The sequence below is a fragment of the Wyeomyia smithii genome, chromosome 3 (genome assembly GCF_029784165.1).
Source record: "Wyeomyia smithii strain HCP4-BCI-WySm-NY-G18 chromosome 3, ASM2978416v1, whole genome shotgun sequence".
Taxonomy (NCBI): domain Eukaryota; kingdom Metazoa; phylum Arthropoda; class Insecta; order Diptera; family Culicidae; genus Wyeomyia; species Wyeomyia smithii.
This window is the reverse complement of record NC_073696.1, coordinates 31,127,989-31,200,077: the sequence shown is the minus strand read 5'-3', so window position 1 is coordinate 31,200,077 and position 72,089 is coordinate 31,127,989. Positions and strand designations below refer to the sequence as shown.

The window sequence follows — 72,089 nt, the reverse complement described above, 5'->3', positions numbered from 1 at the left end:
AGTCGAGTGATATACGACATCCGGCCCTTTTGAGTACTTTTATACCTTTAGTTTTTGCAGTGATTGCTATACCTTTCTAGGAGAAAGGCAAAAACTTTCAACATTCACCTCTCAACGATTTGGTGACTATTCTGAGACGAAATATCTTTTGTTCTTCAAATTAACACCGTGACTACCTCATGAAAAAAATACTTTTGCTTCCAAAACGAAATAAATCTTTCTTTGACTCTTTAGAGAAAAACTAATAAATTGTAATTCAATTGTCACAGAGACAAAAATAGGAAATATTTGTTTTCTTAATCGTAGCTTTAGTGTCCTTTGTAAGAAAATTCATGCAAGTTTTTCTACAAAATGTAATAGTTACTCAATCACAAAAACTACTTCCATATCTTTTTTAAAACCTTTGGGGGACAATATTGAGACAAAAGGCTTATGTCATTTGTGACCCTCGTGCGGATTGGGATGATAAACCTGACCAGAGATGAAGCATTGAGTGCCTCTACAGGGAATTATGATTGTGACGCGGTGTTGGTAGGAGGAAGGAGGTTCGATAAGACTCCTTTCTCTCAACAAAATAAATCCTTCTTATAATAAAACTAATTTCAGAAATATTTACCCTCTACAGGGAATTTTAATTGGAGATATTGGCACGAGGAACGAGATTTCGATAAGACTCCTTCCTCTTGACATAATAAGTCTCTCTTAGAATAAACCTGGCCAGAGAGGAACGTTTGGTGTAGCCTCGGTACAGGGAATTGTAATTTGGCGATATTGGTAGGATAGAAAAGAGGCTCGGCGGTATAGTAGAGCAGTAAGCTTGAAATGGAAGGTTGAACTCTCTCACACAAGCACGGATATACATAAAAAAGCGTATCATTCACTTCAATAATGATACTGCCAATAATATGCAGTGCGGAGTACAAAAAACACCTGGGCAATATCACAATAGATCAAAATGTCTCTGGTAGCAGTGATGAGTCCACACAGAGGAAAAATAAAGATGCAGCAACTTATCTAGTTTAAAATCAGTGTAAGAGGTGCCCCGAAATATTTCCTTCATTCCCGAAAATCCGGTTTTTCGGGGACATGTTCTGAAACTGAGGAATTTTATGAATATTTAACAAAATTGTTGGTACAATTAAAATTGATACCTCATATGAGTATTTACTTGCAGAACCAGGATGATGTATAGAGACCTGAAAATGACCTTAGTGGGCCTTTTGAATATCAACATGGCGACTTCCGGTTTCTGTAAAACAACCAAAATTGGCCAAATACCACCACATATGAGTAGTTTCGGAATCGAGATGATATCCAGAGTTCTGAAAATGACCACAGCAGTTCCGGTTTCTAGAGAAAACCCAAACATGACCAAATACCACTAAATATTAGAATATCCGAATTCGGGATGATGCCCAGAGACCGGATATTTATTTCACACTTACACCCTTACTTACTTACTTACTTTTAAGGCGACAGACCGATTATCGATCCAGTGCCGAATCCAGAATACGTCGCAATGTCCCTCGGTCTTGGGCTGCTATCCTCCAATCGCCTCTCACACCTATTTCGCGTGCATCCTCGTCGACAGCACACATCCAACGGGGTCTACCCCGAAGTCGACGACCTCTATCGGGATTCCTGCTTAATATAGCCTTTGCTTGACTCTCATCCGGCATTCTCGCTACATGCCCAGCCCTCTGGAGCCTGCCGTGTTTTATCCGCTTGACTATATCCACCGATTTGTATGCCTGGTACACTTCATGGTTCATGCGTCTGCGCCAAACACCATTTTCTAGTTTGCCGCCAAGGATTGAACGCAAAATCCTACGTTAAAAAACACCAAGAGCTCGCCGATCAGCCTCTTTCAGCGTCCATGATTCATGGCCGTAGAGAGCCACCGAAAGAATCAGTGTTTTATAGAGTGCAAGTTCAGTACGGATTTGCAGACTGCGGAACCATAGCTGGTTACGTAATCCGTGAAAGGCCCTGTTTGCGGCTGCTCTCCGCCGCTTTTATCTCACGGCTAACCTCGTTGTCACATTTCACTAATGTTCCCAGGTGAATAAATTCGTCGATTACTTCAAATGTTTCCCCATCTAGCACCACCGCAGCACCAACCTCCGACGGACTACCACGCACTCTGCCAGCCACCATGTATTTCGTTTTGGCAGAGTTTATGACAAGCCCTAATCTTGCAGATTCCCTCATGAGAGGTCCGAAGGCCTCTTCCACAGCTCTACGGTTGATACCAATAATGTCGATATCATCCGCAAAACCGAGAAGCATGTGCGACTTCGTAATGATGGTGCCGCTTCTCTGCACACCAGCCCTCCGTATAGCACCTTCCAATGCGATGTTGAACAACAAGTTCGACAGCTAGTCACCCTGCTTCAAACCATCTAACGTCACGAACGAGTCCGATATCTCACCGGCTATCCTAACGCTTGATGTAGAACCTTCAAGGGTGGCACGTATCAGCCTAATCAGCTTTGTTGGGAGGCCATCCCAAGAAACAATATCAGTTTTACGATCTACTTGAAGAAGTTTTGATTGCTTGTTCTTTAAAACAGTGCATAAATCTTATTATTTTCACAAGCTGCTACAAACCAGCCGAAAAATCCCCATGAGATCAAGGAGGCCCATGCTAGAGAAGGTTCTCAAGAATAGTTCCTAAATTTTGCTTAAAGCTCTATATTTTTATCGATATGCACTCATGATGACATTCAGGAGTTGCTCACAACCATGAAAAAACTGTAACATCTTTCGAGAGTTTTATAAATCAGGTTCGCAACCCTTTTTTTCTAGCTTATTCCGCTATGAACAGAATTTATTTTTTTATTTATAGAGATCAATTTATGAAACAAACCCCATCGATCTTCTCTTTCTTCAAAATGAATGTCATCGCAGTCGTTGAATAAAATAGGTAGATAAATCTACATGTATTTTCAAGTTCATATTTATAAATTTTTAATTGCCACGTTAAGTTTATACGTTATATGACAAAAAAGTTTGTAATTTTAAACGCGCCATGATATTACTGGCAAATCAGTAATTTATTTAGAAAATAAAAAATATATCTGAATTTTCGTTAAGTTCGGGTTTGCTGGACTATGGAACATTTTACTAAACTTTGTGTTCAGCATGGTCAACATTCACTACTGAACTGCCAGAATTATTAGTAGCATTAAGAATCTCGGCCTTCTATTACCGTTAAATTACAAATGGCTATCATTTTGACGTAGTTAATCACAGTTTGTTCGCCATATTTGTCGTTGGTTTTATTTTAATCCCTCATAAGACGGCTTCTAACTAAAACTTCTTGAGCAAGACTAATAAGATTTTTTTAATATCTCGACAAGTTGGCATTTACTTGTTGCATTCACGGAGAAGAATACTTGGGCTTGAATAAAACTTGCTTGAACTTCTCAAGACAAACAAATTCTATCTGAGATAGCCCCCTCTTCCGTTTGACAACTGTTTGTTTACAGTCAAGCACCATTTTTGTGACATTATTTTATGATCGTTATTCGCAAATTTCAATATATTTCTTTGATTCGATTATCCGGAAAACTCTATTATCCGAAATAAAAAATGTTCTGGTAATCGAGACCGACCTGTATTGGAATTTCTACCATCTTATATTTCCTGTCCGTTAGTGAGTATTGAGTTTTTACTCTTTTTAACACCAAAAGTAATATACCCTTAAATGACTTGATTCAGAATGATTTAGGTTGACTTGATTTAGTATGAGTTAGTTGCTTGAATGAGCTAAAATTTTTTGTTTGTTTGTTTTAGATCCTTTTCTTTCACGAATGTTTTCTCTTTCATGAGACGAAATGGGTTTAAGAAAATTCTATGGGCACATTTTCAAGATAGATTCATCCTTAAGATAAGTACCATAAAACTATCGTAAAACTCTAATTAAGTTTTATGGAAGTTTCTCATAGGTATTTTGAAAAGGATATTGAGTGCGTTTCAAAACCGCTCGTCAGGCTAATTAAACTTATTAATGAAGGAGTTTCATGGAGGACTCTTCAAGTGTTCTTAAAATACTCTTGGGAACTGATGATAAATAAAAACCACAAGTACTTAAATAAATTTATGATAAAACTCGATGTATTTAGTAATGTTTTGATAAAACTTCTATAAAATATAAATAAAACTTAATCATCTTTGGATTGTTACTTGGGATGCTCGATCATAATCTGCCATTCTCATTTTATCACCCTAGCTGCAGCGAAATTAACAAGCCTCAGGCCATTGTCGTTCGTAGTAGAGTAGACGCTTTCCCTACCAGTTACGGGGCGGAAGAAGTCTTCCTGCCCGACCTGTGCATTTGCATCTCCGATGAAAATCTTTATATCGTGTCCTGGGCACTCATTGTATGTCTTTTCCAGGAGTTTCTCGTTGGTCGGTGCGTACACATTTATTAGGCTGTAGTTGAAAAATTTGCCCTTAATTCTCAACACGCATATACGGTCACTGATCGGCCTCCATCTAATGACACGCTTCATCTGTTTTCCAATTAGCATTTATTTCACACACCATTTTGAAATTTAGGGTGGTGACTTTGCTATTGACGAACATAATGCTATACAGGTATACAGTAGAATGGCCATTTTTGTAACATCATGCGATTTCGATGAGCGCCGGGCGGAAAAAGTTTCCTTTTTACTCCAAAAATAAGCCATGAAAATTTAAAGTAGATCCGAGTTCATTCAATGAGCCCACAAAACGTCTATATTTAAAAAAAAATAGATTCTCATAAGAACTGTTGTTTTTTATTTTTTTTTTAAGTTTTTCGCCTTAGTTTCTTAAAATAGTTGTATGTTTTGCGTCGAAATGCTCTTTAATTATAAAATAATATCAGAAGGGATATCCACATATTACGTAATGCTAAATTATAGCAATTTTGAACACCTCCCACCCCTAAATAACGCAATTTTGCATGGGGCCTCGCGCAATGGAACTCTTCGTTGAATATCCCCTTCTCCTTAGCACGTTACGTAATAAATGAATGACCTCTCATATTCGTTAGAGGTTTTGAAACTGCCATTCAGTGATTATATCCTTAATCGTACATTATTGCAGCAACTGCGTGAAGTGAACCGCCACAACCGGATTGATGAAGAAAAATTTTCAAAATTATTAAGAACTTTTTGTATGGATTTAATGTTATTTTAGTATTATTATTATTTTCTATGGAACAGTTCAGCACTAGTGATCTGAATGCATTAAGATGGTGAATTTTATCAATTACGGTCGGTAGGTCTCCTGTTGATCGAATAGCAATTCTCATGAGTTTCGATGAAAGTGCAAAGTTCTAGAGCGCGTAAAATTGATTCAAGCTACGGCAAAAATATCGCCTAAGAAGTTCATAATACGCTATCGGTTTGAAATATTTCGGAAAAGTTTCGAAAACTAACCAATATTACATGTCCTCTTCATTTATATGAACTTTTATGCAAAATATATTACATGGCAAAAGCATCGGACCTTAAACACTTTTTTTTAACCGTTTTACAAGAGCATCAAACGAAATCAACTCATTCACAGCCAATCAACTCACTCGCAGCTTCAATGACCCAAAAGTTTCTGATCATTGACCATAAATTGCATTCAAGACATGTCGCTGTTGGTAAAAGGTGTTTTTCGGATGTACGAGTGCTGTCTAATGTATTAACCAAGTTATGAATTTTCTACGTGATTCTTTCGCTTATGCCGAAATTGATAGTAGTCTCAGGCGCTGTAACTGAAAAGATGAACAATCTCTTGTGGTATTAAGGCCCAGAATAAGTTGGATTGGCTTGATATCCCGTTTGAAATTAAACGAAAAATGATCAGGCGATTAAAAGCGAATGGTCCTTATGGTGAAACGGTATTGAAACCACAGACAGCCAATTTCGAATCACCACTTAGAATTTTAATTGGCACAAGACTCGATAATAGATAATGCGTTCACTGTGAAAACGCTATTTTCTGTTTGCTTCACAGAATAAAACCGAATTTCAGTTTATATTGCATGTTGTTGGTTTATACCTAAAAAATACACACCTCATTCAATATACGAACTTTTTAACAAACACCAAAAGTTATAGATTTTTTTAAACTTAAATTAGGGTGATAATATTACTGTTTTATGAAAATACAAGTGTATTTGAATAAGTTTATCGAGAGATATATGTTAAAAAAAAAACTCCGTACTATTTTCATAAAAATCGATTTCTCAAATATAAGCACTTTGTTGGTCCATTAAATAAACTCCGATCAACTTCAAATTTTCGTGGCTTATTGTAGAGGTCAAAAGGAAACTTTTTCAGCCCGGCACTCATTAAGATCGATAGTTTCAAAAACGGCCATATAAAATATGGCCACTATAGTATACAGCCCTAGGGTTGTATGAAATGGTCACGTGGGACCAAACAGAAGGATTTTTTGTTACAAAAGTTCTTTCGCTCAGTGACTTACATTACATTTTTATTCTCAGTCCTTTCTTGTAATCTATTTTTAGAAATATATTTAACAACACTCGAAAAAATTTCGTTTACATTTGGCGATATTGGGCCTGTAACCTTTTTTTGTGTGCAAAAAACATTTTTTTTACGAAGCACAAGCATATCGTTCGTGTTGAAGAAGCACCAAGAATTTCTCGTAATGCGTCTGAATCAGAATTAACTCTATTTCCTCAAAAACCAAATCCAATAATACTTACGTTATCATAAAGAATGGTTAAATCAAATATATTATATTGATCTCACTTTTTTTTTCCTCTGTGTGGACTCATCACTGCGACCAAAGACATTTTGATCTATTGTGATATTGCCCAGGTGTTTTCTGTATTCCGCACTTCATATTGTTGGCAGTATCACTTACTTACTTACTTTTTTGGCTAACGGACCGTTCACCGGTCCAGGGCCGAACGAATTAGAGATGTCCATCTTCTTCTGTCTTGAGCAGCCGTTCTCCAGTCTCCCCGTACACCAGCAGATCGTGCATCTTCTTCCACCGCGCACATCCACCGCATGCGAGGCCTACCACGGAGTCGACGGCCTCTTCCTGGTTCTCTACTGAAGATAGTTATGGCGGCTCTCTCGTCAGGCATCCTGGCTACATGTCCAGCCCACTGCAGCCTGCCCCGCTGTATTACCTTCACTATATCAGCAGGTTTGTATACCTGGTACAACTCGTGATTCATGCGTCTGTGCCACACTCCGTCTTCCAGTTTACCGCCAAGTATCGATCGCAGAATTTTACGCTCAAAAACTCCGACCACTCGTCGATCAGCTTCCTTCAGCGTCCATGCTTCATGTCCGTAAAGGGCCACCGGGAGTATCAGCGTCCTATACAGCGCTAGTTTTGTGCGAGTTTGCAAACTACGGGACCTAAGCTGGTTACGCAGTCCGTAGATGGCCCTGTTCGCAGCTGCAACTCGTTGTTTCACTTCACGGCTCATATCGTTGTCACATGTCACAAGCGTACCAAGATAAACGAATTCGTCAACCACTTCAAATCGTTCCCCATCTATCTCCACCTCAGCACCAACACCACGGGGACTCCCACGCTCTCTGCCAGCTACCATGTACTTCGTTTTGGCGCAGAGTTAATGACAAGTCCCAATCTCGCCAACAAAAGATTCCGCTAGCGGTCTCAATCTGAAGAACAGGATACGGGAGAGCACTTTATATGCGGAGTTGAGCAACGTTATCCCTCGATAGTTGCCACAATCCAATCGATGGCCCTTCTTATAGATAGGGCATATGAGGCCTTCTAACCAGTCGTTCGGCATTTGTTCGTCCGCCCAGATTCTTAGTATTATCTGGTGGACCGCATAGTACAGCCGCTCGCTTCCCGCTTTTAGAAGTTCGGCCGGGATACCGTCCTTACCAGCGGCCTTGCCGTTTTCAGCTCATTAATCGCCTTTTTCACCTCCTCCTGTGTTGGTAGCTCCACAGCTTGTTCGTCACTCATAATCGTCATCCTGTTCCTGCTCTGCTCATCCGGTATCACTATTGAAGTGAATGATAAGCTTTTTTTTATTTATATCCGTGCTTGTGTGAGAGAGTTTACCCTTACATTTCAAGCTTACTGCTCTACTATACCGCCGAGCCTCTTTTCTATCCTACCGATATCGCCAAATTACAATTCCCTGTACTGAGGCTACACCTAACGTTCCTCTCTGGCCAGATTTATTCTAAGAGGGACTTATTATGTCAAGAGGAAGGAGTCTTATCGAAATCTCGTTCCTCGTGCCAATATCGCCAATTACAATTCCCTGTAGAGGGTAAATATTTCTGAAATCAGTTTTATTATAAGAAGGACTTATTTTGTCAAGAGGAAGGAGTCTTATCGAACCTCGTTCCTCCTACCAACACCGCGTCACAATTACAATTCCCTGAAGAGGCACTCAATGCTTCACCTCTGGTCTGGTTTATTATAAGTAGGACTTATATTTTTGTCAATAGGAAGGAGTCGTATCGGAACCTCGTTCCTCCAGCCAAGACCGCGTCATAATTACAATTCCCTGAAGAGAACTATTATACGTTACTCAGAACAGTTTTATTATAAGATGGACTTTTTTGTTAGGATGAAAGTCAGCAAGGGTACTATAGAATTCAGCTTGAAGGAAGGGTATGTAGTAGAGAGCCTGAGAATGAACCAATGTTAAAAGTCCTTTGACAACCAAATGACCTGATTCTACTAAGATTCGAACCCACGACCACTCGCTTATCAAAGCGGACTCTGTAACCTTGCGGCTACGAAGCTCTCACTTTTAAAAGAATATGGAAGCCTTTACATAGGTTCACTAATAGGCAAACATAAGAAGATATGTTAAGCAAACTTATCAACTAGTTTCAGCAAAAAAAAAACACTTATTTTTCATTTGTCAACAATTACATTTCCTGTATTACGAAGACAGTTTATATCCGTATATTATTGTAAAGTTTAAAATAATTAAATATCACCTAACAATGCAGAAATGTAAAAGAGATCCTGAATAGATCTTAGTAAATGGGCCAAAAGCTCAAAAGCATTCGCCGACTCTCACTCTTCTATAAATTTGTAATTTCAGGAATTTACTCTTTGCAGATTATCCAGCCACCGTTATTTAGTGAGTATCGAAAATAAAATGGAATGAAAATAACTTTATAACTGTTGCAACAATGGACAACTCTTGTTGAGTAGTTTATGGTAATCATGAGATAAATTTTAAACCACCATCAGTAGCAGCATTGTAGTTTTTTCTCGATTGCACTGCGGCTCACTGCTCCATATATACTGTATCTTATCCATGTATAAAATATCCTCGGAACATCACAGCGAGACACAAAGCGAGTTTGAGTGTTTGTCCTACCTCATTATCTGCCCTAGTTATAAGGTAGGTGCAGGAGCTCCTCACGACCCTTTTAACCAACGATCTAGCCAGAATTCCACAATCGTTTTAAAAACAGCTAGGGGAACTGCTCCATTATTCATCTCATTGAGCCGATATTCACTAAGAATGCGCGGATTAAACACCAAATTTTCACGAAATCATTGAACAAATAAACAAAATACGCTTACTTGCTCTTATGGAATCGTTTAGCATTGTATATTAAGTAAACTTAGGTAGATTTACCCTGATTTTTGTAAAACAAACCATTTTTCACAACGCTTCCATATCCATCTCAAAACTTGAATCACTGCTTATTCAGCTCACGACCCCCCCCATATTACTCACACTTTGAATCATGAATGAATCACATTATCATGAATGAACGTAGCCGCAGCCCGTCGTAGTAGGTTACCTGAATATCTGCTGTAGTTGTTTTTGTACAAAATTGGTAACCTAGGTAACCACTACAGTGCTGTCGATTGAACGCAGTGAAAACAGATGAAAAAACATACAGTTGAAATTTAGGAACTGTAGAAATTCATCTCATAAATTTCTACTAATTGAAGTTTGTTTTAAGAAATTTGAGGTGAACATTTTTAAGATTATAGTATTCTTAGTGTAGTGAGTGATTTTGTTTAGTGGATAAAATGAAAAGTGGTCTGCTAATGATGATAAAAACTTTCGTTGGCTGCTGAACGAGTCCCGTTGTAGCCGTATTGAGCAATGCGCGGATTTCGTTTTCTGAGGTAGGTGATTGAATTAAACAAGTTTTCGAGTGCAGATGCCCGACTATAATATCAAATTTACAGCTTTTAAGTGAGTTTTTGAGGATTCTACTTTATGAGAAATCTAAAGTGAACTAAGAAGAATCCATTCCATGGATTGGCAGATTGGTTTAGTAAGAAAATTTGCGTTTTTTCTTGTTTTCAACTGTGGTTCCATGTTGTAAAAGATGAATATATGGGCTGAGATCAATAATGGAGCAGTTCCCCTATGTTTTGTAAATCGGACTGGATTTTTGTGGTCCCTGCTACTCAGTAAAGATAGACAGTTAATTTGGATAGGTTTCTTTCTGAGCGATCTGTCACAAAAGCAATGTTTTCTGTTTCTTGCTCCGGCAATACTTTTTTACGTAACAGAATACGAATCCGTTCGTTGTTGCTTCGTCCACAAGTTGAAACAACCAACCATCGTAAAATTCTCAACAGTCGAACTCTCATACAACAATAAGGACTTATCTCCACTGCCTCGGATCGTTGGCTGTTAGGATTTCCCCGATTCGACAGACGACGAATTTATTGTCGATGGTATGTCGATGATCGGACCGAATCCAGGAAAATACGGTACTTGAATCGCTCAACAGGATTTTTTGAGATATCAGCCGTTGCCCTGAATTGGGATTTAGTGGATCGTGGAGCGTCATAACCACTTCCTTGATCTCACGCTTCGATGGAATATAACCATGTTCCAGCATCGATTTGGAATTTTCTTCCCTCTCCAACGACAAATGTTTGCTATTTTCTTCGCATTCCTTGTAGAACTTTCACTTTGTTGTACATTTAATGGCACATACTAATAAGAATTCAATTTATACAAATAAGCAGTTTGATTTACACAATGGGAATTCCTGTGCTCTTCACTTACTTAAAATAATTAATATTATTCTATCTACTAAATCTGAAAGTTATTTCACTGGAACTGCTCTCAACTTGGGAGAAACGTTTGAAAGTGTTTCACATAAAGGTTTCTAGTTTTCCTCTTCTCGTCACAAAAACGATTGAAATTGATACTGGACTGACCGTACTCTACAATTGCTAGTGTACCTCAAAAAGTATTATGGGCTCAATATATTTTAAGTAAATAAATAAATTAATAAACTAAATAAATATTATTTCAACTTCCATATAATGAAAATCATGGGTAAATATACTATATTTGAACAATCACAATTCTAATCGCGTAATCTGTTTGCAGATAATCAGCAGAAAAGCGTATTTTAAAATATTATAAAACCCTAGTTTTATGTGCAAAAGAAATTAGAAAAATGAAACAACAGATATATTATAAACCGTTTAATAAAACGATTATAAACGTTCTATCCCACAACAAACAGCTATCATCATGAACGAGGATGTTAAGGCTTCTATTCGAAGCAATCAAAAGTTCGGTCTCTTTCTTTGATTTTAGATATTCGTTAAATTTGTATAAAACGCCAACATTTAGAAATATAAACAATGAATAGTCTTGAGCTTTCCAGTTTTCAGGTCGGTAAAACTTTTAAAATTAATTTAAATTTTTAAAAACCTTTAAAATGAATACACAAAAATCTACTAAACTATATTTGAAACTTTGAACGATGAAGCTGTAAAATACGGTTGGAGAACAGATCAAGCTTTCATATGATATACAGTATGTGCCAAAATTGTGTGTTGATGAGTGATAAGAGTTTGACGGCCATTTCTTCGAGACAAAAAATGATTTCGTTTCGTGAAAGAAAGTTATTCGCAAATTAAAACTAACATTGAATCATACTCGATTTTTCACTTCACGTAGCAAAATGCTTGAGTAAGTTGTTTCTTCCCGACAACCGGCGGAGCGTAAAATGCTAACTCGCATCGATCGCGGTCAACTATGCTGACTAAGCTAGCTCCCCACATGTGCTCTCTTGTTTGTGTATTTTCTCATACAACAAATTGCACAAATAGGTGCAGCGCCGGGCATCACGTGGAAAAAGGTGATAATTTATATTTACTTTAAACGTTTCATTTACACTCATGTACTGCGAAGGGAAGCAGAAAAAAAAAAGATTTCATTAGAAAATCGCGTGCCACGGCTAGATATTTCTTCCGCTGCCTGTCTGCTCTCCGGTGTGCTACTCAGCGCAGACTTTCTATCTATTGACACTATCTGTTACACGGGGCAGTTTTGTTCGAGGTCCGCGGCAGCGCCAGATTTGCGTTTCGCCCGCTTGCGTAAATGTGGCGAACATTTCCGAGGCTATAATTAAAACGAAATCAACCTCCTTTTTGACTTTTTGAGTTCGGTGTGCCAGCAATCGCCCCAGAGAACCATAAATTCATAATTTCATCTACGCACGAACTCGCTGCCGGGCGGACCGGAGAAATGTGCGTCCAAAATTCAAATTTAGCCATTTTGGCCTCAATTGCCATCAAGGCGTCCGGTGAAGGCGCTGCGCTACGCCGCGGTAGGAATGCCACCCATTTATGGGATGGTCAAAGGAAACGACCAAGCCGCCAATTATTCTTACATCATTCTCCACTCCGAAAGCGAGAATCCATTATTCCACACGCAAAGGCTCGGCACATTTAATTGAACAATAAAAATTATGAAAATAAATGCGAAAGAGTAATAGCGCAAAAATATGGCTTCATGATGAGGCTCTCGATACCCCAAACGACCGGCCAATGAGTACCAGAAGGCGGATAAAATCACTGTAAGGTTATGTATAGATCTGGCCGGGTAATAGCTCGGGGCTAATAATTGGTATGCTGGGTGCTGCCGGAGGGGGTTGCAACTCGATATACCTGACGTGGCGGAGAGGGTGGGTTGAAACTTCCATTACAGCCGCCGCGGGAACGCAAAGGGGAGGTGTTATGGCCTCTGATTGCTAGGTTCGTAGAGGTTCGGAACCTAAACTTACCGGTGCCAGCAGTTGACGGCCGGCGCGGATGAAAAGTGCGAATTAGTGTTATTAGAGATGGCGAACGGTGACGGAGGGAATAAATTTGTAATTTAGCTATATCGAGGGCTCTTGAGTTTCATATCTTAATGATGAGGGCACAATCGGCCCGGTCTGGGTTGCTTTAAATCGAATCCGAGCCATCGTTTCTCCGCCCTCGATCGTCACGTAATGAAAGGTCAAACGAGTCTTCTGCTGGACTCCGTTTTTTGTCGTTGTTGGTTTAAACGAATTACATTCTACAGCACCATGAAATGAACTTTTCCAAAACCCCAAATCATCACCCTATCGAACGCGGTAAGCGAAAAAGCAATCAATTGGACGTTCAATAGATTTATTTTACGACACTAATGGGATCAACGGTGGGATCGATCAACGTGTTTTTCATTTTCACTCTTTTGTTGGTGCGATGAGATGATGCTTTCTTTTGTCGCTGTTGTAGAGACTGAAGTTTTTCGGTGAATGAAATCCCATTTCATAGGAGATCGAAACTATTTGGTTTTAGATTGATGTAAAAAATGTCGTGCGTTTTGATGTTTAATTTAACAATTTTAATAGCATAATTAAAGACGAAAATACGATCACCTTACTAACAAATGGTAGATCGAATTTCAAGACTGGCATGGAATTTGAAATATTTCATCCACTAATTTGCGTGCGTGAAACATTTCAATAGAGTGAAACTTTTCAACAGATGACAGATGATAACTCCCAGTTTCATCGATTGCAAAATAATTTCCTCACGTCGTATGCGTGCTAATAAACACAATGGATAACGAATAATAATTTCCCAGTCCAACTGATGTTGTCATTCTGGTAGGTTGCCTCTCATAAATTGTTCCGATAATCATCTTACACGCGTTCTGCTCCGAGTTCGGTGTGCCGATCTGCAATCTGCCGAAGCCCTGAGAGTGGATTACTACAACCCCCGTTTTTGGCGAACAAAGAAACGAACCAAACTTGTAATTAAGTCATTGTTTATTACACCAAGTTAAAATGAACTCTTTCGAGATATTTTTCCCCGGTTCTGCATACTACTTTATGCCGACTGGGGGTCGTCAGATCTTCGAAAGCGCAGTTATAACCTTCAGACCTTTTCGGTTGGAAACAAAAAAAAGCTGCCTTGATTGGTATTCCAAAGCGTTGTATACCTCCCCAAGCTGGAAGCGGCTTCAAGCTTCAAGCGATGAAGAAGACAAGGTTCTGCTTTTTTCACGCTCGCTCGTAGATTCTGTGTCTTAAACGGGGACCAATCACAATGGCATGCAACGCCAAGCTGATAGCCGTAGGCGCAGCCAGGAATAGGCCGGTAGTACTGATGTTCGTGTTCTTTTTTTTGCGCAAATCAATGAGAACCCAACCGAACCCATGTTTAGCCATTTGCAGACGATGGATTCCTGAACTGAAGAAACCGAGCGAAGCGGAAAAAGAAACTTGTTCTAACAACTTTATTTTTCATTTCTGTAATGTCTAAATAATTTAACGAATCGTTACGATGCATCTCGGTTCTTAAAAGAGGCGTTCTGCTGCGCCGGTGATGAGTGCAGTTTGCGGTGCAACGTCGGTTGGTGAGTTGCTATCATCTTGCTCTGGGGAAATGACTGCAGCCCGGGACCGTTGCCGAAGAGGATGTTTGTGCTATTACATAACAACAAGTCCAACCAGAAGGGAAACAAGTTACTTACGAGTAACTGGATTCGGTCGCCGGGCTAGTACAGAGTAGATAGGCAGATCCGGTCCGATGAGAGACCAATCGAGCCAGGTTGTCTTGCTGACGGAACTAGCTAACCGGGCAAAGCTTAGGTGGGCAGTCATTGAAAGAAGTTATTAGTAAATAATTACGGTTTAACTTACCTCTATAAAGTGCTCACTTCTAGTTATAAATGAGATTTAAGTTATGCTTGGAGAACTTATTTAAAGTTGGTCGTCCCTTCAACAGATAACATCCTGCCATCAAAATTTTGTAGCCGACCTATTGTCATTCGATTTTTCGTTGATTAGAAAAGTTATTAGCTTTAAATGTCAAGTATAATTGTGGAGGGATATAGTCAAAGCAATTTGGAATTAATTGATCAATGTACCAGTTTCGAAAAAAACTAATAAATGCAGATGAAATCTAACACCAAACCATTCTACGTGTTAAGGTTGGATATTTTCAACTGACCAACCAGCAATCAGCGCGATCATAACCTTAAATTGGATTAATTCTCTGGCTAGCAACTTCCAGCAGAGTCAAGATGATGAATCATTTCCATCCAATGGCGACCATGACCAGCCGGGTACGAAAATTGAACCGACGATAATAAAACCGACAGCGATCATTTCGTCTGATAATGAGCAAAGATCATCTTATGGCCCCGCTGCCATCTCAAGAGACGAAAAACGCCAACAAAAGAGAAGAAAGTTAATTGAAAAATCAATCAAAATGGCACCCATCAAGATGGCGCACGATTGCCCACCGAGGGAAGGTTTTGCTGGCCGATCGGCCAGGAGGCAATTAAAAAGGTGAAAAGAAGGCTTTCACATAGTGATTCTTTCTGTTGTTGTTGTTGTTGTTGTTTTTTTGTGCCTCGTCAGTCCCCTTCGGAATTAATGGTAATTTCACCATTACGGGAGGATTCTGCGCATCGCTCGGACCAACGGTCCAGTAAATAAGATAATTTAAAAGTTAGCTCACACGCATGTTCATGCGGGATTTAATCAAACATCTATCGGCGTGAGGCTGCGACTCTGGTGAGCAGATTGGCATTCGTCTGAAACGCCGCCGGTTGTAGTGGCAATCAACACGCTTGGAGCCCTTGATGATTGGTAAAAAACGGCTGCATTGCTTTATTGTGCGAGGGCAATAAATACACAACGGAATAACTTTTTCCAGTTTGATTTCGGAAAGCGATGGTTGAAGTCTTATTTTCTTTTTTGCTAAAGTCACGTTTCAGATGAAGGTGGAGCCATAAGTTTTATTACTCTCCAATGGAATAATATCTGTGCAAGTTTTCAACGCCCTTTTGTGTGAGCGTAGTATAACTTCGAACTAGTATAAGATAATTAATCAATAAACTGAACGTTTGACTTCTCTCATTAGTCGTACGTAAGGCAATTATATTGTAATTGCGAACCCGTTGTGAAAGGTTCGAAATTCTATTCACTCTCGCACTTTATAGCCGTTCTGCAATTACTCCATAAGTCTGGACATTCGTTTGAAAATTTAATAGCATTAATTTTCAAAATGTAATTTTCCAGTCTGACTTCGATAAGGCTGCAATTTGCGAGGCATTAATACCATTGTGAAAGGGTTGCAACTTACACGATTACATTTTTCTTTGGAAAAAAATTTAATGTGTAACGTTTTATGGTGCTAATTTATTCAATTATCAAAAGGAAACAGACAGAGACACTTGATTGTTAGTGGTTTGAATGCAATTTTTCGTGTGAAAAATTGCACCAGGAATGGAGGAGGCATGAAAAGAATTGTCTTGGAGTAATTTGGTTCAAATTTTATGAGCTGCGCATTTTTTTGTTAGTCGAATTGATTTTTTATGGCTCGTACATTAAACTATTTAAAGTGTCTACTGCATAAAATTGAATATTTTCTTCCTATGAATAAGTAAAATAGAGAATAAAAAACCTATTTTTCCTCATACGGCCTCATCTGTTTAGAATCATGCCCATAAACCAGACTTATTCCTCAAGTCCGCCTAAAACTGACATAATAAACTAAATAAGAAAATATATGGAATGTTACTCTCAATGTCAAGCCAAAAGATGTACGATTTAATCCGTTTAGTTATTATTCTTTTAAAAAAATAAGGATCAAGAATTTGATAAGACAAATATACAAAAAAGAAAACAAAAATTCGATCCTTTAGTCTTGAACATTCTTGTTTGTTAGGTCATATGTATTAACACCGGTTCAATTCGGTTCGCTCTTCTGCTTTTATTTCAGCCAGAAACTAAATACTACACTGGCCGACAGACGTGAAAAAAGTTGTCCTGAAAAGATTATAGCTTTTCAACCATTTCTGTGAATTTTGGTGCCCCCAGTAATTGCAGAAGTGCATCAAAGGGCCTCAGTATTTGCTCGTCGGGTTCGTCGCTTGTTTTTTTACAGTTTGAGCTCTAGGACAAAACTTGTGTTATAATTTACCTCTCCTTAAACCATGAAGTTTTCTCGTTCGCGTTCATGAATCATTTGAAACTCAACATGTTTTTGTTTTCCTACCAAATACCAAATATAGTTGTGTTTTCCTACCTAAGTTTTATAGTGCTGTTTTCGCTATAATAAGCGCTATGAAACTTTGATAAATCCAATATTGTTACTAGGGAAGAGTATAGTTTCACAAGCTTTCTTACCCTCTTTTCTATTGATGGAGAAAACCAAGTTTTGACGAGAGTAAAAAGTAAATGAAAGAGACGATAACAGAACGCTTTTCAAAATTAAGTTTGAATTTAGGGTTTAATTTTTCGTTTCTTTCCTTGATCAAATTTTTAAATGTCACTAGATATAACTCCCCGTTTGATTTGAAACAAGCACGTAGCGAATAATTCAAGAGGTTGAGCCTTTCTCAAATTGAGATTAAACTACTGTATAAGAGCTGTCGAATAACAGCTTCTTGTAAACATGAACCCATTAGGAAACAAAATTTTATCAAATTAGTATATGGTATTAAAAAAAAAAACACCTATAAACCTTTTATACCTGTTTCGTATCACGAACTGTCAGAAATGTCAAGAATAACAAGCATACTCAAGTCGCATTGTAAGCGGTTTTAACATATTTATTGATGAGAATTGCGATACTTACGCTTTTTTTTTTTTTCTTCGCAAATTTCGGAATTCACGCGAATTTTTTACTTTTCGCGGCTTTTTTAAGTCTATTTTTTCGAAAAAATCTTTTTTATCGTTATATTCTGAAAAAATTGTTATTATTTGTTTTCAAACCGTTGTTTCGGAGCATCGCAAATCCGTGGAACGGATTTAAAAAGAGCGGACATTGGCATTTGAGAAAAAACTGTTGGGTTCTTGTTTCTAATCTTTTTTTACAATTGTTTCATATTTCTTAATTTTTTTACACTGCAGTACATTTTGGTCATCAACTAATATGGATTTAATCTCGAGCTTAACACCACATCTCCTTCCTTCAAGGAGGGGTGAACTTTACAAACTTTCTTCTTAACAAAAATCAGTCCCTCCTAAAATAAGCCTGGTGTGAGTAACTTATGACAGTTTCCGGCGCGAGATTGACTGAAGGAACGTGGTTTCAATAGAACTTCTTCTTCTTCTTCTTGAAAAACTGTAAGTTCTTTTTATAATAAAACTGAACAGAGGTTTTGCTTTGGGAGCCTCTTAAGACGATTGTGATTGTGACGCTGTATTGGCAGAAAGAACGAGGTTTCGATCTTGACAAAATATATCTTTTTTATAGTAGAACCAAAGAAATATCAATCCTCTGGAATCCAGGCAATTGTAATTTAGCGTTATTGGTAGGATGGAGAGATGCTCGATATAGTAGAGCAATAAGCTTAAATCGGAAGGGTAAAACCACAAACATAAGCACGAATATAAATGAAGCATGTCACTTACTTCAGTAGTGATACTGCCAACAACATGAAGAGCGGGGTACAGAAATTATCTGGACAATATCATGATAGATCAAATGTCACTGGTTGAAAAAATAATTTCACTCAAAGGAAAAGAGGTGTACGATGCTGTGAAGCTCAAAAGTCTATTTTTAAGAGATAGAACTTTGAATTATTCGTCAAAAACTCTCCAGATATCATGATATTTCACTATTTATGAAAATTTTTCATTTGTATTTTGTGAAAAAAATAATTAATTCCATTTATAATACTGCAGGGATAAAAATCAAAAGATTCTTCGCAAAAGCAAATGCAAACGAGTGTCGGGTTGAAGTTCCACAATAAAAAATCAGAAAATAAACAGATTTCGCTGCAACTTTCGTCCTTCATTTTCTTCTCGATTTTCTCTTTTGAGAACGTTCATTTGGGTTTTATCTTGGTTCGAAAAGAAAATCCGCTTTGCTCTTTAGTCTTTTTCGAAAACATCTACTAAAATTAAATTTGTCGGAACTCACGCATTTTATTTTTGGAGATGCCACTGGAAAAGACAACTGCGGTGTAAAAATATCGAACGATAAGGTCTCCTGAATCTGGAACCTTCTAAAACGGGAAAATAGAGATTGTAACATGATACAGCATTGCAGTAGCTGTTTTCAATGGAGGTGCATATGGGTATGGTAAACATTTGGGCTTTAGAAAAATGTATTTTAAAAATAAAATTAAATACCTCCGTGAAAATTAGTTCTGTTTTTTAACGATAAAGTCTCTGGGTCTCCAACCCTCCCAAACGGGGAAAACCGTCTGCATTATAATTTTGGTTATTGTTGTTCAAAGTACAGTTTGATATGTTTGCTTGAAAGACCCGATATATGCCTACAATTTGATGTCAAAAGCTTCAGAATTGGTTGAACGACTGCAAATTTTTGAGTATTGAAAATTTTGAAAAATGTTGGGTTTTCGGACAACCCTAAAGGCCAAACAATAATCGAAAAGAGACTCCATTTACGCAAGAAACGGGAACACTACATGACACCATACAGGACACGAGAATTTTCTATAAAGTGGTAAGCGGAATCAGGAAGCGACGAGGAATTTCGAGGTGTTGCTGAACGACGAAGAAGATAGAGCCGTCGACAGAAAAAGAAGAAAAATTGAGAATGATGAACAAGCTGTGGATCCGCCAAGCTTGGACACGGTCAGGAAAGCTTGTGTGCACAGCCCACATCTCGAAAGTACCGAAGACGACAAGGATGAATTCGACCACTGGCCAAAACATGGATTGTCATCGAGGATTTCAACGCTCTGGTCGGCCAGGAGGAGGAACACAAACCGGTGACAGGATAGTTCAGCGCGCTCCAGCTGACCAACGAAATAGGTCTGAGACTTATCGACTTTGCCGTCTGCAAGAACATGACCGTATGTAGCTAGTTTGGCGTTTTGTTTGCAAATTTGAGACTACGTTTTGGCAAATATGTGTACCTGCATTTTTTAAATTATTGGGGCTTCGGATGCATGGAACTTTGCCAATTTTTGTATTTGATAGGCGACTCTTGCGTATACAAACAAAAGCGAATCGACGTGAAACGCCGCGTCCCTACGCGTCCACATCGGTAGGAAGGAATAGAGTGGTCGTGCATGATGCTTCGGTTCTGCCTTGTCAGGAAATCGCTTTTGAAGAACAGACGAATGTTGTTAGTCGACCTGTTAAGCAGAAAGCCAGATCTCCGGGTGACCGAATATCTAGAGACTTCGCGTCGATACCTTTCATGAGGTCGGTATAAATAATTTTCGGTATAAAGAGGGTCACTTCACGAAGAAGCGATAGGAGTGACGAGGCGTTAACGTGGACTCAACTCTAATAGCTTTCGTAATATCGTATAGTCAGCTGAGATAAATCAATGGGTAATACGTTTCGGTAGTTGTATAATGACTTTATAAACAGATGTCCGAATGTCACGTCGATACCTTCCATGAGTTCGTGTTTTCTACAGAAAGATTAGCAACGCGATATAGTTTTCGGTATAACCTCATCGAGGAAACAATAGAAGTGTCGAGACGTTAACGTGGATTTAACTTTCATAGCTCTCGTAACATTGCGTAGTCGGCTGAGATACATCAATGGGAGATTCTCTTCGGTAGGTGCAAGATGATTTGATGAGGGAGTGTTCGAATATTTTAGTCTGTCTTAATTTAGTCGCAGGTCCGGTATTCTCGCGTGCCCTTTTTTTTCGGTGGTATATCAAACAGAACGAGTTCGAATCGCGTAATAATTTTCGCGGAGGTTATTATGAACTTGTAGGCGCGATATTTGTTATTATGAACCCGGTACTCGAACTCAGCGCATCGTTTACCAAAACGAAATCTACTGCAAACCCTACCCTTTTCTCCAACATTCCACACGCAAAAATTGGAGTGTGCGTAACCAGATCATTTATGAGCGAAATTAGCGCATTTACTGATTAAAATTGGAACCAGCACAACGCATGTGCGTTGGGCATAACGCATTTGATGCTCTAGCGTATTTTGAATGTATTGCGCAGCTCCAAACCACTACACTTATAAAGCATCAGCCGATGTTCAGAAGGTTGGCATCGTTAAAACAGTGCAACCAGCAATCAATATTGATAAGTTTGGTACTGACTCCATTGAAGAAATTATTGTCTGATCGATTCACTTTCATGAATCAGGTCATTTGAAAACATAATTCAATCATTAACAATAAACAAAAATATGAGATTAGTCCAAAACATTTTGTATTTAATTATGACTCTGGTTTCATGTATATGCATTCGGTTCTGCGTTACTGGCACTAGCGTCAATAACTTCCGCGGCAACAAGCCTCGCCATTGGCTGTTTCAGTTGCTGACGATTTTTAGGGATGCACGAGCCGTTGATACGCACCGGCTCGCGAAGGTAGAGAACGGTTTTTTGAGCGCCTCGAAACTGATCGTTCGCCCGAAGCCGCAGTTTACCGAGATATTGCGATTTTTGTGTATATGATACATATTCTGATTTTGATCTCTGTCAATGTATTCCTTGTACAACTTTTGCGTTATGCGTATTACGCATTGGTTGTGCGAAGTCAGAGCAAATTCTGTGCGAATTGAAAGGACACATTGGATGATTAAAGCTTGAACTTTTGCGTGCAGTGACTTCTCGTGGAAGTGCAGAGGTGTTCTCGGCTTCCAATAAAGCGAGTGTCACGTCAACATATTCCTATACACACTCCTTCTTTGACCTGCATTCGGATGCGGCCGGCGCTGGTATTGCCTAACATAAAAATTAAGATCACTAGTTTTTACACATTGAGGATGCATGTTAGTCCCAAGCATCATCCATTGGTTCTCTGTGTAATTACAGCTGATCTGGCAATAACGGAGTAGCAACCGCGGGCGGTCAATCATGCTCATTCTCATGCTCCAAAAACATGACCGTACGTAGTACCTGCTTCCAGCACAACGTCCTACACACGTACACCTGGAGGTCACCAAATGAGACAGAAACACAGATCGACCACGTTCTAATTGACTGTCGGCATTTCTCAGACATCATCGACGTCAGATCCTTTAGGAGCGATAACGTCGACTCGGACCATTACCTGGTGACAGTGAGAATGCGGTCAAAACTCTCCATTGTTAACAACCTTCGGTACCGACGCCCAGCCGGTTAGATCTCGCTCGACTGGAGCACCCTAAAGTCGCAGTATACTACGTGCAATCGCTCGAAGCTGCGCTGCCGCAAGAGAACCAGCTGGAGGAAGCTCCTTTCGAGGAATGTTGGAACATCATCAAAACAGCCATCGACAGCGTAGCGTAGAACGTCATCGGGCATTTGGGACGAATCCAACGAAACGAGTGGTTCGACGACGAACGTGGGAGGGTGATGGATGAATAGAACGCTGCGAGGGCGGCTAAGATGCACAGTGCCACTCGTCAGAAGGTAGAAACCATGGGCGCAACTAAGGAAAATTTCTAGGGGGGGGGGACTAATTTTCATAGATTTCATTTAAAAAAAGATAAAAAAGAGTTGAAATGCGTAAATTTAATAACCAATAAAATAGTGTCGTAACAGTAGAAAAAAATCACTTCAATCGGGATTGAATCTCCAAAAATGTATTGAATATCTTGACCACAGCGTCAACGCTCAACGCCCTGCCAACTGGCCAACTAACATAAAATAGACCCTAGTGTGGTCCAAGGCTTAATGCCATATCCCTACTTCTACGTAGTACCGACTGGAATACGAGTAACCAAGGGAACATCGGTGAACCGGTGGGAACTTGGTCGTATTCTGACAGGGAAGGGGAAGCTGTTCTCCTTGGAGAGCAGCTTGTTTGAGCGTCTGTTTCCCAGGATAGGAACCCAGGAAACTTTTGAACTAATAGCGAATTTCTTTATTCCACCAGCTCACCTCGTTTTGACCTGGAAGCAACCGAACTGCTGTCAAAACTCTTCTGTATTCGCTCGATATTGATCCAGTATTGACCTGGCATGCTGCCCGAAGCGCACTGTAAAATTTGTCAGCTTCAACCCGCCACCGCACGTGCTTAGTTCGTAAACAATTATCTGGCATCTCTTTCTCATATGCGTCGTGAATTGCGATGTCGTTTCTTTATTACTCGGCAGATTTGCCCGAACACAATGGAATAAAGAAATTCGCTATTCACTAAGAAATGAAGAAATTCGTTAAGAAATGCGGTGTCTCGCAGGCTACACCCAATACGACAGCCTCGTCGCGAGACTAGCCATCGCAGCCCCAGTAAAGCAGCATGCTAAAATCGAGTCTAGTGCAACGAAGCAAAATGTTGACGATGTACCTGATACGGTAGTCTTCTACGGAATCAATATAACGACGCTTCTGGTGGAGGGCCTTACCCTAGTAACAATATTGGTTTTATCAAAGTTTTATAGCGCCTAATACAGCCAAAACAGCGCTATAAAACTTTGATAAAACCAGTTTTGTTGCTTGGGTAACGCCCTTGAAGTTTTCGAACGGAAGGTGCTGCGGACTATCTAAGGTGGAGTACAGACGGACGACGGATAATGGCGACAGTGCATGAATCATGAACTGCACGCGCTTGGAGAGAACCCCATTGCATACTCGGTGAAAGTCGATAGGTTGCGGTTGGCCGGTCACGTCGTGAGAATGCCGGACGACAACCCTGTGAAATCACTACTCTTCAGCAACCCTGCACAGCCCTAGATTGATAGAGAATTGCGGGTAATGAGTCTCTGGATCGTCTGGGAAACTGGCGAAACACAGCCCAAATGCTTGATGCTCTGATAAGAAGTATGGAATGTATTTATATTGAATACAATCATTCTCTGGAAAATTCAAGCGGAGGCTCAACACTTTCTAGCCACTCCCCCCCCCTCCTTACCCATAGTTGCGTCCATGGTAGAAACACACAGACAGAAAAAGATGAAGTGAACCCAAATTTTCCGGGAGAAAAAGCGCCGCCTGGAGGAGAAGGAGTATGTTGAGCTGGGCAGCTGCAAAATTTTCAGTAAACGCGGAAGTTCTACCAGAAACTCAACGCATCCCGCAGAGGTTTTGTGCCGCGAGCCGATAAGTGCCGGGATAGAGATGGTAGTATTCTGACGGACGATCATGAGGTGACCGAAAGGAGCACTTCGACGAACATCTGAGTGGCGCCCATGCAGAGGACCATGGCGGCAGAGAAAGCGATCCCGTCGGTGTGACAAACGTGGAAGACGTGCCAGCTTCAACGATAGGCGAAGTAAAGGATGCCATCCACCAGCTGACAAACAATAAATCGGCTGAGAAGGATTACCTCGGAGCGAAAGATGGGCCCGGAAAAGCTAGCCACCTGTTTGCACCGGCTGATTACAAGAATTTGGGATACAGAACAGTTACTGGAGAAGTGGAAGGATGGGGTTATCTGCCCTATCTAAATAAAAGGCAACAAATTGAACTGCGGGAACTATCGAGCGATCACTGTCCTGAACATTGCCTACAAAGTGCTTTCGCTAGCCAACAGATATGTGGAAAGCTATCAGGCTGCCTTCGTGGAAGAACGGTCAACGACTGACCAAATCTTTACCATACGGCAGATCCTCCAGAAATGCCGTGAATACAGAACCCCCGCGCACCACCTGTTCATCCACTTCAAAGCTGCGTATGTCACTATCGACCAAAAAGAGCTATAGAATGTCATGAACCAAAACGGCCTCCGGGGAAGCTGATTAGATGGATAAAGGGGTATTATCAGGGGAAGTCGTGCCCACTATGGGCACCACTAGCAAATGCGGTCGAACAGACTGAGCCCTTGTTCGAAGTGTAACCTGTACAAAACGCTCATAAGACCGGTTGTTCTCTACGAACAGTGCTCGCAGTTTACGAGCGACGGGCATGCTTTTTTTTCTCCTCAGAAAACCTTTAGAGTGCAGGAGAACATCTTGCACTGCGGAAACAACTGCCGTCACACTAAAGAGCAAATCAATACGCTCATGCTAGAAGAGAGTGACAAACGATTTTTATCTGTTGAGCTACCTGAACGCACTGCGGTGAAATCTGAAATCTCTCTCTTGCGAGACAATGAACTATGGTGTACTTTCTCACACATGTGGACATCACGCACAAAAATTACATTGCAGAGCTATCTGCGGTGCGTTTCACAGTTGGTTTCTTAAGCATGGCAGAAGAGGAAAAGAGATTGGGAAAAAAAATAGACTGCGTTGCTCGTGCCGGTCGAATTTACTCTGCTGGAATTCGTTCGTAGCTACACGAGGACTACATTTTTGCCTGGTAGGTTTTTTTTTCACCTGCCGGACTACTCACCAGTGGACACTGTTGTGTATTTCTGCGTTTTCTCTGTAGAGTGATTCACCCCTCTCGTTTCTATCAGATGTGGGGTGAGCTGCAAGTGTGTTTGTCTCTCTGTAATCTGGTTGAGACACTTTGAAGTGGAGAAAGAAGCAGTGTGGTGAAAGCATTTGCTACACGCAGGCACATACTGGAAGGGAAGTGCGCGGTGAATTTTTTCTCCTCTCCTTTCACATACTGAGGAGAATGCCAAGCATGGCGACGGGTACTAGAAACGATTTTTGGCGGCGTGCAGGAGAACGGAAAATGGAAGCGAAGGATGAACCATAAGCTCGGGAAGCTCTTCGGCGAACCCAGTATTGAAAAAGTGGCTAACGCTGCGGATAATCTGGACAGGGCATGTTACTAGAATGCCGGACAACTATCCTGCGAAGATGGTGTTTGCTTCGAACCCGGTAGGAACAAGACAGCGGACAAGATAGCCGTGTCATTATGACGGAATGCCAAAACAAAAAAGTAGGAAAGCTTGTAAAGAGTTAAAAAACCTAATTGCAACTGGAAAATACGGCCTTCCAGCCGAACTTATCCAACCCGGGAGTGAGCGGCTGTTGTGTGCAATTCATCGCCTCATTCTGAAAGTTTAGATCCGAAGACAAACTACCAGCGGACTAGATGGACGGACTCATTTACCCAGTCTATAAAAAAGTCACCTACTCGATTGCAGTAATTATCGAGGCACAACACTCCTCAATTCTCCTACTTATAAGATCCTCTCCCGCATCCTGTTCAATAGACTTAGGCCGCTGCAGAAAACCTTTGTCGGAGAGTGCCAGTGAGGTTTCCGGGAAAGACGATCTACAACGGATCAAATGTGCAAGTTCAGAGAAAAAAACTTGCAGATTTATCACCTGTTTATAGACTTCAAGGCAGCATACGATTCAGTTGAGGGCCACGAATTTTGGCAGATTATGCTTGAACACGGTTTACCAACAAAACTGATCGGGCTGATCAGGATAGCGGGCGTAATTTCGGACCCGTTCGTGACGTTAGACGGTCTGAAGCATGATGACGGGCTCTCGAACCTTTTGTTAAACATTGCCGTGGAGGGTGCAGTACGGAAAGCTGGCGTGCGAAGAAGCGGTACTATTATCTCGAAGTCTCCTATGCTCTTTGGTTTTGTGTATTAACCGCAGAGCAGTGGAAGAGACATAGGTGCCTTTCAAGAGTAAAGCAGCAAGAATTTGACTTACCATCAACTCTACCAATACAAAGTACATGGTGGCTGGTGGAGAGCGTGAAAGTTCGTCTAGTCTTGGTTTTGAGATTGTGATAAATCGGGGGTATCTATGAAGTAATTGACGAACTTATGTACCTTGATATTCTCGTAACGTGTGACAACGACGTTAGCCGCGAAGTGAAGCGACGGATAGCAGCTGCAAGACAAGACCTTTGACGGTTTTATTAGCCAGCTGGGATTACGCAACATGCATTTCCGCACGAAATTGGCGCTCTACAGGACGTTTATTCTCCCGATGGTACTCTACGACCAAGAGTATGGATGTGCACTGTGTATGAGGACACACGATCGGCGATCGAGTGATGTGGAGATGTATTCTGGATTAAACAGTGGATCGGTAACGACCTGTAGCCATAATAGTAAATCTTGAACGTGATAAATTACACGAATGTCATAAGTGTTCTAAAAATAGTTCCATGCAAAAAAGTCCTATCCGAATTTTTTTTTGCTCCGATTATACTCAAAATCTCTAAAGTTGTTCTTTAGGGAAAACTTTTAACCCCGTATTTTTGTTAGACACTTAGGGTGACACTTTCTGCCAAAAAGTTGCTAAAAAAATCGACATTTTTAAATTTTTCGGTTTTTGAATATTAGTACAGGTTGGACTAGATTATCCGGAACATCAAACATAATTTCATTCCGCATAATCGAGTTTTCCGGATAATCGAATCACAGAAAAAATATTCAAATTTGCTATTAACGAGCATAAAATTAATATTTCCTTTATTTTATTTTACTTGTATGATGCAGTGGCGTCACTAAAAATTATTTCTGAGGGGATAAGGGGTAAAATCGAAGCAAAAAAAAAAAATTGGACAACGATTATTTTCACTCAATTCGAACATGTCCCAAACATGCCGGATGTGACATAAATGGTCACAAATATGCCAAAAGGGATTGTAAAGGTAAAATTTCAGAATAAAAATTAAAAACAAACACAAAAAAAAAATGAAATTCCGGCTAATCGAGTTTCCTTTTGCCGCTTTGGAGAGTTTGAAACCCAGGCGACCTCATCAGAACTCTCCTGACCAGATCATTTGATATTTGTTTTGGATTCCTCGGGAAATTTTACATATCATATCAAATCTGCACACAGGCGTCATCCACAAATTTCGTAATGACTTCTTCTGAGATTTTTGACCCCCCGTTAGACAGCACACTCTCACACACATTTTAAAACAGACATGTTTAAAGAAAAATATTTTTCATATCTATGTTCAAAAAAGAATTAGGCAGCTTAATTATCTATCTGAATAACTGGAGTTGAAAGAATTCTGGGATTACCCTTGTTTGGGAAAACATTTATGATTTTTAATATTAATTTTGATTAGTTTAGTTGAAGCTCTGAACTTTCATTATTTCAAAATAAAAAATTCAGACAATTTCCTGTAAGTCTTTCCTTGACAACTTTTCTGTAACTCTTGTCATTACCGTACGTGCATAGGCGTCCGGAAGCAAAACATGTGGAAACTACTGGACTCATGTCCAGTGTTTTACACATATTTTGTTAGAAAAACTTTTTTTCCTTAAAAGTGTACTTGTTGAATTAATCAGAACAATTTTAGGCAACTAAATTTTCTATCTAAAAATGTTTATTATAAATTTGATATGGGCATTATTTTGATTTTATTTTTCTAAAATCCATTTCATTCAGTATAGGATTTTATATTTAAGTTTTCGAATATTTTTTAACGAAACTTCAGACTATTTCCTAAAACTCATTTCTCGACAACTTATCTCTGTCTCTCGTTATTATTCAAATACATCGATTTAATTAAACAAGTTCTCAAAACTTTCGCAATTTTCAAATATCCCTCTAGATAATTTGTTGAAAAATTAAATATACAAAGTTGCCACAAAGTTTTATTGGATTGAACTCTACCAGCATCTGGTTGAATTGTAGTTAATCCGTACGAAAATGTCGAAAATTTTAGAAATATCGAAAATGTCAAGTAGCCAAAAATTTCAAAAATGTCAAAAATGCAGAAAAAGGTCAACAATTTCAAGAATATCAAAAATATCACGCTTCTTGAAAAAGTTGGAAACGCCTCTGCTGTTTTCCCTCAAATCATTTGGTCAAATGAATGGGTTAATACTAATGAGCATAAAAGAGAGGTGAGGAGGAGAGTGCATGTTTCTAGTATTAGTAAATGCTTCAAATGTAAACAACTAGATGAACTCAACGGTAAACCAATAAAGCTACGTCACTATTTGGCATCAACTCTGGACAGAGGGGAGCGAGCAGAGGGGCGCTTGCAATTTTTAGTAAGTTTCCTCGTCACCATTTTTTTATTCTCATTGAGTTAATACCCATACACATGCTTATTTCTGCTTCATTTGTTATCGATCCAAAATCGAATGGGACAAAAACGTAACTATCTTTTTTGCTTAGTTAAGTGAAAGTTAACTGGAAAATGAAGTGTCAATGTTCAATAATTAAATTAAACTACAAAGTAGTCCTATTATTATACTAGAACAGAAGCCAGTAACACAACAAAAAAAAGTTTGCCAAGTGCTCCACTAATTGACTGACAGTCACCTGCTAACAAGATCGTTTGCGTTTCTTCCGTTTTAATTAAATTAAATAAATTTGTAGCCAGCGCGCACAGAAAACTTGTACATATATTGCAAAAGATCGCTCATGTCCGATATCAGTCGGCCGGAGACACCTCAGAATTCATTATTATGCCACCACTGATCTACAGCAGCACACAGTCAACCAAACAGGAAAGTTCGTTCCCCGGGAGGAGATGTGATGCGATGGCGACGATAATTACACACCTTGTAAGCTGCAGTGGCGCCTGCTTTACCTACGACACACCATGCTGATGTAACGAGCAGCCTGAGCTGTGTGATTAAATAATTATGAAACTTAAACTACTAATTATTGGCTACAATTTATAACACAATTTGTTGCACAGTTGCTGAGCAGTAGCGTTATTAGATTATGTTACATATTGTTATCGTTGCTTGCCTAGTAGCAAAGTTTGCAACAATGTTTAGCAAATCGGAATTACGCGCGCACATCTCATTTTTATGTAAAGAATAAACAAATAGCAACCTTTCGTGAATAAATTTTGTATAACAACGCTCTCAGAACGTAAATCAATCCATGCCAAACAAAAGCCTCAGTCTGTCGGGCAATCACGAAGCTAATAAAGTTTCAAACATTAAACAGCAGAGAGCGTTCGGAGGAAGCGGAAAAAAATCGCGTGATAGATATGTTGAAATTTTATTACCCTTTCGAAAAAGAAAAACCGAATCGCTATGACTTTTATATCGCTATCTATTTCGAGTGACGCTTCCTGTGTGCGAAGTCACATTCCGGTCGCCAAAACGAAATCAATCAATGCGCTTCGGCTCCAGCCGCCGAATAGATAAACTAACAACCCAACAAGACTGTCGTTAAAATGTCGTGGTGTAATTTAATAAATTGACTCTCCACGCTCGGAGGGATCCACGAACACAATCGGCAACGTCTCTGCCGAAGCTTCCCATTGCCCTTCTTATTTATTTATTTTTATTTTTTTTTTTCAAAATCAATCGAGATCGTAAATCTGTCAGTTTGTGAAAATCATGTCACAGACGATTTTTGAAGTAGAATACTTCTCTCAGGAAGTTCGGTTACATAGGGATGTGAAATGAAAATCTAAAACTGAAAACAGTGAGAAATATGTCCAATTTCAAATGCTAATAAATCAGTTAGTTTTCGATAGATTTCCTTCGTTTTTGCAGCAATCGATTAGAAAATCTCCTAAGATTCCTACCGAATGTACGAACTTGCAATTTTATTATTCGAACTATTGTACTATTGAAAATTCTTAAGCCTTGTCAAAACACAAAATTCGACCTCTGATTGGTCTTTATACGATTGCTTTCCCAAGCGCGGTCGGCAGAGTTATGGACCTAGTAAAGTGGGAATGCATCGTTTGGCCTATATAAGAGCTTCATCAGATAATAAACAGACATTTCATCGGATATTAAATTGAACAACTGAAATTTGAAGAACACAAATGAATATTTGAAGAGTTAATATTTTCTCGTTTTGCGCTATAATCCAAAGTTAATTATCTTCATCTACATGCATACTCTGACTATTATTACGTGTTTGCGTCGCTTAGTGTTTGGCTACGGTCATGCAGAACGCAAATAACGGCGCGATGCGATTCGGCAAGACGAAATCTGTTGAAATGTATAGCTCTTTTTCGCCTTAAAAAGAGCTGTACCTTTCACCACGGTAAGGCGAATCGCATCGCGCCGTCATTCGCATTCTTCATAACCGTAACCTTTGTTCCGTTTCCGTTCTATGATGTCGTATTCAATGTGCATATTACAATTCGGCAGCACTTCAACTTCTCATTTGCACAAAATTTAAAAATATTCAATGAACTTTATTCAAAATATCAAACAAAAAGAAATTACAATACTGCCAATGAATGGTCAATGTTTATTTACTAGAAAAAATGACTGACACGCAAGCAGCCGGGTTATCTTTCTTGTAAAAGTATTCTACTTCAATCTTGCGGTCGTGGCTTTGCATACAACTTTCCTGTGATTTTTTGCTCTCCAACAAACGGAACGTAATCAATCGTTCCAATGCAAATTTCGATCCAATTCTGAAAAGGTCGCGTGTTTTAACTAATTCATAAATGCTACCAGTTCACGATTAGTCCTCCACTTCGGTCATTTGGAATCTGAGCTCATTTTCCGGAATGTTGACTATCGCTCGGCGTATCTTCAGCTCGTCATAGTTCCACCGATACTCGAAGAGGCGAGTAATCCGGGCGGCTAAAATTTCCATCTCAAGGTTGGCCATCCGCTTACCGATGCAGGTCCGCGCGCCGAAACCGAACGGAAGATACACAAACGGATTGGCGCTCTTCGCCGACGGACATCCTTCAGCCGGTTGCTTTAGCCATCGCTCCGGCAGAAAGCTCTCCGCTCGGGCAAAATGCTGCTCATCGTTTTGCAGCACCATCCCTGACATTGCAACGTCCGTCTGAAATTTGTGATATAATATAATATTTTAGAGATTTTATTTTGAGATATTACCAACCCCTTTTGGAACTCGATTCAGTTGGAGGATAGATTCTCATACCTTCTTTGATGCACGCCCTCAAGTATGGAAGATTGCGCATATTTTCCGGTGTTAGAGGTGAGTGCTTTCTCGGCAAAATTGTACGGAGTTCTTCTCGCAGCTTCTGCTGCTTGTCGGGGTTCTTCGCCAAACAGTACAATACGCCAATCGATGCGGATGATGTCTGAAAGAAAAATTTCCTGTCTTGATTTCAGAATTGGACACATTTTAGGAGTAGGAATAATACAGTATCAACACCAGCTAGTATCATATCGAATGCCATTAGAATAGCCACATTTCGATCGACCTTCAACAGTTTCTCGAGAACACTCTGGCTGTCACTGGTGGATGAAGGATTTTTGTCCATCTTGATTACTGCCTCGTCAACTCTGGCCATAACAATCCTGAAAACGGAATAGATTTGATAAAATGTTTTATGATGTTACGCTTAACGTGTCAGATCATCGAGAGTTCTCATCAGCTGTCGAAATTTCGGTGTCTTGATATACAGCCATATCGAAGGCAAAACATCCACTTGGTAAGTCCGTTCAAAGAACTGAGGAATACTCTGATGAAAAGGACAGTTTGTAAAAGGATACAATCGACTATTTTTTTTTTCTATCTACACACTTTTACTATGTGATCTGCTTCAGCTGACTGCTGCTCGTCTAGAACTCCAAACCTAGTATCCAAAGCAAGTATTCCCATCGTCTCCAACGCCCATCGATTTAACCACTGATCAAAATCAGCTGGAAGTTCGTGCTTATCGTCGCGAATATTTTTCATGCTAAAAACATCCAAGCGACTCAAAGTAATTTCTACTTTTTAAATAAAATACAGCAACCTACACCTGCATAAAGTCCCTGGCAATCAGGTCCACCTTATCGACATATAATTGAATAATTTTCGGCTGCATCATTACAGGGTTCACAATCGTACGAAACTTATACCATGCTTCCCCTTGTCTGTTTCCAATCCAATCCACCCATGTCGTGAAACACATCCGGCCGGTACTTTTTCCGATAGTAGATAAAACTGTCGAGCGCTTTGCGAACAGGCCATGGTCCCTCCGTCCGAGTCAGCTTTTCAAAATCGTCAGGACTGTAGGATAAGAGTACTTCCGTTCGACCCATGGCTCCCTTGAAGCGTATCAGATCACCGTAATCCTCCCGTAACCGTCGATGCAAGTCGGGTATCGAAATGTTATAGTAGCGTCCTGATGGAGAGAAATGGGAAATGTTTTCAGTTTTATAGTATATTCCGTTATTTCTTAATTAATTGTTCGTTTTAACTAATAAACACACAAATGCAATACAAAGTCTGCTCATAAAGTGTTTTATATATTAAATGAAATTCCGCAACGCAGATGATCTAATTGATATGGTTGCATCATTTCTAAGATAAAAATGATTGGAAATCGTCGAATACGACCTAACAGTGTCCAAGGGGGAAGGATAGGGGTTCAACTCCTCCTTATCGGGTTCTGCATTACTGTTAATAACAGTGCCATTGGAATATATGGTAAAAATTTAAGCCGAATTCAAGAGCTTCGTTTTCATACAAAATTTCAGCTCAATCAGACTTCGGAAAGTGGAGCTTCAAAGTAGTCAATGTTTCACTTTTATGGTCGATGAAAAACAAAAGCACAGAAATTTTGGAAATCGATTTTTTTAACCACTTGGCGTTTGGCATCAGAAAAATGTTTTTTTTTAGTTTCGAAAATTTATTTTTATTTTTATTTTTTTCAACGGTCAAAAAAGTGAAGCTTCGACCGCTTTGAGGCACGACTTCCAAGAGTCTGATTGCAAAGACTAAGTTAATATTTTTGATCTTTGCCAGGGGCTTGTAATTCCTTATTCTCCGTGCGTGCGGAGAAAATAACAACTATACCCGGATTCAAGTCTGTCGCTAGGTTGATTTTATTAAACAAATTCTACTAAAACCACTTCTCCTTGTTCTTTGCTAGCTTTCCAATTCTTACCTTTGAAAATTTTATCGTTGTTCTTTTTTTTTTGTTGCGTACTCATTTTTTGCCATACGGTCGTCGCTGTTTCTTCCATGGAAAACAAAGTGTATCAGCACTTTATACCGGCGAAGAGATGTCGGGAAAATATACTTTTTCAGGCTATGCAACAAAAAATTGCAGGAAGGTCTGTCTGTGGAAATGGAATTCAATGATTTTACATAACTCTAGATAAGAGGCTGTTGCACGATTGGGCTGAATTTTTCATGGTTCTTTTTTTTTCTTCGAAGAGACAAAACTTTTGAGATCTACCGTTAAATGAAATTTGAAAAGCCGATTTCCACTGACTTGAACAACAATTCGAATGGGGTTCTCGACAATTTGACTAAACAACGCAGTGGTTTATTTAAACAACACGTGCGTTACACGGTAAGCGGTATCGCTAATAATAGCAGGAAAACATTTAATATCTTCTGTTGTTCTCTTCTATATTCTCTCAGTTCAATATTCTTCCGCACTCATATCTCTACTTCAACGCAGGTGATCTCGCCAAACCATTGTTATTACCATTTTTATACATGATAGTCAAGTCATTGATTTAGGGAACAGATATTTCAAACTACCACCCATTGCCACCCAAAATAGGTTTTTCTAAAATCTTACCCCAGATACTTACTTACTTTACTTTTATGGCGACAGATCGTTAAGATCCTATGCCGAATCTAGAATACGTCTCCACAAAACTCGGAATTGGGCTGCTACTCTCCAGTCCTCCCTTACACCCGCTGCTCTGGCATCCTCGTCGATAGCACACATCCAGCGCGTGCGCGGTCTGCCTCGAAGTCGTCGGCCTCTATCCGGTTCTCTGCTAAATATTATCTTTGCCGGTCGCTCATCCGCCATCCATGCTACATGGCCAGCCCATTGTAACCTGCCGTGTTTCATTAGCTTGACAATATCAGCGTGTTTGTATACTTCGTACAGCTCGTGATTCATGCGCCTGCGCCACACCCCGTTCTCTAGTTTGCCTCCGAGTATTGATCGCAGGGTTCTACGCTCGAAGACCCCAAGCGCTCGTCGATCTGCCTCCTTCCACGTCCAAGACTCATGTCCGTAGAGCGCCACCGGGAGGATCAGAGTCCTATAGAGCGCAAATTTCGTACGGATCTGTAGGCTACGGGACCTAAGCTGGCTACGAAATCCGTAATAAGCCCTATTCGCCGCCGCAATCCGCCTCTTCACCTCGCGGCTCACCTCGTTGTCACATGTCACGAAAGTACCAAGATAAATAAATTCGTCGACCACTTCGAAAGTATCCCCATCCATCTCCACCACAGCACCAACACCCGTAGAACTACCACGCTCTCTGCCAGCCACCATGTACTTCGTTTTGGCAGTGTTTATGGTGAGTCCAGTTCTCGCAGCTTCCCTTTTGAGAGCCGTAAAGGCCTCCTCAACTGCTCTACGGTTAACACCAATTATATCAATGTCGTCCGCAAAGCCCAGAAGCATGTGAGACTTAGTGATGATGGTGCCGCTCCTCTGCACACCGCTCCCTGCCCTTCGTATCGCACCTTCCAAAGCTATGTTGAACAGCAAGTTCGAGAGCCCGTCACCTTGCTTCAGGCCATCTAACGTCACGAACGCGTCCGAAAATTCGCCCGCTGTCCTGACGCATAATGTGAAACCGTCGAGCGTCGCACGTATCAGTTTAATCAGTTTAGTTGGGAAACCATGTCTTAGCATTATTTGCCACAGCTCGTTGCGTTTCACTGTATCGTACGCCGCTCGAAAGTCTATAAACAGATGATGTGTCTGCAGGTTGTGTTCTCGAAACTTGTCGAGAATCTGTCTCAAGGTGAACATCTGGTCCGTTGTAGATCGCCCCACTCGAAAACCACATTGGTATTCTCCAACAAAGGCTTCCTGCAACGGCCTCAGTCGCTGGAACAGGATACGGGAGAGAGTTTTGTAAGCGGAATTGAGGAGGGTTATGCCTCGATAATTACTACACTCGAGTCTATGTCCCTTCTTGTAGATAGGGCATATGAGTCCTTCCAACCAGTCCGTAGGTAGTTGTTCCTCAGACCATACCCTTAGGATAATCTGGTGAATTGCACTACACAGCCGCTCGCTCCCAACTTTGAAAAGTTCGGCCGGTAAGCCGTCCTTCCCAGCAGCTTTGTTGTTTTTTAGCTCTTTGCAAGCATTCTTCACCTCGTCCAATGTTGGTGGGTCCACAGCTTGTCCGTCCTCCCCAATTTCTATCCTGTTCCCCTCGACGACTCTCCTCCCTTCCTCGCCGTTCAACACCACTTCGAAATGTTGCTTCCAACGCCTGGCCATCTGCGATTTGTCGGTAATCAGGTTCCCCTCCCTGTCATTGCACATGGCAGGTACTGGCACGGTCCGGTTCCTGATTCCGTTGATCGTTCTATAGAAGCTCCTCGTGTCGTGCCTGGTGAAGCAATTCTCCGCCTCCGCGAGGACGCGATCGTAGTGCTCACGTTTCTTACGGCGATGAAGTCTCTTTTCGGCAGCTCTTGACTCCCGGTATTTCTCCCGTATCTGACGCGTTACACGATTAGCTGCTACTAACGTGTTGGCGTAGGCTCGATTCTTCTCCTCCGTCACCTCTAGGCACTCAGCATCGAACCACCCACTACGCGTGGTTCCCGTTGTCATGCCTATCACTCCTCGCGCTGTTTCGCTGACCGCATTATGGATGTGCTTCCACTGCTCGTTCAGGTCCACTCCAGCTGGTACACCGATCCGTCTATCAACTTTCAAAGTATACTCTGCAGCAACTCCTTCCGCTGATAACCTCTGGATGTCCAAATGTATCTTCCTCGCCGATCTCGATTTAAATACATTGGACAACCGGGCGCGAATCTTGCCTACCACGAGATAGTGATCCGAGTCGATGTTTGGCCCTCGAAAGGACCGCACATCTAGACGTCTGAAAAGTGCCGGCCGTCGATCAGCATGTGGTCGATCTGGGAGCAGGCCTCTCCATTGGGGTGTCTCCAGGTGTGCTTCCGAATATTCAGACGTGCAGATGGCCATTCCCCTGGCCGCGGCGAAGTTCACTAGCCTCAAGCCGTTGTCGTTGGTGGTAGAGTGAAGGCTTTCCCTACCAATAACGGGACGAAAGAACTCCTCTCGTCCGACTTGTGCGTTCGTATCTCCGATGACGATCTTTATATCGTGTTGTGGGCACTCTCCATACGTTTTCTCGAGGAGCTCATAGAACTCCTACTTTACGTCATCGGTTTTATCGTTTGTCGGTGCGTACACGTTGATAAGGCTGTAATTGAAGAATCTGCCCTTGATCCTCAATACGCATAGACGGTCATTAATAGGCCTCCACCGCATAACACGCTTCATTTGGTTTCCAAGTAGTACGAAACCGACGCCCCGTTCCGCTCTATCGCCGCCACTGTAGTAGATATGATACTTGAAGGAAGTGAATTCACGTTCCCCGGTTTAAGGCCAACGCACCTCTTGTATGGCTGCTACCTCCACTTTTGCCTTCCGTAGCTCTCTGGCCAGAGGCCCCAGATTACCCAAGATACCATTTTTATTTTAATGATGGCGGCTTTTGTTTTCTGGAAAATAACCTAAGGAGGTCAAACACCATCCAGTATGAGTTTTTTCGAAATCGAGATGGTGCCCAGAGGGCAGAAATTAATTTAAGGTCATTCTGAAATACAAAAGGGCGACCTCTGGTTTTTGCTGAGATGAACCGAATTACGCCTATCTTTTTTGTGGAATCAGATTTTTTTTCATGGGCCAGGAATTTCTTTAGTTTCTACTTAAAAACAAACTTTGGAAATTTTTAACACTGTTGTTGAAAAATTGTTGATACCTTTTCAAAACAGTTTTAAGGTAATTTTGAAAACAATATGGGACATTTTTAAGATCTTTTTCATTTTTTTTTTGACAGGATCGAGATTTTTTTCGAAGATGTTTCCAGACATATTTAGACTCTCGTTGAAACATCTTCGGGACCTTTCTGAAACATATTTAAAACATATAGGGTATTTGTTCCATTATTCATCTCATTATGCCGATATTCACGAAGAATACACGGATTAACCACCAAATTTTCACGAAATCATTGAACAAATAAACAAAATACGCTTACATGCCCTCATGGAATTGCCCAGCATTGAAAATTTATTAAACTTAACTAGATTTATCCTAAATTTTGTAAAACAAACCATTTTTTACAACGCTTTCATATCTATCTCAAAACTATAATCACTGCTCAATTATTCATCTCACGACGCCCCCATATACATCGCACTGATAATCATGAGTGAATTACACTTTCATAAATGAACGTAGCCGCAAACCGCCGTTTTGCACATAAACATTCACAGTGGATACCTAGGTAACCTACTAAGGTTACCTAGGTATCCACTGTAGTTATTTACTTGCAAAATTGGTAACCTAGGTGATCACTGTAGTGCTGTCGATTTATGTCAATTATGTCGGAATAACTCAACATTTTCAGTATGATTTTTTCGTATTAACGGAAGCTGATTTGGCAACTTTTGATTATCTTCAACCCAATGAAAACAGATGAAAATGCATACAGTTGAAATTTAGGATTTGTAAAAAATTATCTCATATATTTCTACTAATTAATGTTTGTTTTTGGAAATTTGAGTTGAACATTTAAAAGATTAAAGTATTCCTAGTGAAGTGAGTGATTTTGTTCATGGGTAAAATTAAAAGTAGTCTGCTAATGATGATAAAAACTTTCGTTGACTGCTAAACGAGTCTCGTTGTAGCCGTATAGAACAATGCGCGAATTTTGTTTTCTGAGGTAGGTGATTGAAATCAATGAGTTTTCGAGTGCAGATGCCCGACTATCATATCAAATTTAGAGCTTTTAAGTGAGTTCTTGAGAATTCTACTTTAAGAAAAATCTGAAGTGAACTAAGAAGAATCCATTCCAAAGATTAGTAGATTGGTTTAGTCAGAAAATTTGCGTTTTGTTTCTGTTTTCAATTGGGTTTTCATGTTGCATAAGATGAATATATGGGCCCAGATGAATAATGGAACAGTTCCTCTGAACACATTTTGGAGACATTTGTCAGCAGGTTCAAGGAAGTTGTGAGATATATTTTAAAATATTGAAATACATCTTTGAGTCTATTTCGAAACGATTTTGCTTGTCATTTTTGGAATATATTTAATAGGCTATTGAAACATTTTTAGACTATTTTGGGTTTATTTTTTCATAAGATTTGAGACACAGTTTGAGATATATATGAAATTTTTGGGATTTTTTTCAGAAATTTTTGAAAGACTGTAGCGTCTGGTTTGCGACGTTTGCAAGATATATTTGAAATACTGTCAAAACAACTTTGAGACATATTGAATTTTTTAAGAATTCAAGATATAATATGAGCAGTGTAGTAAATACTTCCGAGCAATTCCTGGTACAGTCTACTAATTAAATCAACATCGGTCGACGAAAAAAATAAGACTACAACCAGGCTTCTTCCGTTCTCTTGATTTTTGCTAAAATTTTCTTCTCTACCTGCCAAACCCCTTGGAGAACTAGACTTGCTCTTACACAGAGGGAGTAATTATCCACATTTGGGTGTAGAGTATTTCAGTCGCAGAGTTCCTTTCCACTTTTAATCATCGCGTGTTAGGGGTAAACATTTGTTTGCTCTCTCAGTTCAAGAGGAAGTAGTTTTCGTTAGCTTCTTCTTTACTAAAAGAGCAGTTGGCCAAATATCAAAACATTCAGGTTCACATTGAAGCCACATCCTAACCGTTTTCGAATTTATTAATATAGGAAGATTCACAACTCACCATGGGTGTGCATTCTGCAGAAAGTTCGATTTTATACTGTTTATGCCGCACCCCAGAGCGATGAGAACGGTAACGCAATGCTCAGTTGATTGCCGAGCAATTTATTTCACTTTTCTTGCGTGCGCGGATGAGCAATTTACAAGAGTTTCACTGGGTTTTTGCTCTGTCAAATTAGGAGCGTTTTTTTCGTCAGAGTCTGCGCTCTCTCTACAGCAGATGGTGTGATTTAATTGGAAGAAAGCTCACAGTTGTTAAGAGAGAAGAAAACTGTTTCATTATGTCTCTTTCGAAGAAATTTAACATATCCACAACTAAAAACGACAGTTCATAGAAATATTTTCCTTTAGCATAAACCAGTAGCAAAATAAGATCAGTACAAAATTCATGTCGAGAAAAAGCTTTATCCGTATCAGTTTTGCAAATTTTCACTGTCGGTGATAGGTTCTCAGTTGAACTGCGAATATCAGTTTCAACACGAACGAGCTCTAAGTGATAACTACGTTCAGCTCCAATCAGTTGACAGTGATAATGCTGACTGGCAGCATTACTGTGATTTCGCACACGCTGTGTAACTTTAGCGATGTTTATGCGGTGGAGGATGAAGATGCCTACCTACTTTATTGACTTCATGCAATAGATCAGCTCAGATCAAATATTTTCGTTATTATACAGGACATACCATTCATTTCACTGACATGATTTTCACTGATAATTGACTCGAGTGACATTCAATTTCAGCTTGAAGAGGGTGAGAGTGAAACTGCTGTTGTATCATTTTCATTTTGCAGTGTCAAAATTTCGCAACGTGCATGCATACGATAGCTGAAAAAAGGTGACGTCAAAGGTCGGTCAAAAGGGGGAATTAAAACCGGTTATTGTAAAGTTCAACGCACACCCGCTTACGAACGAAAACTGCCTCTGACTCATTGACTTCGCCGCCTTCAAGAACATGGCCTTACATAGTACTTGCTTCCAGCACACCTTCCAATATCGGTACACCTAGAGATCACCACATCAGACCAAATCGCGAACCTATCATGTTTTGATTGGCAGAAAACAGTTCTCGAACATTATCGACGTCTGAACCTATCGTAGCGCAAACGTCTTTTCTAACCACTATCTCCTGTTGGTCAAAATGCGCAAAAGACTTTCGGTTGTGAACAACATCTGCTATAGCCGTCCGCCGCGGAATAACCTGGAGCGACTAAAACTCCCCAAAGTCATCACTGAGTACGTGTAAAGCCTTGAGACAGTGATGCCAGATGAGGGAAAACTTATCGAAGCTCCTCTAGAGGTATGTAAAAGCAGCCATTACCAACGCAGCAGAAGATGCAACTGGGTTCGTTGAGAGGAATCGACGTAATGAATGGTTCGACGAAGGTGGTCGGACGAGTCTAGACGAGAATAATGCAGCGAGGGCGTTGCCACTGCACCAAGGGATTCGTTGAAACGTTACGTGATATAAACAAAAACGAAGACAGCAGACCCATCATTTCCGGAACAAAAATGCCACCTGGGAGAGCTGGAGTTTAAGAAAAAGGGGCAACTGTATCGCTAACGTAAATTCTACAAGAAACTGAACGCATCCCGCGCAAGTTTGGTGCCGCAAGCCGAAATACGTTGGGATAGAGATGGAGGAATCTTGACGGATGAAAGTGAGGTGATTGACATTGCAAGAAATCTATACCTATAAAAATGCAGTCCGGTCTGTCTGTCTGTCTGTCTGATCCATATAGGCTCGGAAACTACCGAACCGATCGACGTGAAAATTTGTATGTAGGGGTTTTAGGGGCCGAGAAAGGTCCCTATGATAGTTTGAGACCCCTCCCTTTTCTGGAAGGGAAGGGTCCCATACAAACGAAATACAAATTTCTGCACATCTCAAAAACTAACCAAGCAAATGAAACCAAACTTGGCATGTGGATGTTTTTAGGAGTAGCAAATATGTACATATTGGTTCGACACCCCTCCGTCTTCTGGAAGGGAGGGGTTCCATACAAATGAAACACAAATTCCCCCACAACTCGAGAACTAACCAAGCAAATAGAACCAAATTTGGTAGGTGGTTGTTTATAGGGGTAACAAATATATCCATAACGGTTTGACACCCCTCCCTCTTCTACATGGGAGGGGTCCCATACAAATGTTACACGAATTTTGCACAGCTCGAGAACCAATCAACCAAATACAACCAAATTTGGTATGTGAATGTTTTTAGAGGTAACAAATATGTCCATATCGGTTTGACTCCCCTCCCTCTTCTGTGAGGGAGGGGTTCCAACAAAAGAAATACAAATTTCTGCTTATCTCGAGAACAAACCAACTAATTGAAACCAAATTTGGCAGGTGAATGTTTTTAGGGGTAACAAACATATCCATAATGGTTTGACACCCCTCCCTCTTCTTTAAGAGAGGAGTCCTAAATGAAACTATAATTTCGCACAGCTCGAGAACCAATCAAGCAAATATAACCAAATTTGGCAAGTAAATGTTTTTAGATGTAACAAACATGTCCACAATGTTTCGACACACTTACTTCTACTGGCATATCTCCAAATACTATTTCGAAATCTAAGATGGCGACTTCCGGTTTCTGAAAAACAGCGGCAAATGACCGCATACCACCCAATATGGGTATTTCCAGAATTGTTATGATGCACTGAAGCCACAAATCGACCTCAGACAACATTTCGAATTGTAAGATGGCGACTTCCGGTATCTGGAAAACAGCCGAAAATGACCAAATAACACCTAATATGAGTGTTTATTAAACCAGAATGACGCACAGAGGCTAGAAATTGTCTCCAAATGCCATTTTGAAATCCAAGATGGCGACTTGCGGTTTCCGAAAAACAGCAGCAAATGACCAGATACCACCCAATATGCGTATTTCCGGAATTAATGAAGCACTGAAGCCACAAATTGAACTCAGACAACATTTTGAATTGTAAGATGGCGACTTCCGGTGTCTGGAAAACAACCGAGAACGACCAAATACCACCCAATATGAGTGTTTCTTTAACCAGAACGATGCTCAGAGGCCAGAAACTGTCCCCTAATGCCATTTTGAAATCCAAGATGGCGACTTCCGGTTTCCGAAAAACAGCGGCAAATGATCAAATACCACCCAATATGGGTATTTCCGGAATTGTTATGACACACTGAAGCCACAAATCGACCTCAGACAACATTTAGAATTGTAAGATGGCGACTTCCGGTGTCTGAAAAACGGCCGAAAATGACCAAATATCACCCAATATGAGCGCTTCTTTAACCAGATTGACGCACGGAGGCCAGGAATTGTTCTCAAATGCCATTTATAAATCCAAGATGGCGACTTCCGGTTTCCGAAAAACAGCGGCAAATGACCAAATACCACCCAATATGCATATTTACGGAATTGTTATGATGCACTGAAGCCACAAATCGACCTATCAACTTCAGCCAACATTTTGGATTGTAAGATGGCGACTTCCGTTGTCTGGTGAATAACCGAAATTGACCAAATACCACCCAATATGGGCCAATATGATGCACTGAAGCCACAAATCGACCTCAGACACCATTTTGAATTATAAGATGGCGACTTCCGGTGTCTGGAAAACAGCCAAAAATGACGAAATACCACCCAATATGAGTGTTTCTTAAACCAGAATGACGCTCAGGGGTCAGAAATTGTCTCCAAATGCCATTTTAAAATCCAAGATGGTGACTTACGGTGTCTGAAAAATAGCCTGAAGTAACCAAATACCACCCAATATGTGTATAACCTGATCCAGAATGATGCAAGGAGCTTAAAATTGACCTCAGACACCAGTGTGAATTGTAAAATGACATCTTCTGGGAAACAGCCGAAAATAACCGAATACTAATAATATACTAATACAATGCTAAGCATTGACCCTGGACACCATTTTGAATTCGAAGATTACCACTCTCAGTTTCTGAAAAAAACAACGAAAATAACTGAAATGCATTCAATATATTTCCGGAATAGAGGTGATGTACAAAAGCTAAAAGTCGAGGATGTTGTCATTCCGATAAAACCAATCATTTCAAATGATATAAACAAATCGCAAGGAATCAATGAATTTGAAATGTTTAAAATTATTAAATTGAACACTACAATAGGCGAGACGAAGTTTGCCGGGTCAGCTAGTACTACAATAAAAACCTGAATGGCGCGAGGCACAAGACCAAGACGGTAGGAAGAACGACATCGTTAGTACGGAAGAACGACATCGTTAGTGCGGATGAACGAGACATACCGACCCCTACGATAGGTGAAGTTGAGGATGCCATCAAGCAGCTCAAGAACAACAAATCAGCTAGAAAAGATGGCGTGGCAACTAAACTTATCAAACTGAGCCCGGATAGATTAACTCCCTGTCTACACTAGCTAATAGTCAAGATCTGAATTACAGAGCAGCTACCGGAGGAGAGGGTAATATTCCTAATATACAAAAAAGGCGACAGTTGGAATGTAAGAACTACCGAGCGATCGCGACGCTCAACGCAGCCCACAAAATGCTTTCCCAGATCACCTATTGCCCTCTCTCACCGCTAGCACGAAGATTTGTTGGAAATTATCAAGTCGGTTTTGTGGATGGGCCATCGACAACGAACCTGCGACAAATCCTCCAAAAGTGTCGCGAGTATCAAGTCCCCACGCACTAGTTTTTCACCGATTTTAAGGCCGCTTACGATACTATCGACCGTGCAGAGCTATAGAAATCATGGACGAAAATGGTTTCCCTGCGAAACTGACAAGACTGATTTGGGCCACAATGGGTGGTATACAGTGCTGTCCAATGAATCCATCCAGTTCATCTGCTTCGCTGACGACGTGGACCTGGTCGGAAGTCGAACAAGAAACCACGTGTACGGCTACATGGGATTAGTTTGCTATTCTCAGTGTACAAAAATTCAGCAGCTACCACTTTGTATGGATCGATACGGTGCAGGCCACGTCCTCACGATCGTTAGGGTAGAGAAGGATGTTGAAGAAAGGAGATGTAACAGTCGTTGTTGTCGGAGACCGAGTTTACCTCTGCATCTCCACGACTACGACGGAAAAGAAGGGTTATGTCACCGTGGTAAGTGACTAAATCGGAAAGTTGCGCGCGGATTTAACTCATTCCGAAGACGAACGATGAGTACTTCACTTGTCAGTCCCCGTTGGTCTATACGAACGACGCGCGCGAATACAATTCACCACCCGAAGCATCCAGGTGATTAAATATTTGTTTATTACTATTCCTGAAGATACTCTGGAAATATACTTCAGCAGGCGCGAGGTTGACAATTTTACGCGCAATCATAAAAGCAGCTTGGACGATCTTCGGCATAGCGATCAGACTAAGTCTATCTCTGCATTCCTGTGACTGCAGTGGAAAGGTTTGTGTTCACCATGGTGGTTGGCGGAATCAGATAATGTTACGCGTGAAGCTGGCTTATTACGAAAACGAACAAGCGGAGAGCATCTTCCTTACCAAGTATTGCGGTTCTTTGCATACATCGCGCGTGAAAAAGCAACCAGGTATTAATCCTGAGTAACTTTAAACAAGCAAACCCATTTTTACCGACGCGGTTGTTTGGGGGGGACACATCGCGTTTTTCTAGTCACGAAATTATCAACCGAACGAAATTTCGGCTAAACGGCCACAGAATAAATATCTGGGTATACCTCGCGGATACACTACATTTCGAAGATATTTATATTAGCAGAACTTTCCCGGGCCGGAAACGCGTTTACGCCGAAGCATTATGCACTACCGCTCTATTTCCTCATACTGATACATACACTCGGGGTCGAAACATTTCACGTCGATTCTTTCTTAGTTCATCCAAAGCATTCAAGAATCCAAAGCCCTAATAACTTGAAATCTGCAGATAATGCAGGTATACATATTGGTCAGGATATAGTTTTAGGTTTTTTTTTTAGGACGCGGTTCGTTGGGGGGTACACATCGCGTTTTTCTAATCGCAATACAATACTTTGTAAGATTCTGTCCAAATACAGTCATACCTCGATATAAGGCAACTTTATTTTTATTTTCGTTACGTTATATCGAGTTACGTTATATCGAAGCAAAAAAAAATTTGTTTTCAATTTATGCAAGAATGTTATTGGTTACTCAAAGATGCGCGAAAACCTCTTCCATAACCTATCAGTATTTTTAAACATTTCTTATGCCCATTTAAAAAAATATTTTCAGAAGCAAAAACAATTTTTTTTTTCAATTGATAAAAGAGGTCGCTCAAAGTTGCGTGAAAACCTATTCCCCATCACCTATCAGTATTTTTAAACCATTCTTATTTAGGACAATTTTCAACAAGCAAAATTTTTTTTTAATTGATACAAGACTGTTGGTGGTTTCTCACAGATGCGCGAAAACCTATTTCCCATTACCTACCAGTATTTTTAAACCTTGTTATGCCCATTTAGAGAAAATTTCAACAAGCAAAAAAAAATTTTTTGTTTTTAAATTGATGCAAGACTGTGAATTGTTTGCTGAAGGATGCGTGACAACTTATTTCCCATCACCTGTATTTTTAAACCTTCCTCATGACCATTTTGGACAATTTTCGCATTGGTTTCATTGGTTTCAAAACATATATTTGAAACAATTTATAGCCCAAAAACAGTTGCTGTACCATTTATTTTCAATTTTAATACATTTTAAAAAGTTACGTCGTATCGAGGTAAAAGTTACGTTATATCGAGTTACGTTATATCGAGGTTGCCTTATATCGAAGTATGACTGTGTTCATAAAATTCCTCAATTACAGAACTTATTTCCGAAAAAACAGATTGTCGGCCGACACCGACTTCAAAGTAGATAAGTTACTGAATCTTTCGGAGCCAAAAGTATCGAAATCGGATGAAAATTGTCAAAGATACAAGTATTTCAATTTGTGGGTACCCCGTCGAGCACACAGTGGTTAATTTAATTTCGTGAATACTCATTTAAATATACATATTTATATGATACATTGAGAAATTTAAATTTTTTACTATAGAGTTGATCATTTACAAACTATTTAAATCTATAAATATAAAAATGGAGTTCTGTCTGTCTGTCTGATCCATACAGACTTGGAAATGACTAAACCGATCGGCTTAAAAATTTGTGTGTCGAGGTTTCTGGGGCCGAAGAAAGTTCTTATGATGGTTTGATACTCCTTACTATTGTGCATAGTTAAAAAGGCTTACAAACTTTTCAGTGGTTACAGAATAATCGTTATATTCCAAAAATTTTCCAAAGTATTGTTATCAAAAAGTGAAAAGGAGGAAGAGGAGGAGGAGGTCGATAAACATCAAGTATAAAGCCACGTAGATGAACCCTGCTGGAAAGACTACTGCAAAGTCTGGAATGAATAATTCATAAAGTTATAAATAGTGATCTAAACGTGTTTGTCATGAGTAATTATATAAATCAAATACCAAAGAGACAACTGTAAATCATTCGCAAATCATTGAAATGGCATCGAAGAATCACACAAATATATTGTAACAACAGACAACTCACAGAATTTTGAAGTTTTTTTATTTAATTTATTCGAACAGAGATAAATATAACCCACAAATCTCAACACTTCATTTTTGAAAATAATTTCAAAGAGCCACAAAAAAGTTGAAAAAAAAATCTATGAAAAATATCAATGCTTCTTGGGTAAGTTTTTCAACACAAACAACAATCACGTTATTAAGCTGAATAGGCTTATTTCAAATGGTCTGGCAAGGCTTAATTATGTACTTGGGACTGCTTTTCGATAAAAAAAAATATTTCAGAAGAACGCATTGAAAATATTCAAGCAAAGTGCATCAAATTTATCGGAAGTTTAAATTCTACCGTTAACAAAAATTCAAAACTTCAAAGAGTACTTTTTCGACGCACGAACAAAGTTTCAAAAATCTGGAAGCAAAATATGTGAGGTATCACGAACGAAATCTATTTCTAGGTTTGTTGCGGGCGCAATATTTTTCACAATCATTCCTTCTTCATCTAGAAAACCAAAAACTCACCTCCAGGCAAAAAGTTCCTAAATGCCTGAAACGATTCCGGTGTAGGAATGGCTTCATAAGGCTTTGCATTCGCCCACTCCGAGTCGCCAGTTGATTCCGAGGATGCCACCGTTGCCGGTTGTGTCTGGGTACTGCGAAAACGGCCCACTCCGACCACTAGGGTAACGGGGGTATTTTGAATGAATATTAGAAAACTATGCATGCAACATTGAATAACACACCTAAAAATCATACTACACTATAATTTTCGGCGAAAAACTGGTTCTAGGTAGTGTTATTTTGGAATTAGTTCATACATATTCAAAGTCATGGCTGAGTCAACCCAAAGCCAAGAGGAAGTGGTAATATACAAGTCAACGCCCGGAAGCTATAGTAACAAATATGTATGCTTATGAAACAATTCGTTGTTGTAGTAACATCAATAAAATGTCCTAGAAACAGTTTTTATACTCTAACATGTTGGAAAAAGTTAAAAAGTGGTTAAACGCATGGCCGAAATATGTTTGCCTCTTTCTGAAGCAAACATATTTTGGCCATGCCAAGTTTTGACATCTCTTTGATTACCGTTCGGCCGTTGCACGTGAACAAAGAAGCAGCTTGTGACAATTTACAGGTTACTACTTCTTAATTTATCACATTTAACGATATAAAATTAGATGAGAATGCTTGTCAAACCGCTATAAGCCAAATCATTTCATTTTTAGATACCTAAAATTTACAAAAATTCACAGCAGAAGGATGTTCTCCTCAAACCCACTATGTTTGCTCTAAAAATACCGATGATGATCTTTAATATAATTAGTCCGAACTATTTCCATACACGTCTGTAGATATAAAGGTGGGCCAAAGTAAAAATTTGGTGGACCAAAATATGTTTTTAGTACTTCGTAGAAATTTTGATATTTCTAGGATATTTTTCAATATATTGCATTGTTGAACGGTGTATATTAAAATAGACACTTAACTTTTAACAATGGTATAATAGAGTAGGTATTTATTTTGAAAAATTGTGTTTATTTTTATTGAACTGTGCGAACACTTCCCAAAGCTGGCCAAAATACCCCCGTTACCCTACATGTTTACTAGTTAGCCATCTGGAAGCGTTCAATTTCACAGTACCGAGCAACATCGTGAATGTCTAATGCACCGCCGCACTTCTGTATTATCACGTAATTCACTTGTCGCTTATCAGAGGCATACTGAAACTACTTCGCTGAATGTATCTTGTTCGTTTTTTCTCATATAGTAATATGAAGAATACTGTCAACGCTATACGCTAAGTTCACTTCATTCACAATTAACATCATTTTTATCACCTAACTGTGAACAAGAAACAATAAGCGTGTACTTTGTATGGTAGTGTTGTGCAATTCATTGAATGATTGCTGCACTCGAGTGCGATGCCAAATTACTCAACCGGTGGCGTTACTGATATCAGTATGTGAAAGAAAAAACTCGCTCCTTTTTTGGTATCAACGTAAACAAATGCTGCTTATCAATTTTTATTGGACCTCAATTGATATTGATTTGTATAGGGATTCTTTTGGTTGTATCATTGGTTTGCAACACTTATTGCATTTACAATGAAAAAAATTGAACCACAACGAATTATTTATCGACCTCCCTCATTTCGAACTTCAGCTCGTTGTCCGGAATGTTGACTATTGCACCGCGAATCCTCAAGGGTCCATAGTTCCACCGGAAGTCAAACATGCGCGTAATACGGGCAACTATAATTTCCATCTCCAGATTAGCCATCCGTTTGCCGATGCAGGTTCGGGGACCAAAACCGAACGGAAGATACACAAAAGGGTGTGAGTTTTTTCCTGGACAGCCGCCGGTTTCCTCCTTTAGCCAGCGTTCCGGTAGAAAATCGTTTGCCCGACCAAAGTACTGTTCATCCTTCATTAACAACATTGCTGCCATCGCAACATCTGTCTGCCAGGGGATTTAGGAAATTACAACCCAATTATATAAAATTCAAGCGGGTCTCTTACCCCTTTCGGGACTCTGTAGCCCTGCAGAACCAAATCTTTTCCTGCTTCGCGAAGGTTTCCAGCAGTTGGAGGACAAATACGGATACCTTCCTTGATGCATGCCCTGAGATATGGCAGGTTTCGCATATTCTCCGGTGTCAATGGAGAATCTTTGTTAGGGAGAATCGTACGAAGTTCCTCACGCAATTTCGCCTGTTTGTCTGGATTCGTGGCTAAACAGTGAAGAATTCCTATTGTCCCAGTTGCGGTCTGAAATAAAGTTAAAGGACTAACCATTTGTTCAAGAAACGCCAATCAAAACACATACTGTGTCAACTCCAGCCATAAGCATGTCGAATGCCATCAAAACAGCAATATTCCGATCGACTTTCAAAAGTTTTTCCAATACGCTCTGATTTTCATTATCCACTGAAGGATTTTTATCCAACCTGACAACAGCATCATCCACTTTGCTCTTAACCATTCTGAAATTAATTAGTAGATTTACACTGGTCTATATACATGTAATATACTACATCGCACCCTGTAAGATCATCGAGAGCTTTCATCAACTTTTGGAATTTGGGTGTTTTAACGATTTTCCATACAGAAGGTAAGACATCTAGTTGATATGTTAGTTCGAAAAATTGTCGGATATTCTAAGCATATAATATACATTATCACTCAATACAAGCTTCATGAAAGTATCATTTCAAACCAACCTTCACAATATGATCGGCTTCTTCACTAAGATTTTCACCCAGTACTCCAAGTCTGGTATCCATGGCTAGCACCCCTATCGACTCCAGAGCCCAACGATTCAACCATTGATCAAAATCGGCAGGAAGTTCGTTTTTCTCGTCCCGTATACTCTTCATACTAACCAATTCGAAGAGCGAAAATAACATTTATCTGATAATACCTACAAAATACTTACATTTCCATAAACTCCCTGGATACCACATCAACCTTATCAACGTACAACTTTATTGTTTTCGGCTGCATCATTACAGGATTTACGACTGTGCGAAATTTATGCCAAGGTTCACCATGTCTGTAGATATAATAAATCAACGATAAATTTTAGCAGAGTTCACTTAACTCAGCCTTTGGCTCACACTTACTCGGAAACCAATCCTCCCAAACCATGGAATACTTCCGGTCTTAGCTTTTTCCGATAATAGATAAAGCTATCCAGCGCCCGACGGATCGGCCATTGTCCATCCGCTCGAAAGAGCTTCTGGTAGTCATCCGGATTGAAGCTCAGCAGCATTTCTTTTCGGCCGAACGCTGCCGGCATGCGGAGCAGATCACCATACGTCTTGCGGAAAAATCCATGCATCTCCTGTAGGGTAGCATTGTGAAGAGAGCCTGCAGGTGGATTAAAAGTCAACACCTTGAGGAACAATTATAAAAATCTAATTATTTAGATTGGAAATAGAAGTTTGAAATTTAGTTTTGGTTGACATGGTAATGATCCAGAAAGTTGAATCTCTTATGCTTTTTAATTTGAAATCACTGCTTAACAACATTATTGAAATATTATTTTTCTTAAATAATTTGAAAACAAAAAGTTGCGTCACATTTTTCCTTCTAAACTTCTTGGCGAAAGTTTTATAATAATTTCCTGAAAATCAAAAATTTTAGTCACGTAGAAAAAAGCGACCTGGTCGAAAATAAAATCAAAACTGATGACGCTTAGTTTTAATAATGACTATAAATCTGCCCATAATTCAAAAATTGGCTAATATGCCAGAGAAATCTGTAGAAAAATTCCATCCGCCACGTATTTTTAACACAGTAGCCGTTTTTTTTCAATTATAAACGAAAGGTCAGTTGACAAAACGGTGTGCAATTTGGCTAATATCCATACGATGTGAATTATATCGTACTCGTTGATGATGGAAATGGTTTTAAATTTAATAAAACAACACGAAAGCACAAGTGAGGATTAAAAGGACGACGAGACAATTGTTACGTGCTGCAATATAACAATATAACGAAAATATTATTATTCATGGTAATCTCACAATCCACTTTCCTATTTTTTCTCATCAAATCCAAAATGAAATCTGAATATTCTTTTTATTAATATTGCTCCTAATCAAAAAGCTAAATATCATTTTTTTAAATGTAAAGATTTATGACAGAAGGAAGCAGTCACACGTTTTGATCATTGGGTTTCGCAGCACAACAAATAAATTCTTGTAGCATCAAATATTCTTCGTGAAAAAGTCAAACTTGATGCAAGATCCTTACGATCGCTCACCTGTCGCCAGTAACCACCAAGCTACAACACACTTTCGAAAGATAGAAGAAACACAGTACAGTAATAATACACTGGTTCGTGAACATGCCACAGGTTCATATTGGATATTAGCCAACTTCCCAATTATTTTGGATATTAGCCAAAATTGTTTCACGTTTGCTGCCTTTGCAAATGCATTTTTTAACAATCGGCTTCCGTAGAGATCTTGTTTAGGGTGTATACCATCACGAGAAACTGTTTTCTCGATTCTGGTAAAAATGGCATATTAGCCAATTTTTGAATTATGGGCAGAAATGTTCTTTCTGTCTTTCAACTATTTAAGCAAAATGTGTTTTTTAACCGGTTACGCTCAGGGGCTTTCTTTGCAAATCGAAATCGCAGACAACGGAAAAGCGCATCAATTTACTTTACACCGATCGTGTCCATTTCCAGCCGTGAAAAGGTCCCTGAACCCAATCAATAGCTAACCAACCGTAGCAGCAAACCACAAAACCTAAGTGGATCACGTCTAGACTATGGAAATCAATAACCAATTTACCGTCGTTTCCTCTTTGGCTTCCATGGTTACGCGCTATTGTTCGAATGCGCTCACAGCACTTGGCAGTCATTCAATATTTTTCATTATTTTCCAATGATATTAATGCAATATCATCTTGTAAATTGCAGCACGAACGAAATGTGTTTTGTGCGATGTAATTTATTTCCTGGCAATTGATTTTTAAATAAAGATCTCTCGAGTTGATACAATTTTTTTCGCTATTTTATTTTCCCACGACAGCATGAGTAGCTAAAAAAAGTTCATCATCACACGCGAGTTCATCACCACCAAACAACACGTTCACGAACGAAACAAAAACCTGTTATCATCGGTGAAGCTATTTACTGGTTCGCCTCGTTCAGCGGTGTGGGTAACGACGTCACAAAACTTACCTCCGGGAGCAAAATATCTAAGCACAGTGAAATTGCTTGGTCCAGGAATATTTTCGAACGGCAAAGCATCGGCCCATTCGGGATCAACGGTTGATTCCGGAACAGCGTTCACCGCATTCGGAACAGCTTGAACACTACGACAGCGAATGATGATGGTCCGGGCTGAACAGCCATCGCTCAGTTTCACTATGCTGCGCAGCATACTGAACTTGTATAAACAGTAGACAAGGTCAACCACTTATTAATCCAAAAAATGCACCTGACTTGCTCGCTTATCGGTCACCAGTCGACTACTAGGCTGTGAGCTTATACCACTCGCGCTGCCTTTCGAAATATCTCACCAGATAACGGAATCGCTAAGCGTTTTCTAGATTGCAAATGACCTGCGCAAACAAAACACACTCAAGCTTATTCGCGTGAGTCGAACTCGGCTGTAGGTAATAATGTTGTTTGCTAAAGCTAATTTTTGACAGTTCGCATGTAGCACGGTGATCTGTCTAGCAGTGCTCGCGTGAACAAGTGTATGCGTGGACTATTTATTTTTTTGTTGTCGTTTTGTTTCTGCACTCCCATTCACGCCGTGAAACATCATTACAATTGCGTCGCGGCGCTTGTGACATAACGATTAGAAACAGGCAGAGTAGGGTGATGATGTGTGTGTGTACAGGCGGCCTCTGTGAATCGATTCAATGTCACAGAATGAACAAAATATGCTTAATCATTTTGGCCCTAGCTGTATACTGATAGATATTTATATTTTTAAAATCAACAATTCAATTGTTGACCCAATCTTTGTTACGTTACTATATATTTATTTGCTCTCCCTTTCTTTCAGCACAACTCATAGGAAAAGTATTTGATAAAGTGCCGAGCCTCTACTAACGATGTAACAAAGCATGTTATTTATATTTTGATGAGATTACGGTTTGTCTGCCCTAAATTCCCAGATCATAAATTTTTTACACCTTGATTTCAAAGGTTGTGTTCTGCCTTAAATCCACTGCATAAATTTCCAACTATAACCAAAATATCACTTTAAAATACAAATGACACGATTTTCTAAAATTTCTCCAGTGCAACTTTATTGTTGATTGACATCAGATAAATTTCATACAAAAAGGGTAAATTGACTGTAGCATACAAATTCTGTCTTAGTTAGTTTGTCTGTTTTCACATTTATAATGAAGAATTGCAATAATATTGTAAATTTGTATTGTGCCGTGTCAAATAAATGTTGTGCGAACAAAAAAAATATTGTAAACTTTAACCCTCTAGTGCCTTGTGTCGCCTTTAGACGGGCTTTAGTCAAACCTCTAAAAAGCTTCAATAAACACTTAAAATATGTTGGTAAAGATTCATAGTGATTTTACCGAAGTCTGTCCAAAAATTAATCCGGGCACTAGAGGGTTAATTGTGAGCATGCTATATTTTCAGTGCTGTGATGTTTGTTGTGAATCCCTTGAATTCTAATATGTTTTCGTAGTTGATTTTAAAACAATAATCCAGTAAATTCCTAACTATTCACTTCACTTTTATTGCGAAAAATCGTAGAGAATCTGAATCATCCGTCATTGGCTGCTCCTCTCAGGTCGCCCCTCATACCCGCTGCTCGGGCATCCTCGTCGACGGCACAAATCTAACGCGTGCGATGTCTGCCACGAAGTCGTCGGCCTTTCCAAGACTCTGTTGAACAGCAACTTCGCTTTGCTTCAAACGTCACATCTTCCGCTTTCCTGATTATTCAAGTATAATCTACCATATATTGTTGCGTTTCATTGATTCTTACGGCGCCTTGATGTCTAGAAACAGATGATGTGCCCCCAAGCTGTGTTCTCGAAACTTGTCGAGGTCTGGTATGCACCAACAAAGGCTTCCTGCAACGGCTTATGTCCAGAATATGAGAGAGAAGATTATATGCGGAATTGAGTATAATACAGTCAAGATTACTTATAAATAAGGTATCTTAGTCCTTCCAACCAGTTTCTCCTTAGATCATACCGTCAAGGTTATATGGTGAATTGCACTAAACAACCACTCACTCCATACTTGGAAAAGTTCGGCTGTCCTTCCCAGCGGCTTTGTGGTACTTCAGCTCTCCTCAAGCTTTTTTCATCTCTTCCAACGTAGGCAGTAGAGATGGTCGGGTACGGGTATTTTTACCCGAAACCCGTACCCGACCCGTACCCGACGGGTTCGGGTCGGGTTTCGGGTAACGCCAAAAAATATTTTACGGGTTCGGGTCGGGTACGGGTAATTAAAAAACCAAGGCTTCGGCTTCGAGTCGGGTACGGGTTTGAAAAATTCTCACTTGGTCGGGTACGGGTCGGGTACGGGTAATTCAATTTTCGTGCATTGTGAGAATTTAATTTTTATCATTTCAAGCCTGGGTGTTTTTTTAATGTCGATAATCGGTAAGATCGGAGAGAAAATCGCCCATCATCACTCAACGAGAGATCGCCCAATACCTATTCTGACAGTTGTCGGCAGTCTATGCACCAAGGGAATGACATCATGCTATCGCTTTCTAATGTTAGATTGAATAGTTCTTCCTGCAACGGTTTTGATTTAAATGGATTTTTTGTCGGGCTTTTTTCATAACTGTCAGGAAACCCGCGGAGCATTGCACTGTGGGGCGACTTAATACAAATGCTTGCCAAGTAAAAAAAGTGTCGAAAAATACGACAAAAATATGGTATATACTTAATTTTGGGGTGCTGAACACGAATCTCCATTCCACTTTTTAGTTGGGGACGTTCATAAAGCACGTGACTTAATTTTTCATGATTTTTTAGCACTTTTCCCCCACTTTTTTATTAAACAGAATTATATGATCTTTAACCACAAGCTACGCCACAGGGCGTCCTCTTTACAAAAACAGCTTACGTAGTTTTTGCACAACTCAACCAAATTTCGCAAAAAAAAAATTGTTTTTATAAAAATTAAAACAATATTATATATTATAATAGGTAATAAAAACTAACTACAAATCAACTTTTTCTTCGAGGCCAAAAAAATCCAAGCTATCATTGAAGCTGCAGAGCGTTTCAAAGTAATGATATATATTTATTAAATATGTCAAAAAACGTCAGTATGCCGAGTTTTGAAAAGTTATGAAAAAATCAAATTTTATGATATTACACCCAAATTTTGGACTTAAGCACTTAAATGTTATAGCAATAATGGAAAAATGTTATGAAACAGCTGACGTTTAAACATTTGTTTTGATGGCCAGCGCTTTCCCACTGTGCATTGAGATGTTTAGTACGAAACAAATATATGAGATTTGACAACGATAGCATAGTCTTGGTTTGTACTTTGACTAAGGATGCCGCATGTGCAAAAACATCTGTTTCTACCGATATTTAGAATTTATCAATGACACCGAATCTATACTCAAAATTACAGGTTTTTGGCAAATGCAGTGAATCATCAAATTTTTCTCAAGTCATAAACTATATTAATTTTAACCTTTAAAATTCGTTTGACCCTATTAATGTGTTAATAAAACTCGTCGTTTATTTTAAACTTCACCAGACATGCACTTTTCATAGTGGACCGATTCCTTATAGTGGACCACCCGCCTGAAACTCTGGGTTGATTATCATTCGTTCACACGCACACTCGGTTCTAGCCTAGCTCCGGCCATCATCTCGAGAAACCACATATGACAATCAGTGCATAAAATGTGCGAGGTACCCAGGCATTTTGAAATAAAAAATTAAAAAAAATCCAGGACGGGTCGGGTACGGGTCGGGTACCGGCAATTTCGGCGTTTTTTTCTATCGGGTACGGGTCGGGTATGGGTAGTTGGGATAGATATTTTTCGGGTTCGGGTCGGGTACGGGTATTTTAAACAAACCAGACTTCGGGTTCGGGTCGGGTACGGGTTTGAAAATTTTAGATGAGTCGGGTACGGGTCGGGTACGGGTAACAAATTTCCCATACCCGACCATCTCTAGTAGGCAGATCCACAACGCGCCTTTGTTTTTAAAACTTTGCAATTGTGGTAGGCAGAACAGCCTACCAAGACACCGATTTTTGTCATTTTTTTTTTCTCTCGAATGAATTAATGTCTCTCGGGGAGTCATCTCGAAAAAAAACCCAGATTCGTCACAACAGAACACTAAAATGAAAGTTAAAAACTTGTATGAATGAACTGAAAAGAGCTGACTTTCACAAATACACAGACATTATTTGCAACTCAAAAAATGCCAACATAATTTAAATTCCCAAATAAAAAGTTTACCAATTTGTCTATGTTGACATTAGCCTTCTTCTTCATTTGAAAAATCAATATCATGTGCCTTACGGTTTTCGCCGCAAAGGTTTGAACTTTAAAATCATTTGACAGTTCATAGTCATCAACATTGTAAAATGATGGTTTATTTCATTATTAGCGTAAAACAAACTTGATCGGCAGCTGTGATACATCAAACAATTAAAGAATCTGCTGACAATTTTTTTCCACAAATATTCTTAGATTCCGAACACTAAACCTCGTTATCAAGCAGCAATCCTTATTATTGGTACCATCTACAATCGAACTCTCCCACACAATGAAGCAGCAAGTTTTGTTTAATTTGAACAACGTGGGTACATGCTTGTATGTAAGAATGAATATTCGTATGTGTGTTAATGTTGAGTTTCAATATTCGGTGCTATTGATTACCAAAAATTTATTATTTAGAGAGAAAAATAAATATATATGTTTATTCTAAGAAAGGCCTATTATGTTATGCGGATGAATTCCTATCGAAATCTCGTTTCTAGTGCCAATGTTATCAACAATTACCTGGTGAGGATCAATATTCTTGTAAGTTTTTCTATAAAATGGACTTATTCTATCAAGAGGAAGTAGCAGGGTGTCATTCATTCTTCGATCAGGGAAAACTGAAAAATATTCAGGGAAAAATTTTTAACCGAGAAGCAATTTTTTCAAAGACTCACTTTACTTTTATGGCGACAGATCATTGAGATCCTATGCCGAATCCAGAATACGTCTCCACAAAACTCGGTCTTGGGCTGCTACTCTCCAGTCTCTTCTTACACCCGCTGCTCTGGCATCTTCGTCGACAGCACACATCCAGCGCGTGTGAGGTCTGCCTTGAAGTCGTCGGTCTCTATCCAGTTTCCTGCTAAATATTATTTTTGACGGTCGCTCATCCGCCATCCGTGCTACATGGCCAGCCCACTGTAACCTGAATATTGAGAATAGGTTATGTTTCCATTCAATTCTACTACAAAAAATCGGATACCCTCTAATCGAATACCGTACCGTCCCTCTAATCGAAAAGCCCAAGACCGAGTCTTGTGGAGACGTATTCTGAATTCGGCATAGGATCTCAATGATCTGTCGCCATAAAAGTAAAGTGAGCCGTTCAAATAAATCGCCTCTCGGTTAAAAATTTTCCCCTGAATATTTTTCAGTTTTCCCTGATATTCCCTGATCGAAAAATGAATTCCCCTGACATTCTCTGATTCTCCAGGTATTTTCAGGTAAAATCAATTTAAATTGATAAATTTGACAATTCATATATATATATATATATTTATATATATATATATATATTTATAATATATATATATATATATATATATATATATATATATATATATATTATATATATATATATATATATATATATATTATATTATATATATATATTTATATATATATATATATATATATATATTTATATATATATATATATATATATATATATATATATATATATATATATATATATATATATATATATATATATATATATATAATATATATATATACAGGTCGGACTCGATTATATACAGACTCGATTATATATTGACTCGATTATATATGATTCGATTATATACAAAATTGTATATAATCGAATCATAACAAAAAAATTTTTTTTTTTCAATTTTAAGTATAACTTACCTAAAGCAGCAATGTCGTATAGGGATCGACCAAAAATACGTAACGCTTGGGGGAGGTAGAGATCTGACGAAACGTCGCAATCAATACTTAAAATTTTGAAGATCTATACAAAGAGCGTTACCTAGAGGAAAGAGGGGGTCGAAAATAGTTTTTATTTGCGGTACGTAATTAATGGACGTTCTCTTCAGTCCAATATGACGTGACGCAACATTTTTTGACCCAAAACGTTGGTTTTTGAGCCATAATGTTTCAAGTAAAGTAAAGCTGATCTAAAACAGAAATATCGCGAGGGAACGTTTACAAATTTTGTAACGCTCAGGAACCGGGAAAGCGTTGGCCCCATACGGAAAATTTAACAAAAAGCATGGCAAAGGGGGAAAGGAGATCAACAATAATTATTCTTGCGTTACGTTATAAATAAGCGCTTCCTTATTGATCCATAAAAGTCCGTTCTTTATTCCGTCCGTTTTTCAAAAACAACAAATTATTTATGCAAAATAAACAAAAAAAAATTTTTTTTCTGATTCGATTATATACAGTGAAAATTTTTAGGAGACTGTATATAATCGAGTCCGACCTGTATATATATATATAGCTATATATATATATATATATATATATATATATATATATATATATATATATATATATATATATATATATATATATAAATACATATATATATATATATATATATATATATATATATATATATATATACATATATATATATATATATATATATATATATATATATATATATATATATATATATATATATATATATATATATATATACAGTCAAACCTCCATGAGTCGATGTTCTAGGAGTCGATATTTTCCGATACTCGATGATATTTTCAGTCCCTTCGATTTCCCATACAAACTCACTCCCAGTAGTCGATATTTCTATTACTCGATGCCTCCTTCGCTCGATGGTCTCGTATGGTAACTATGCTAGTTGTTTGGTTTCTATGAGCCGATGTTGTTTTATGGTATGAAAGAGTGAATGGAATCTCAATTCCCGCAGAAGATGAAAAAACTGAGAAATGAAGGAATAATGTACTGACTGTCTGTTAAAATGTGATAGCGATCGGATTTTGATGATTTTTGTTAGCGAAACTAGACGAAAAAACAATCTCCAGGGCAATAATACTGGAAGCTCTACAGCTAGCAAAAAATCTTGCTTCAACATTTTATAACTTAATTTATGATCCAGCAAGAAATCATTTAATAGCAGAGGCAAATCACTTAAAAGTCTCTCTAATAAAGAAATATTATCAAATGCTCACAACTCTTATTTGTCTCAGTTTAATTCAACGGACATATAAAAATGCTCTCACCTCTTATACTTATTTTTAACTCTTGCTATCAAAGGAAAAGTTACTGTTGCATGGTATATTTTTTCTTCAATTTAACTATTTATAACATTGTCGATTATAGTATTTTAATAAAACATGCAATTTTTAATAATATTATATTTTACAGTGTTATTTTTGAATTATTTTTTCAGAATTGTGATTTTAAATGATCAATCAATGTCATAGAATAAAATCTCTATCAATATCAAACAAATTCGCAGCTATATCGGAAACAATCGGTCCGGATCGATTCGCGAAGCAACATGTATTGACTCTAGACACCTGTTGCTACTTGAATAATATCTTAAGTTTAAAATGATTGAGAATAGTGTACACAGCTTTATGCAATCTATTGTATGAATAATTGACGTCTTCAAAAGTTAATTCTATGAGTCGATATTTCCTTGAGTCGATGGTCCCTTCGATATCGACTCCTGGAGGTTTCACTGTATATATATATATATATATATATATATATATATATATATATATATATATATATATATATATATATATATATATATATATATATATATATATATATATATATATATATATATATATATATATATACAGTCATACCTCGATATAAGGCAACCTCGATATAACGTAACTGGATATAACGCAACTTTTACCTCGATATAACGTAACTTTTCAAAATGTATTGAAATCAAAAATAAATGATACAGCAACTGTTTTTGGGCTATAAATTGCTTGCAAAAAATGTTTGTAGTAAGTTTTGAAGCCAATGAAACCAATCCGAAAATTGTCCAAAATGGGCATAAGGAAGGTTTAAAAATGTTAATAGGTGATGGGAAATACGTTTTCACCTATCCTCCAGTAACAATTCAATTCACAGTTATGCATCAATTAAAAAAAAATTTTTTTACTTGTTGAAATTTTCTCTAAATGGGCATAAGAAAGATTTAAAAATACTGATAGGTGATGAAAATAGGTTTTCGCGCATCTGTGAGTAACCACCAACAGTCTTGCATCAATTGAAAAAAAATTTTTTTTTGTTGAAAATTGTCCTAAATGGGCATAAGAATGGTTTAAAAATACTGATAGGGAATGGGATATAAATTTTCACGAACCTTTGAGTAACCTCTTGTGTCAATTGAAAAAAAAAATTTTTTTTTTGCTTCTTAAAATATTTCTAAATGGGCATAAGAAAGGTTTGAAAATACTGATAGGCTATGAAAAATAGAAAATAGGTTTTCGCGCATCTTCTAGTAATCATTCACATTCTTGCAAAAATTAAGAAAAAAAATTTTTTTTTGCTTCGATATAACGTAACTCGATATAACGTAACGAAAATAAAAAAAAAGTTGTCTTATATCGAGGTATGACTATATATATATATATATATATATATATATATATATATATATATATATATATATATATATATATATATATATATATATATATATTTTTTTTTTTTTTTTTTTTTTTGTTTCAGGTGGAGGGGAAATTTGCATTCAAACCCCTGAGGTGACCAACCTCAGGGAGTGTGGGGTTGGTTTGAATCAGCGACCGGACCCACAAAAACCCCTCCAGTCTCCAGCCCATGATACTCCCCGGGACCACCGCTAGGTATTGCTTCGGGGAGCGGCTTTTGTGTTCTGTGCACCCTCTTGGTTCTATAGATCTCTTTGCTAACTTAGCTAACTAACCTGGAGACTTGCCGTTAGCTAACACTGGCGTGTCGGTGGTCAACCTGTCGCCTGTTTTGCAATTCTAAAACTATTTGAGAGGCGACTGTACAAACCGCCCTCCAAATGTTTGGGTCTTTACACATCCTCCGAACTAGGTTGTCCGGAGTGGTGTCTGGCCTGCTCACTACCATCATGTCGCTCCGCGCATGCACAAAACGAGGGCACACGAAGAAGACATGCTCAGCAGTTTCTTCCGCATCCGCGCACTCGGGACACATGGGGGACCCCGCATGCCCGAATCTGTGTAGATACTGCCTGAAGCAACCATGACCTGACAGAATCTGTGTCAAGTGGAAGTTAACTTCTCCATGGCGCCTCCCGACCCATCCGGATACGTCCGGAATAAGTCGATGCGTCCATCTACCCTTTGCGGAATTGGACCATTCCTGCTGCCATCTGATCATCGAGAATGACCTTCTGGTGCCTCGTATACCCCTTGTGTCACGTTGATCGAAGCATTCTACGTCCTCCTTAATGGCTATGCTGATAGGCATCATGCCGGACAGGACGCAGATTGCGTCGTATGACACTGTACGGTTCGCGCTCACAACCCTCAGGCACATGAGCCTGTAGGTACTTTCCAGTTTTCGACGATGACTGTTGGTACCTAACGCTTTGGACCACGCTGGCCCACCATACCTAAGTATGGACGAAACCACGCTGGCAAGAAGTTTACGCTTGCTGCCATAAACCGCTGAGCTATTGGACATCATTCGAGATAGTCCTGCAGCGGCCGTTGAAGCCCTCTTACAGGCATAGTCGACGTGACTCTTAAATGTGAGCTTATCGTCAACCATAACCCCCAAGGGCTTCAAGGAACGCCTTGAGGTAATGGTGCAGTCACCGACTCTGACCACCGCCTGTTGCTCTAATTTGCGGTTGTTCACAACCGTAACCTCCGTTTTATGGTGCGCTAACTCCAGTTTCCTAGAGTGCATCCAGTCTTCGACCTTGCGTATGCAGTGCGCGGCCGTCAACTCGACCTCTTCGATCGACTCGCCGTAGACCTCTAGCGTGATGTCGTCTGCGAAACCGACAATCACAACCCCTACAGGGAACTTTAGTTTCAACACCCCGTCATACATGACATTCCACAACACCGGGCCCAGGTGATTGGGACGCACTTCTGACCCTCCTCCGTGTTGTAAACTAGTACCCGATTCTGGAAATAATTTTCCAAAATCTTGTACAACGACACCGGTACGTGGATGCTCCTAAGCGCGAGCGCTATGGAGTCCCAACTGGCGCTATTGAATGCATTCTTCACGTCAAGCGTGACGATTGCGCAATAGCGAATGCCCCAACTCTTACGCTGGAGTGCTACCTCTGCCGTCTTGGTGACAGAGAGAATAGCATCCAGCGTGGATCTACCTTCCCGGAAGCCGAACTGGTTACTTGCCAGACCGTTTACACCCTCTGTGTACTTCACCAGTCTGTTGAGGATAATCCTCTCAAGCACCTTGCCCGTAGTGTCCAGCAGACAGATAGGTCTGTATGCCGATGGGTCCCCTGGCGGTTTCCCAGCCTTCGGCAACAGCACCAATCTCTGTCGCTTCCACCTGTCCGGAAAGAGGCAGTCATCCAGGCACTTCTGCATGACTGCTCGAAAAAGATCGAGGGCCACTTTCATGGCCGTCCTGATGGCCAAGTTCGGGATTCCATCCGGTCCTGGTGCCTTGCTCACCTTTAGGGAGTTGGCGATCACGATGAGTTCCTCATTCGTAACCCTTACCTCCTCCACAACCTCTGCACGGCTGCCGTCTCTCACGGATTGGATGCCCGGCAGGTTGGCCGACCATCCCTGGTCTGTTTCTGAGATACTGGAACGTCAGACGTGAGACTCAGCAACCGGAGGCCAAGGATTTGGCTCGTGTCGTGGAAAGAGTCCCTCGATGATGCGCTCCAGCATCGCTGGTGATCGCTCTGCAGGCGCCAACACGCCTTTGGTCTTCGCCATTACGACTCTGTAGGCGTTGCCCCACGAATTCGTATTGGCACTCGCGCATAGCCTATCGAAGCAGGCCCTTTTGCTCGCCTTTATCGCACTTTTAAGCGCCGATCTTGCAGATCCGAATACTACACGGCGCTCTACCCTCTGTGCATCGGTACGTGCACGTTGCAACATCCGTCTTGCACGGAGGCACGCGCTACGGAGGTCCGCTATCGCGTCGGTCCACCAGTATACCGGTGACTTACCATTCCTAGGTTGGCGGGTCCTAGGCATGGTGGCGTCGCACGCCCGCGATAATGTGGCAACTAATTGGTCAGCACTCGGGCGGAGCCAACTGCCCCCTCGCGCTCTCTTCTCATTGCTTCTGCAAATACCTCGGCATCGAAATGCGATGTCTTCCACCTGCGGACGGTCGGAGTATTGGCTCTACCCGTCGCCTGCCGCCTCACGTTCTGGACTACGCTATAGCAGACCGACTGGTGGTCACTATAGGTGTAGCCATCGTCTACCCTCCAGTTCATGATCAGTCCTGGGCTGGAGAACGTCACGTCGATGATCGACTCCGCACCATTTCTGCTGAATGTACACTTGGTTCCAACGTTGGCCAGATCTAGGTTGAGCTTTGCCAAAGCTTCCAACAAGATCTGACCCCTCCGGTTCTTTCGGCGGCTTCCCCACTCAACAGCCCAAGCGTTGAAGTGGCCCGCCACTACTAAGGGTGTTAGTCCCGTCAGCTCCATAGATAACAAATCGACCATCTGGGTGAACCTTTCGATAGACCAACGCGGCGGAGCATAACAACTGCAGTAGAACACTCCGTCCACCTTGGCAACCGCGTATCCTTCATTTGAGGTTGACACAACCTCCTGAACCGGGAACTTGCTGGTCGTGCATATGGCTGCCGTACTGGACTTATCTGCAACCCAATTACCGTTTCCGGGAGGAATGCAGTAGGGGTCCGATACGATTGCGATGTCCGACCGCGACTCAGACGCTGCTTGGTATAGCAGCTGCTGTGCCGCATAGCAATGGTTCAGGTTCAATTGTGTCACCCTCACGCCCGTGGTTTCGTGGCCGCCTTACCGGCTGGGCACCGTGGGCCTCCCATAAAGTGCTTGGCGTCCCGTTTTCCAGTACATACCAAGCACTTGGGAGGCTCCCCGCAGTCTTTAGCTTTATGGCCAGCACCACCACAACGCCTACATAACTGGCTCCTATCGGGCCCCTTGCAGGTCCAGGACTTGTGTCCTCCCTCGAAACACCTGAAGCAAACGTCCGGCTGCTCGAGTATGCTCAGGGGACATACTGACCAGCCAACCTTAAGTTTGGCTGTCTTCAGGGCCAGAGTTGCATCGGCCGATGCAAGCCGGAAAGACCCTTTCGGAGGCGAATTACCTCAGTGGCTACTTCCACTCCGCACTTCTCCTTGAGGGCCTGTGCAATATCGCACCTCTCGGTGATTTCATCCAGGTTTTTGAGCTGGAGAGTCACCTCTGAGGTGAGTGCCCGAATTTGCACATCTTTCCCGAGGACCTGCTCGGCTACCGTCTTGTAGGCAGCGCCCTTGTTTTTAGCATCCTTACGGAGCTCAAGGATCATCTCGCCGGTGCGAGAACGACGGATGGTCCGCACATCCGCTCCCAGATCCTTGAGCTGGGTTTCGCCTCTCATTTTCTTCAAGACTTCGGAGTACTTGGACCCCTCCGTCTTGAGTATGAGGGCGTCGCCCCTGCTTCGCGCCTTCTTTCCCATTTTTGGACGATTTGTCGCCTTCTCGTCGTTGCGCTTGCTGTCTTTTTGGCGCTTCCTTCCTCCCACGGTAACCCAAGGGTTTCCCGTAGCTGCCACTTCGGCAGACTTTTCGGCGGACTTGGAGGCCGTTCGTGTGCTATCTCGCGGGCTTAGCACAACCAACCGTTTCTTGCTGTTCTCGGGGGCTTCCCCCGGAGACTGCCTTGCTCTTTTTGCGGCTGACCCGGAGGCGCAAACCGCTGCAAACATGCAGGTGTCCGTTTGGACCGACTTCGTCGCCCTTCCGGTCACCTCCGTTGCATTCTTCTCTGCAGCCACCGCTCTTGCCTTGAGCTCGGCGTGCTCCTTCTTCGCAGTATCGACGGAGGACCGAAGCATGTAGAGAGCCTGCTTCAGGTACTTCGTCGTGTTGGTGCGACTTTTCGCAAACTCGATTATGGCATCGAGCTGCTCCGACAGCGCTACTACCTTCGGTAGCGTGTCTCGCTGTCTTCCGACCGCCTTTATCAACAGTGGACCAGCCACTGCGATGTCTTGCGTCGATCCGGTAGGCGTACTGCCTTTGCCGTCTTCGCAGGCGTCCTTTACTGCATCCATCTCCGCCTTTCTCGGCGGAGACCTCTGGATGCCTCCTCGTGCAAACGGGTTTTTCAACCCATCTGCGCCCAATTGTTGATCTTCATTATTACTGTTCATTTTTGTTAAGTGGGTCCCCCTTCCAGCCGCTATCCTTATCCATACTGGAGTGGTTGCCTATCTGGTCCCATGGTAGTCTATGCCGAAGCAGTGAGGCCATGGCTAGGGGCGGCTGCCATAGCGCCTTATGAGCAACTATGACACCCCCGACCGGCGCAAGTCAGGAAAGGACATCTGATCCCACTCCTGCCCGGTTCCCACCGGGCAATGAATTTGGAACGTACTGGAAGGCCTGCCAGGTTTTACGGGACGGAGACCCCTGCACCGGTTGTTGTCTCGCCGTTTCAAGCCGTTGTCACACGACCTTACTAAGGGAGCTCGGCGCAGGTGCCAGCCCAGAATCGTGGTACGAAAACGAAATCCGACTCTTATCATATGGCGTTGCGACCAGTTACCGTAATTGGGAACTTACTGGCATCAATCCCAATGGGCGAATTAGTGCATTTAGGTGGTGGGAGCGGCACTATTCGCTCCGTCAGAGCTGCTTCCGGATAATGTGGCTTTTGTGAGAATTCGGCGGCCCAATGCCTGAGTCTCACCACAACCTAGGCTAGCTCTCGCTGATGGTCCGGGACTGCGTTCTTGCAGTTAGCACTTCCGTGGCCTACGGTAATCGCCAAATACCGACCCGTGGTGGCATACAGCTCTGCCAATATATATATATATATATATATATATATATATATATATATATATATATATATATATATATATATATATATATATATATATATATATATATATATATATATATATATATATATATATATATATATATATATATATATATATATATATATTATATATATATATATATATATATATATATATATATATATATATATATATATATATATATATATATATATATATATATATATATATATATATATATATATATATATATATATATATATATATATATATATATATATATATATATATATATATATATATATATATATATATATATATATATATATATATATATATAAATATATATATATATATATATATATATATATATATATATATATATATATATATATTTAAACAAATGTCAAATGTCACATTCAATCGCAAAATTTTATCAGAAATGTATTATACGAAATTTTTTTCAATTAATTTGTATATACGAACTTCTTTGACAGAAAAAGTTAAAATATTATAACTGGATTTGTAATGCTATGCAAAAATTACCCTAAAAAATTTTTTTCACAAAAAAACATTAAATTTTGAATTTAAGAAAATCACAAGGGTTTTATGCAAAGCCACGACCGCAAGGTTGACGTAGAACTACATAAGGTTGTTTGATACATTATTCGTATTGAATATATTTAAAATTATGTGCAAGTGAAAAGTTAAAGTACTACCGAATTTCAATTTGCACATATAAATACGATCAGGAAAAGAAAAAAACACTTTGCGTCGCAAACAAGTTTCAACAGTCAGAGTGTGCATGTGCATGTAATTCCAAATTTCAAGGTGTAAATTATTCTAAGAGCAAATATTAACTCTTCAACTAGGTATTTATTTCATCCTAAAAAGGACAGTTTGCTGTTCAACTCAATATCGTATAAAAAGCCGATCGCTTCTCTGCGTTTTTACTGACAGTGCGAATAATGTATTCCCAGTGATAAAATAACACAGTGAAAAGCTGTTTTCACTCTCAAAACTAGACGGCTCATGTATTTTGAACGCCAGTTTTCCAGAACGTTGGTGTGTTGTCAAAATTAAGTAACTTTTCATTTGATGCATTTACTAGTGCCCGCTATCGCACAGAGACAGCATTTCACTAGAGGAAGTGCCCCACTGCATCAGCTGGCTCTACTACTATCGATGCTGATACCAGCTGCAACTGCTGTGCAATCCGTTGCCATACCACAGCTATGGCCGCTATCCGCTGCTATTGGTATCCGCTGCACTGCTGCTGTTGTCAAGGGAGGACCGGTGTCGTTATGAGCGGCTTCAGCTGGAACAGGCTCTTACACAGGCCGAACAGCATATTTCAAATTGCAAGGTCTATGATTCTGTCGACCAATCAGAGGTCGAATTTTCCGTTTTGACAAGGCTTGACAATTCTCAATAGTACAATAGTTTGAATTATGAAATTACAATTTTCTGCTTTTTCCTCACTTTTTCCTATGTATACGAAAGTGCTGTATGGAAGCCTCCTGTCTCCGTCAGCGCTCGTTGTCATTTTCAACTGAGAATCGTCATGTGAGAGAGACGGTGACAATCGCCACTTTCAATTGAAAAGCATTTGTATCAATTTCAAGCCCTTCAGTTGTCAAAAGCAAAGCCAGAGGTTTTCATGTGACTCACGAAGTGCCCGAAAATGATACAAGAGCTTTTCAATTAGAAGCGACGGGTCAAAGCGTCATTAAAACCTGATAACTGTCAGTTAAAAATAACTTTGTCAGGATCTGATTTAGATTCCCCCAGCGTCATACGACTCAGTTTAATTAGTTCCGTCGGGAAACCGTTTCCCAGCATTACCTACCACTTTAAAATCCACAAAAAAATGGTAAGTCTGTAAGTTATATTCGCGGATTTTTCTGATATTACTTTCGTTGAATCTTGAAGTCCACGATGGAAGACAATCCAATTTTTTTAAACTAAATTTTGCAGTATCTTTCAATATCAATATATTAAGCAAGGTGACCACCAACATCTTTAGGTTTAAAAAAATACTAGAATCATATTGAAAAAAAAAATCTAGAACAAATTGAAATTTAAAAAAATGGGCTGAAAATAAACTTCAGCAAAAAACTTATATTTCTCAAATAGTGATATTGAGAGAAAATTCAACTTTTTTTCAAATTCAAAATGTAGCGTTCGTTTAGATCTTTTTGCGAAAAAACTTTTGTGTAATAATTTCTCTATATCAGAAAAACAGCTTGTTTGATTGAAATGGTGTCTTCAGCGAAGTTCAAGGTGAAAGAACCATATCTTATACTTAAACCATTACGGTCCCTCCTTCGAAGTTACGCGAATCTCTCGCAGGTTTGATTTTCTTATGTCTTACCAACCTGTCAAAATCGTTTCATTTAGCATGGTCCTCAAAAATCTGGAAAAGTGCATTATTTTAAAGCATGTATGCTTTAAGCAGTATCTCATAACCTTCAATTAACCTGGCTAACAGTTATTTTGAATAATGTTGAAGTCAATCGCATATTAGCGAATTGAGCTCTAAGACACTAACATGGTGGCGTTATAATTATTTTCATTTCTTAATAGGGGAACTGCTCCATTATTCATCTCATTAAGTCGATATTCACGAAGAATGCACGGATTAAACAACAAATTTCATGAAATCATTGAACAAATAAACAAAATACGCTTACGTGCTCTTAAAGAATCGTTCAGTATTGTATATTTAGTAAACTTAGCTTGATTTATCCTGAATTTTGTAAAACAAACCATTTTGCACAACGCTTTCATATCCACCTCAAAACTTAAATCACTGCTCAATTATTCATCTCACGACGCCCCCATATTCATCACACTACAATGCACTGTTGATCATGAATGAATCACATTATCATGAATGAACGTAGCCGCAGCCCGTCGTAGTAGGTTACCTAGATATCCGCTGTAGTTGTTTACGTGCAAATATGGTAACCTAGGTAACCACTGCAGTGCTGTCCAATTATGTCGGAATAATTCAACATTTTCAGTATGATTTGTTCGTATTAACTGAAACCGATTTGGCAACTTTTGATTTTCTTCAAGGCAGTGAAAACAGATGAAAATACATACAGTTGAAATTTAGGAATTGTAGAAATTCATCTCATATATTTCTGCTAATTCAAACTGGTTTTTGGAAATTTGAGGTGAACGTTTCAAAGGTTAAAGTATTCTTAGTGTAGTGAGTAATTTTGTTTAATGATTAAAATGAAAAATGGTCCGCTATTGATGAGAAATACTTTGGTTGGCTGCTGAACGAGTCCCGTTGCAGCCGTACAGAACAATTGAAATATATGATATGATTGAAATATATGAGTTTTCGAGTGCAGATGCCTGACTGTTATATCAAATTTAGAGCTTTTAAGTGTGTTTTTGAGGATTTTAATTAATGAAAAATCTAAAGTGAACTAAGAAGAATCCATTCCATGGATTAGCAGATCGATTTAGTTAGAAAATATGCGTTTTTTTCTGTTTTCAATTGTGTTTTCATGTTGTATGAGATGAATATATGGGCTGAGATGAATAATGGAGCTGTTCCCCTACACCAATAAATTTATTTTTACTAAAAATCTTATGAAGCTGAAATTGTGTTTCAGAATGTACAATGGATTTTCTGACTTGTTACATGGCCGTTTTTCGATATCTGATTTTTTTATTTTGAATGATAAATCAAATAGTGATTTCCCATGAAAAAATAATTTTTTTTTTCTAAAATGACAGCCATTTTGTCAATTTTTAGAATTTTCAAAAATGGCCATGTAACAAGTTAGATAATCAATTTTTTCACTCTGAAACAAAATTTCTGCCAAATCAGTCAAGTAGATGTTGAGAAAAACTTACCACCAGTTTGATACTGATTTAGAGAGTGCATTCACGTTCCCTGCTGCCAACAGCGTGACACTCACTATATTTGCATCCACGACATGCAAAATACATCTTCAAGTATATCTTAATGAATAGCCAAAATCCGAACACCTCACTTTACTTTAAACATCCGAAAAAAAACACGAAAATTAATTATTTCTCGACCTTCAACGTTGAGTTAAAGTTATAATTTCACGTATGATCAACGAAAAAAAATTTAAAAATCAACATATTCTCAATAAAAATATATTGTTTTCGTTTTTTTTGTCAAAATGTTCGTTTCCTCAGTTTGTCGCAAAGTATCATCAATGTCCTACAACTCGTACTTATACAGTTTGTTATAAAATAAAAATGCTTGATGTACAACATTGAGTGCAATCCAATAAAGTGTATGCTAAAATTTATTTCTCAAAATTATTTTTGAGTCACAAGAATTTTTTTACGCGCAAAAAATTCGCAATTTGCTAAGCCAAATACATGTGCAAAGTTTCTTCCACATTGGAGACTCTAGAATTGGGATGAAAAGGCATTTGGCAGAGACTCCATTAAATCTTGGGGACAATCCTAAGGGTCATGTTAAGGTGAATTTCTAATTCATAATATTTAAAAGGAATATCCAATGGAATATATGTACAACCTGGTGGGACAACCAACATATCAAAAAAGCTGCTGTGTTGGCAAGCTTTATACGAATCAGAGAAAATGGCGAGAAGCACGTAAGATAGCGTCGCTTGTTACGTTTTAAACTTTTCGTAAATTTCAGTTCCTATTCATTTTTTTGCACACAAGCGCTAGATTTTGCAGAATTTGATTGTATAAACACATTGATTAAGTTCACCTCATTTTTATTGTCGTCATAAAACTTCGTTCTTGAAAACAAGCTAGGACTTTTTTATTTCACAAATATTTTGACTGAAGGTCTAATTATTAAATTTATATTAAATTTTATTGCGCATCGTGCCTGCATGAAATAATAGAGGGCCATTTTAGAGTAAAAAACCTAAATTAATCCACCTAGTGGTGCAGAAACCTTTGTTATACTAACTATAATTGTATACTTATTAGGCTGCCTAAAATCGCATATCAGTCCTATCTTCATTTTCATCAAGTTGAAAAATTAGCACGTAAAGTTAATTTTCGTGCTTAAGTTATTTCAACTGTTGAGCGTGGTTTTTTCCCATATTTTCGACATGATATCATGAGATAGACATTTACCATAACTTCTCTATAAGAACGACAAGAATGCATGTGGGACTGGTATGCGATTACAGGCAGTAAATCACAAATCGTATAGCAACGTAAATCCAATTTCAATTATGAATA

The 72,089-nt window shown here is 39.6% G+C and overlaps 1 protein-coding gene and 1 pseudogene across 2 annotated transcripts; both read right to left on the bottom strand.

The window, feature by feature from the left end:
• Positions 1 to 30,970: 30,970 nt before the first annotated feature.
• On the bottom strand, positions 30,971 to 48,993 carry LOC129726633 (cytochrome P450 CYP12A2-like; annotated as a pseudogene).
• Positions 48,994 to 49,125: 132 nt separating this feature from the next.
• LOC129726632 (cytochrome P450 CYP12A2-like) lies at positions 49,126 to 53,313 on the bottom strand. Of its 2 annotated transcripts, none has more exons than XM_055683573.1 (8): positions 52,815 to 53,313; positions 50,740 to 50,986; positions 50,553 to 50,669; positions 50,338 to 50,494; positions 50,159 to 50,274; positions 49,944 to 50,100; positions 49,637 to 49,885; positions 49,126 to 49,577 (listed from the first exon to the last, which is right to left on the bottom strand). In XM_055683573.1, exons 1-8 carry the CDS (start codon positions 53,014 to 53,016, stop codon positions 49,248 to 49,250), a joined length of 1,575 nt encoding a protein of 524 aa, XP_055539548.1. In that variant the 5' UTR covers positions 53,017 to 53,313; the 3' UTR covers positions 49,126 to 49,247. The 2 variants fall into 2 exon arrangements, with proteins under 2 accessions (XP_055539548.1, XP_055539549.1); XM_055683574.1 differs by lacking the exon at positions 52,815 to 53,313 and adding an exon at positions 52,423 to 52,461 and having other exon boundaries at positions 50,740 to 51,011.
• Positions 53,314 to 72,089: the final 18,776 nt, after the last annotated feature.

What these genes read in the sequence shown, in the direction of transcription:
- LOC129726632 (XM_055683573.1), bottom strand. Translation starts at nt 53,016, where the DNA reads ATGCTGCGCAGCATAGTGAAACTGAGCGATGGCTGTTCAGCCCGGACC. An exon ending in AAGCCGATCATATTGTGAAG is followed by an intron (nt 50,275 to 50,337) that starts GTTGGTTTGAAA and finishes TTATATGCTTAG; the next exon opens with AATATCCGACAATTTTTCGA. An exon ending in GCTACAGAGTCCCGAAAGGG is followed by an intron (nt 49,578 to 49,636) that starts GTAAGAGACCCG and finishes ATCCCCTGGCAG; the next exon opens with ACAGATGTTGCGATGGCAGC.